This window comes from Cyphomyrmex costatus, unplaced genomic scaffold (assembly GCF_001594065.2).
Source record: "Cyphomyrmex costatus isolate MS0001 unplaced genomic scaffold, Ccosl1.0 scaffold602, whole genome shotgun sequence".
NCBI classification, from domain to species: Eukaryota; Metazoa; Arthropoda; class Insecta; order Hymenoptera; family Formicidae; genus Cyphomyrmex; species Cyphomyrmex costatus.
The window spans coordinates 75,518-130,471 of NW_017280159.1; the positions used below are offsets into that span (position 1 = coordinate 75,518).

A 54,954-nucleotide genomic window follows, 5' to 3' on the forward strand; every position below is an offset into this window, starting at 1 on the left:
AAAACAGATAGTGTTATTTGTTAAACTAAACAAGAATGAAATGATTTATTGTATTACACTGTGGTTTCTTATTAGAAAACAGCCTTTATCTTTTCGTATGTACAAAACATGAATGTACAAACTATTGCAAATTATATAAATTATTTTAGAATGACTTGGACAAACTCTAACTCATTTGACAGAAAAGCAAAGGATCCATCAATATATTCCTAGACCTAATTTTTTCTATCATATGTTAAACAACAAACATTAATAATTTTTTTACATTAACGAAATAATGCATTACTTGATAAACTAATTACCAATTAAGTTAATTGAGTTAGTCTAGGTTATCTTTAGGAACAATAGCTAGTACTTATAGTAAATTCTTATATTTAAGATCGTCTTAAGTAGTCTTAAGATATCACGAATCAAAAAATTGTATTAGCATCTTAAGACACACACACTCATTACTTGAACTTGATCTGAAAATAGAGATAAAACTATGAATACTGACCTAAGAAGCACTAAAATCGAAAGTAACCTCCTTATTATTCGAGAATGTATGGAAAACATGCATGTTCCTCATTGCTTTTCATTTTGCGAGCGCAATTATTATGTATTGATCGGTCTTTTTTACGAGATTCTGAGTTTTGTCTGATTCAGATTCTAAATATCACGAAAATAAATAAAGAAAAACAGAACTCAATCGCTGATGACGCTGATACGGTTTTTTACATCTGTCAAAATCAGCTGGTCATGCGAGATATCGAATAATCGAGCGTCTGTTCTTCTGTGTCAACCCTAACCTGACTCATGTGACTCATTTCGCTTAATTTATACAAATTTCTTATTTTTTTAATTTTGAAAATTATCTACTAATTCACATCATTATTTCGGTAACGTCAAGGATAGTTACTGACGACACATGTATAAGTGACATTATAACGACAATTAGTCTTTTTTACTAAATTTCTCTTGTAAGATTTATTTTTTATTTTAATTTTTTCATATTAAAGGGGGGGGGGAGGGAGGGAAAAATAGAAAAGATACGACTAAAGAAATTCAATTTTAAAAAATTGAATTGACCCAATGTTTAAGGTACACTTCTATATACAATTTCGCTGGGCGAAATGATGCAATATCTAACTAACGATGATGCACACGATTTATTAATAATTTAGGCTGACTTCGATCAAGCTTATACGATATAATAAACTTATTCGTACTCGATATTCCATCACACACACAAATTAACTTTAATCTCAGTCCAAAATTTACTCTTTATCTTTTTCTAATATTTAGAATTATCAAACGATCAAACAATAAAATAAGTTATTAATCAAGATAAAAGTTAATCTACATTAATTGTTAGAAACGGGCATTATTAATTGATAAATATATATCCATTATTTCTACAAAAGTAAATTAAACTTTCATCTCGATTAAATTTATTTCTAATTTAATTACTTTTTCAAGTTTTAAGAATTAGACAAAAAAACAAATAATTAAACGGAAATTAAAATTAATAGACGTTGTTACAAAATGATTATAAATTAACCAGCAAAATTTACAACAAAATTTTAAGTTACAAACAAATTTATTATAATCGTCTCCACTTGAATGTTTTTCCCATGCTACCAAACAAAAATTAATATTATTATTATTATTATTGTTTATTCAATAAATTAATCGCAGAACTTGAGTTTTTAACAATAGGGGATTAAATTTTTTAAAAAACAAAATTCTAACAATCTTATTCGTTGTAAATCAAAGCACATGCAAACGTACACATCTGGTTAATCTTAATAATAGTTTAACATCTATCTCACTCACCTAGTTAATAGAACACACTTTTGGCAGTGCTTCGCGTGTCTATTAAAAGCCATTGTAAAGACCGCTTATTACACAATTAATATCAATCTAGGCTTGTACTTATATCAATCACACTTCTCTCTCTCTCTCTCTCTCTCTCTCTCTTTCTGTCTCCCCCCCCCTCCCCTCTTCCTCAGAGTCTAGAAGTATTTAAATCAAATGCCACATAGTACAATTAAATCGATTCAGCCAACGTTATTTTTCCACATTCCTTTCCATAAATGTTTCAGTATAGCCAATAGAAGCTTATATGAAATAGTCAAAATTGCAATTTGAGCACAGAATTGAATCAGTTTGAGTGTCGATGATCAAAGAAACTGTAACAGATCTAATTTTCACAGAGGAAGAAAGAAAAATATATATACTGATATATATATATCAACGATATAATCGTAATGTCTCTGCCTTCTCTTGATATTGTACTAAACGCGGCCTGCACCGTCTCGATTTTTATATGAAAGCAACACGTGATGTCTCGGCGAGTTGGCTAACTCACTTCGTAAATAGGATCGTACGACATTAGCGGGCCAACCAGAGGTAGTCGCGTGACGCATTTGACTCTCCAGGTATGACGCGGTGCAACGACATCGAGCAAAATAAGCGAGGATGAAAAGCGAAGAGTCAACAGGTTCTCGGGTACCCAGTTTAGAGACGATCTCGTTATGATACGACCACGTTTGTTTACATCCAGTCTTCTGTTTACATCCGATAGCGACTTCATAATCTCGTGACATGCTTTTCTCTCACGCAAGAAGGCCAATCACGTATAAACAATGAACACGTGCATCCATCACACCACGTGCGTGTGCGTCGCAATTATTTCGGCAGCTCGGAGATGCTTTTTATTAATTTATTAGTCTGATTCTTCGATTTGTGTTTTTTTAAATCTTAATTTAGACCGAAAAGTTTAACGCAATTAAATTAATTATTATGTCGCAATTATTATTTTGCTATTATTATTTACGCATTAACACATTTGTATATTAGCTCTCTTATATTCTTGTTTTCTTTGTCTATAATGATTCATTTCAAACCGTATTTAATATATGTATATATATAGTGATACCAATATGCATAAGCATCGCATTTACGTCACACAAATCATTACTGCAGTATTATTAGAAAATATAAACAAATGAAACTTTATTTTAAAGTGGCACAACTAAATGCGTGGTCCTGCTTTTATTTATAAAAAAATAATTTAAAAAAATTGTTCCAGTTTGCTAAATTTATCTTATATTTCTATTTTAAGTATTTAATAGTGATATATAATATCAATAATATTATATATTATAATTTTATTATAATATTTATTATCAATAATATTATATGTATATTAATAATTTTTCGAAAATACTGTAATTTTGGCTACGATCCACTAAATACTACAATAAATGCTTTAAAGCATTCTCTTTGATTGGTCAATTAATAAAATTCTTTCTTCCGATTGGTTAATCGAATAATACATCAAAGTAATTATTATATTATCAAAAAAGTGAACTGCACCCATTAGGATATAGGCATTAAAATAGTTACAAAACCTCTCTCTCTCTCTTAACTTTTTTGTTTGATAAAAAAATGCTAGCTTACAAATAAATATTGAAATTTCCTTAATCTTTAAGGCATTATCGCTTAAGAGAGAACAAAATACTGTGTTTTTAAACAAGCTGCCAAGATTTTTGATAAAAGGATTACTATAATAATGATTGCATGATTGTTATTGACCTTTTTAAAAAGCAACAAATAAATGTATATAGGACAAAATATTAAAAGGGATTGTTTATCAAGAGATTTATCTCCTCTAATATAAATCGCTCGACAAATACTTGTACGTATGCCATTTTTCAAGTGAACAAACATGTCTCGGAAAGCCATGATTTGGTTCGCACGTGGATCGGATGATGTACGACGTCATACCGTAAATCGAGAAGCTCGCTACAAAAAAGCTTATTCGAATGGCTTGTGTCCAGAGCCATCGCAGATGACCTTGCTGGCCGATTGGCTGAATTGCGGAGGCTCGTCATATTGCGCTGTTTTTCTTTGACAGAAATTGGCTCGTTACCTGCGACATCGTTATCTGTAAAGCCGCGTCATTCACGGATTAAGCATCCGTCTTTACGAGAACTTCTGAATCGAATTTCCTGGTGCGCAATTACGTGTCGTTTCTCTCGAATTGTCGATGTTGATACACAGCTTGATATTATTATATATATTCTACATTATTTTATTTCAAAAATCACACGATTGCAATTAAACGATTATTACAAGATAATAATATTAATAATAATGATATAATAATAATAAGATGTTAAAACATGTATTAATCGAAAATACTGTAATTTTGGCTACGATCCACTAAATACTACAATAAATGCTTTAAAGCATTCTCTTTGATTGGTCAATTAATAAAATTCTTTCTTCCGATTGGTTAATCGAATAATACATCAAAGTAATTATTATATTATCAAAAAAGTGAACTGCACCCATTAGGATATAGGCATTAAAATAGTTACAAAACCTCTCTCTCTCTCTTAACTTTTTTGTTTGATAAAAAAATGCTAGCTTACAAATAAATATTGAAATTTCCTTAATCTTTAAGGCATTATCGCTTAAGAGAGAACAAAATACTGTGTTTTTAAACAAGCTGCCAAGATTTTTGATAAAAGGATTACTATAATAATGATTGCATGATTGTTATTGACCTTTTTAAAAAGCAACAAATAAATGTATATAGGACAAAATATTAAAAGGGATTGTTTATCAAGAGATTTATCTCCTCTAATATAAATCGCTCGACAAATACTTGTACGTATGCCATTTTTCAAGTGAACAAACATGTCTCGGAAAGCCATGATTTGGTTCGCACGTGGATCGGATGATGTACGACGTCATACCGTAAATCGAGAAGCTCGCTACAAAAAAGCTTATTCGAATGGCTTGTGTCCAGAGCCATCGCAGATGACCTTGCTGGCCGATTGGCTGAATTGCGGAGGCTCGTCATATTGCGCTGTTTTTCTTTGACAGAAATTGGCTCGTTACCTGCGACATCGTTATCTGTAAAGCCGCGTCATTCACGGATTAAGCATCCGTCTTTACGAGAACTTCTGAATCGAATTTCCTGGTGCGCAATTACGTGTCGTTTCTCTCGAATTGTCGATGTTGATACACAGCTTGATATTATTATATATATTCTACATTATTTTATTTCAAAAATCACACGATTGCAATTAAACGATTATTACAAGATAATAATATTAATAATAATGATATAATAATAATAAGATGTTAAAACATGTATTAATAGCAATGATGTGATAATAAGAAATTTGTTGTGTACTTATAACATTAAAATTGATAAATCGCGGGGAGTTACAAAAGCAGTATGAAAGGAAGAGATGTAACAAAAAATAAGGCGTTAGCAAAACTGTTGGCTATCTATAATAAACATGATAATCAGAATACTAAAGAGTATTAACTTTTTTATATTTGATGAAAAATGCTAGCTTACAAATAAATATTGAAATTTCCTTAATCTTTATTAAGACATTATCGCTAATTTTACTAGACAGTAAAATGCGCAAAATAAACTATTAAAATAGATATCTATACTGTCTAAATTCTTTGGAGTGCGAATCTCACTCTAAAGAATAAAAATTAAGCCTTGAAAAAAATGACTCAATTTTCAATCTTTCAAAGAATGAGATTTCATATTCCTCAAAAAGATAATTTACTCTAAAAATTCTAGAGAGTAATTTTATGTTTTATACATATATATTTTTTATATTTATTTTAATTTTAATAAAATTATATTAAAATTATATCAATATATAATACAATTCTCTCTATACAATAATAAATCATAATTTTTAGTTATTTAACAAATTATTACACAAAAGTATATGATTAATATTTTGTAATTAACCCTTCATTACTTGCGTGGAGTGTCTATAAGCTTAAAAATTTTGTTAAATGTATGAATGCTATTTATACATATTGTTATATTTGAGACAAATTGTTACAATAAAAAAAATTTTGCATTTCTATTTATGTAAAGAAAATTGAATCGATCATTATTTAATTGTAAATCCTCAAAAGCTATAAAAATATATATAATAAGAATAAGGTATATAATGTAGGGTGTCAGAAACATTACATTTTTAGGGCGACTGTTACCAACACCGATTAACTTAATCGACGATTAGTCCATTGGAATGATTGACCAATCGCATTTATCATTTAGTTTTGATGACAGACGCGATTGGTCAATTCCAATGGATTAATCGTCGATTAATAAGTTAATTGGCGTTGGTAACAGTCGCCCTTAAAAAATCAAACAAATATTGCAAGCTTAATAGATCCATTAATTTTCTACAGGTGATACCTACAAAAGCTCCGAGAAATCATATAGACATCCCTGAATCAATCCGACCATAACTTTATATTACCTTTGTTGTCGGACACGCTGTAGAACTTCGCGTGCTCACCATATATATATATATATATTGTACCCGATAGAAGCACCACTACAGCCTGAAAATCCCTCGGGGTTTAACGCAGCGCGCCATAATGCAACTTCATTCTGCTGAAAGGCTCGTACGGAGCCATCGCTACCTCGAATCGATGCACTTTCAACACGGATTCTCGTCTTGGATTTCCCAGCACGCATATTTTGTACAGAGTGTTTCAGATCCAACCGTCCTCGATGTATTTTGTATGCGGTTGCACTAACAATAAGAAAAAAATCACGTTTGAATTAAGAAATCGATAGGCGATATCTATAATCGACTCTTATATTTAATAAGATTGTCCGAAGAACAGTCTCAAGACGTCCTGAATCAATCAGAGACCGGTATTCATAGTCGGTTCTTATATTCAAGACCGTCTTAAGTTCAGTCTTGAGGAGTTACGAACCAATCAGAGGGCCGCTTTAGCATCTTAAGACATTACTTAAGACAGTTTTGAAATAAGAACCGACTATGAATACCGGCCTCTTAGCATCTTAAGACATAAATAATGTCGTAAGACGATCTTAAAATAAGAACCGATTATAAGTGCGTTGACTTATAAAGGAGCAGATAATTTTATTAAGTCGTATATATACGTATATATATATATATATATATATAGTGAACGAACACTGAACGCGAATGTTCAAACATTCGTGTTTGTGTATTTGTGAGCAGTTTTTATTCTTTTTCTCGATTATACACTGGAATACTAGCATTCGATCAGATTCGATGTTCGTTGCTCATAACAATTAAACTTGTGCGACTTTTATGTAACAAATAACAACACAAACTTTTGCATTCGCTGTTCGTTCGCTATATAGGTATACACGGCTTTACCATCCACACCATGCATGAGTGCAATCGGTAAAATTGCTGTCAGGAATTGAAAGCGAGGTTCGGATTCGCCGCATTTATTTTCACGAGAATTGACACAAGATCCTTTCGCACATGTTCACCGGAGAGCGAAACCTGGAAAAAATTGAAAGACATTTGTCTCTTGTACGAGAGGAGATCAGTCGAGAGAAAGCCTTGATTATTGTACGAACGAATCCACCCCTTGCGGCTGCGGAAAGCATCGGGGAATAAAATTCGAAGATTGCGAGAATTTATTTATACAAATTTATATCCCATAATTTGTATCTGCACGAAACATAATTAGCGCACCATGACATTTTTTTTCTCTTTTTCTTTCCCTCTTTTTTTCCACTCGCAGGTGCCTCCGAGGGGCGCGTTGAATTGCGCATTGCCACGGCTACGCGGAACTGTATCAACCCTTATATAAGGCTGAATCCTTCCCCGCGAAAGTTTAGACGTGGCTCAGCGGGCGGTCCGACGTGTGATATCTCTTTTCCGTTTTCTTTTTTTATTTTCAACTTGACACACGCACCACCACCCACGTGTACAGATCATCCCTTCCTTTCTCCGTAATTCAAAAGAATTCTTCACCGTTATGCTCACGGAGCTGAGGTTGTTCGTGCTGTCGGTCGTTGTTGCTTCGCAAGTGTCGTGGCTCGTGAGTGTACCGCGCGGTAAGATATTTGCTCATTTATAAAAATATTTTTCGTCAGAATATTGTATACTTTGTTGCTACTTTTAATAATAAACTTTCCCGGAATTTGCAATTTTATTGTAATTTTTATTTATGTTAATTTTATTTAACTTACAGACGAGAAATTCGATTTACGTGGACGCGCGCATATATTCCTAGTCTTTTTTTATAATTGTGAAGGTGATAATTATAATACAACAATTTTTTTAATTTACATCTGCGCTATTTTTCCTTTACTGTTGTAATATAATTGGTAACAAAAGAGAAACGAATAATTTTCTTTAGATGAAAGTTACTCAAGTACAATTAAAATGTGTTTTTATAAATATTACCGAATTATAACAATTTATTACTTACATTTAAATGAAGTACTTTAAGAAATACGCATTTCACTAGCAAGATATATTTTTTTTTAAACACCCACGTCTATCAATGTTTTTTTTATCAAAAGTTTACCGACGTACTATATAAAAGTGCTAATAAACGTTTCAATGTGCGATCAGTATATCAATATTTTATTCTACTATTTAATAAACGCATTTGTTAAGAATGTTTTGCGCGATTTTATCGATTTGTTTTTTTTTTAAATTTCTATCTCGATGACGGGAATAAGCTCATTGGGTATGCATGGCTTGTAGTTCAGTATTCTACTTTACAGTCCCCTTTTGCTTTTCTGATGCCCTGTGTAATCGCGCATATGAATAAAATGAATGTATTTTCTATGTGATTTCTCCAACGAATAGCGACACTTCAATGGCATTTTTCTGTTGCGTGAATTAACGTCTTGACCTCATTTCGATTTGCAACAAATTCGAGTCTTAAGTTATTCCCGCAGTCGTAACTTTTTAATTACAAAGTTTCTATTGTTTGATTTTCAGAATATTTAATTTAATTTAATTAGAGAGCCTATAAAAATGTATCTAATTTATTTAATATTGTAGCATATTTCATTTCAAGAGATATCTTGAATTGATAGGTATCTATGAACACAGCTTTGAATTAAATTTGCAGGGATTTTTAAAGAGAGTAACACACACACACACACACACATATCTTTCGTGAATACAGAAAAGACAGGAGGGTATTATTCTTCGTTACGTTCGTTTTCAGTTTCAAACCCTCGTTCAAACAGCATTACTTTTAATTAAGCGTTTGAATGCTTGTCGATATTTACATTTGTGACGCGACGAATTCATGTCTTTTGATCCACTTCGCAGTGAATTACGGAAATCCTCTGCGGGTATATAACGTGGGCGTTCTTATGGCATCCCATCTCGACAGCCCTTTTGATCTTGAGCGATGTGGTCCAGCAGTCGATCTGGCATTGGAGGAAGTGAATGAGTTCCTGAAAGTTCACAACGTACAGCTGCGCAAAGTCCAAGCAAGGTATACGATAACTTTATTTATATTGTGATCGGAAAACCGAAGGAGGAAGATCATCCATCATTTATAACGCTATCCAGTAAGAAATAACAATAAAGACAATTATCAAATTCTCTTATCGAATTAATTTAACAATCGCAACGTTTAATTTCCTCAATGCATGATAACAAAAAACATATACCGGATGAAAAATGTATAAAGGATGTATTTCGCCGTAATTCTCTCTTATGAAACGCCTCTTTAATGATTAAAGATAACGGTTTCGTATTCCTGTCACTTTGATTTAATAATGTGATTTTGTATAATATTTTCTACTGTTTTAACATCAGGGGTAAAAATACGGTCAAAGGACAATCGGGAAACAATACGTTATAAAAATATTCCAGATCAAGTCTATATATAAATAGTCACATATATTGTAATATGTGAACATAAATAAAAGAAAGACATTTTATTATATCAGACAAAATGAAATATAAAATGTCATTATTTTTTGTATTGTGATACACAATCTTATATCTCGTTTCAGTCGTTGCGTTACATTTCATGCGTTATAATTCGTTTTGTTGCTCACGTGCACCCTTTTTGCGTCATTACATTGATACAATTGAACAGGCACTTACATGGAAAGATGCGCTCATTATGTTAACTGTATGTACAACTGCTCAACCCTTTCGAGGTCAACGGAAAAGAAGAACGACGAATTATCTACGAATGAAAATTATTTTTTACGTGCGATGTTCGCTATATTCAAATATATTGACGTACATACGGAGTATGTACTGCCGCGCCCGTCTACATTATGCAGTGTAATATCATCTGCTACGCTGGGATTACACATGGTTGTAATCATTACTTCAGGAATGGCATCGAAATGCCGCGCTTTATAATAGCTTTTAATTAACTGCAATGTAAAGTGGTCAGTATTTAATGAATTAATCTCCAACAAAAATTTCAATAATTTAATGATAATATTTATATTTTTTAAACTACACGTTGTTCATTGAGAGAAAAAGTTTTAATATTTGTAATTCTAATTACACAAAAAAATTGTTTTCTCATTGTTCTATAATCATTTAGTAATGTGACACCGAATGTATTATATTTTTATAACGGCATTTAATTAAGTGTGATGTATGTAAATGTAAAACAATCATTATTTGAACAATCTAATTATTGAATTAATTCGTAAAAATTCCAACAATTCATTGACAATTATATATTGTCTATTGAATGTGGATTACACGTGTGTAATTCGCCATGTTCTCCCAATAGATAATATTATAATCACCATTTCGCTTGACATCTCGTCTTTATACAGACGTTTAATTAATTGTAACGAGGGCCAAAAAAAGAATTATTTTTTTAAGATGCCTTTTTTCTGTCTTTTAGAGGACAGAAAAGCTATTATAATGATTTTGAAATAATTAATAATATCTTAAGAGACTAATGAAATAATGAGTTGTAACAAATTTCACTAAAAAGAACTGTAAGATTTTAAAAGCAATTTTCTGTTCTTTAAAGGTTAATAGTTAATTTCCTACGACAATTCAGTTATAATCATATATCAACACAAGTTGCTCGTGAATTAAAAACACTCACACACATTATCATAATGTTATAATTATAATACCATTTCAGTAATGACACCGAAATGGCGCTTTTTTTACAACGGCATTTAATTAACTGCAACGTAAAATAGTTATTCTTTTAATAAATTAATTCCCGACGAAAATTCTAACAATTCATTGACAATAATTATCATTTGTTGTACGAAAATTTCCAAATATAGTACAGCAGTGCTTGTAAAACGCTAAAAAAGTACTTACATATATTTTTAGTGCTTTTTTAACGCTTTTTAAGCGTTATGTGCCTACTACTTAAGGCTACACAAAAAAGTAAGGTGTAGGTATCAGTAAAACGTAAGAAGTAGCAAATTGAAAATGTTGATTCGCCTACTACTTACATATATTATTGCTTAAATTTTGTGTGTGCCATAATCTTTGTACGTTGTAAATATTATTTTAGAAAAGAATTAACTCCCGAGAAAAATTCCAACATTTATTTTGATTAACGATTACATTTCGTACGCGAACGATGCTAGCAAATCGCAGAATTCTCCGCATTGTCATTGTAAACATTTACGGAAGATGCAGCCGGAACGCGACATTTCTGCGCGCCGCGCCGCATTCCCGACATTTTCAATTAACGCAGATCGATAGGAATTCAATCATTGGCCATTCATCAGGTACAATTATAATGTGCCATTATATCTCGAGCTGTTGCTCACGCAACGCGGCCCTATCCTGACGTGTCGAATGCGTCGTGATTATATCGTTGCCATTCGTCGCTAATTGCGCGTACGCGCATATACAGAATATATTCGCACCGAAATGCGTATTTTGCTTTTCGCTCCTCAAGGACGCGGTTATCGTATGTACGTCATGTGCAATTGCACAGGAGAGAGGGAGAACGTATCTCAGCGAATCCCTGTCGCATCCACCCCCGGTTATCCAATCGTACTATGTTTGCGCTTTAATACATGATATGTACGATCCATCATATACGTCCGCTTTGTGCGTCTTCGCAGATTGATATTAACCACGCATATATAGTTGATATATTTCCATATCAATGCAGGATTGTACATTTCTGCATTAACGGAAATTGGATCATTGTTAAAAGATAAGCATACGATTCTTATTTAATTATTAGCTAAAGAAATGAACATTCTCATGTTTCAGAATTTATTGACTACTTTTGCATGTTATAAATATATTTAAAATTAAAGTTACATTTGATTTTTAAAAAATGAAATAGGATATCTGAGGATAATACACTTTTACTTTGTGAGAATAAAATTTCATAGAAAAAAAATTGATTTTAATTTTATCGATAAAAAACTAAATATTCTATCAAAAATTTACTTCATGAGATTAAATGTATATCACAAAATCGTTGAAATATATACAATATATCTATCAAATTTGAAATAACCGAATGAAAAAAATTGTTAATTTCATCGTTTTGAGAAGAACATGTCAACTCATTATTTTATTTCCTATAATTATAATTCATAATACAACTGTAGGAAAAAATATAAAATACGTATATATCAAATAACAAAGAATCCTCTTTTCAATTGAAATGAATCTTGCAAAAAAGTACAGATTTAAATTCTATAAACTACGTTCCAATTTGGTTTGTCAAACTTGAAACACAATGATAAATTAAAACTAGAAATAACATCACACAAATTACATTGATTAATTTAATAACAATGCTAATAAGTAGCTTAAAACACTACAAAAAATGTATCGCAAAAGATATACTTGCAAATTTGCATGAATATTATCAAGCACCAAAATCCGCTTTAATCGAAAAAAAAGATTCCTTTTCCTATATTATTATCGATCTATGTTTTCTTTATAAATTTAAATTTACTTATAAATTTTACTTATACATATAATTACACTTATACGTGTACTTATATAAGTACACGCGGCGTATATGTAATTTTTTAAAAAATATAACATAAAATCCTATTTTTCAAACTTTCATAATGATTTAATTCCTTAACCTGCAACTAAAATTTTTTGCTAATATAAGTAGCTATAAATTAATTAAAAGTAAGAGAAGAGTTTATGGTTAAATCGTCAAATAATAAACAACAACTTTATAATACTAGTAAAAAAACTTATTGGAAAAGTGCTAGATCTTTTGTATATACTATAATATATTTGACAATGTTGAAATCTGATAATTACTATGCTGATTTTAATCAATGAAACTTGAGATGCGATCAACAAGAAATGTTGAAATTCCTCAGTTATCCGACCTGCAGCGGAGCGAGAGCACCCGGTTTAGCAGCAGACATGCATTTCCGGGACAACGTGATCGCATTTGTTGGACCGGCCTGCGCTTTCGCCCTGGAACCTGTGGCACGTCTCGCCGCCTACTGGAATAGTCCAATCATCACCGGCATGGGTGATCAAGTAAATCGCACTTACTTTCGCACTGCCGATACACGTGTCAACATCTGATTACTAGCCCCAACATACACTTTTCGTCCAGTCAATTAACTTAAATCTTGCATTTGCATAACTTAGCATTAATTAATCTCGCAACGGTGATCCCTGAAGATTATTCGACTAGAGAAACGCTATCGTTTCCAACAATTACAATATTGCGTAAAATTGTGTTAAATTTGATTAATCTCCCATTTTGTTTCCTCCATTTTCCAACATTTTTGATGTTGTATCGTATGCTCCGGTATTAACAAAAGAGAACACAACTAACTGACTCCCTCCGATTTTGATGAGCTTTTAGTATGTTTTATTCTATAATCATATAAAGAGATATGCATATTTTTTTTATATCGGTTGAATTGAAGGATTGAAAATCTCTTGAAAAAATCTGTTTTTTTTTCTTTCAGAGTGAATATCATCAAAACTTTATAAGATATAGAAAAAATTTCCCGAATGAAAATTGAAAAAAAAAAAGCTTTAAAAATACTTTTAAAACTGTAATATAAAAATGTTTAATTATTTATTTATAAAAATGTATTATAGAGTTCTAAAGAGTACACACACTGTTCTACTAAAGTTCTTAAAGCCATTCAATTTTCATTATGGGACTTTTTTTCTATCTCTTATAGTTTCAACGATATTTGCTTCGTAAGAAAAAAACCGATTTTTTAAAGAGAACTTTCACCCCTTTAACGACTCAGCCGATATAAAAAATTGTATATCTAATTTTTGTCTATAGATCAACATACTATATAAAAGCTCATTAAAATCGGAAGGGGACAGTTGGGTGTATTCTCTTGTAAGTCATATCGTGTCAACGTTAATATTCATTTATGTGAAACGTGATTATCGCTTTCTTGCGAACCAAGCCTCCCTCGGAGGGTGAACTGTCAGTCACATCCGGTATCCTTGGAAGGATCCATAAATGGAAGAACGAAACGTCGGTAAGAAGCTGCGAAAGAGTCTCTAAGAATTTTTCTTTTTTATTGTTGTTCCTCCAATTGTTGCATTGAGTTTTGTTTTATGGAGAAAAATTTTTGGTTAAAAATGAACGAACCAGAAGATTCTGATCGATCAGAATTTTGATTATTTCAACTAGAATTATAAATGACTCAAGCGCAGAAAATTCTAATTTATCCATTTTCAATCAGAATTCCAATTAATAAACTTTCTTTCTAGTGTAAGCATTATTCATGATAGTTAATGTTGCGCAGTTCTGATATCTTATATTTTAAACATAATATCATTAATATCTTAATTAGCTACGCGCTAATTATAATACGACGCAGAACGGTGTAAGAAAGATAAATTCTCTCGCGTACTGTGTGTGTTACTTTAGCCCTCGTAAAATTCATTAAGCTCGGAATTATGATAACAATGTCCAAAGTTTCTTTAATTTTTTGTAATAATTGTCACCATATTCTGTCTAATTATTTATACATACATGTAATATATTATCATAAATTATATTGATATGATTTTTTTTATATGTTGTTTTAACTATATATGTAGAAATAAAATCACACAATAGAGTCTAAATATTTTCTTGTCGTCACAGGATGGATTTTTTTATCTTAATATATTTTTTATCTTTTCGAAGGGAATTTTCAAAGACAAAAGCAAGTATCCCACTTTAACGAGGATGTCGTACTGCCAGTGTCGATTGCGGCTAGTTTTCGCCAGCGTTTTCAAGGAGTTCGGTTGGTCCCACGTCGCGCTTATACTGGACAGGTCGGACTTGTTCTCGCTGACGGTAGGAAAGAATCTGGAGTATGGTCTGCGTAAAGACGGACTCCTAAAATTTGTGAGGGAGTTAGACGGAAACTCCGAGGACGAATCGTACCACCTTTACCTGCGCGACGCGAGTATGTACGCTAGAAGTGAGTGCTTTTGTCTTATGCTTACAGGGTGTCCCCTGAAAGACTTAAATTAGCTCTGAATTTGTTTTTGAATTATTAGATAAATCTCTTATATGTAGGGATATATCAAATGTACAATTTCTATATATAAAAAGTGACTAAAATTGGAAAACTTTTCGTAAAAAATGAATGTTATATATATAAAGCAATATATGTCCAATAAAGCGATATTTGTATTTAACAATATAATTTTATAATTCAAAATTTAAATAAACATTTTTTTATTTTATCTTAATTATTGTTTAAAAACATGTTTACTTTTCATTGAAAATAACTTTTGTCCAGATTCTAAATAATTACCAAACATTTGTATTACTTTTAAATACCTAACGATATGTAGAAGAATTAATTATTTTTTCATATTTTTTTGTTTGGTTAGGAAATACGTGTAAAACATATCTTTAATCGAATTCTGAAACGTCAACATAAAAATATTTCCATGCGGTGACAAAAAATCGCAATGCTAAGACGCTGTGTGTTTTTAATGGTAATTCAAAAAATAATAATTTTGAACAGTTGTGATACTCAGCGTGCGCGGAATGCTCGTCAGAAGATTTATGCTGGCTGCCCACGAATTAGGCATGACAAGAGGGGATTGGGCTTTCTTCGACGTCGAGATATTTCACGTAAGGCATTATAAAACATGTGAGAAAAGAATACCCGTCATAAATCAACGTGACAAGCAAAATTATTACGGATAACACTTTCTCGTCAATGTTAAATCGACTAAATAAATTTTAAGGGTTCGTACTGGGGCGATCACGACTGGGAGGTCGGAGACGACGACGATGCCAATGCCAGGAAGGCTTACGAGGCTTTGCTGAGAGTGTCTCTCCTTCAACCCACTAGCCCACGATTTCAAGATTTCGCTGACAGCGTCAAATATCGTGCGCAAATCAATTACAATTATTCATTTTCAGAGGGCGAAGAAGTAAGTTCATTAAAATAATAATTCTATATAATATAGAATCCTAAAAGGGCATAATGCGATTCTTTTAAAGCAAATAAGCATTTAGTACAATATTATTAATCAAGAGAATCAATCCAAGCGAGTGAATTTCTTGCTTTTTCCGCAGGTGAATTTCTTCGTTGGAGCATTTTACGACGGTGTTTACTTGTTAGGGATTGCGCTGAACGAAACTCTAGGCGAAGGCGGCGATATCAGGGACGGTATATCTATAACAAGGAGAATGTGGGATCGAGACTTCATGGGTATTACAGGTCATGTCAGGATAGATGACAATGGGGATCGTGACGCGGACTACAGCATTCTTGATCTAGATCCCATTACCGGAAGGTCACTTAAAATTCATGCCATTAATTGTGTTCCACACGATTTTATTACTTATACCTTATCAAGAGGTGTCTCGTAAATTGCAAATCCGTATAATTTTTTTCTAAATTAAATGTCGCAGATTATCGTGTTATTAAGGAAAAAAAATTTGTTCAACATTATAGAAAAAAATTCTATAAAGACGCAATATGAGAACCAATTGAGTCGGTCTAAAGTTATCATATTGATGTTATATTTTTATAAAAATAATACCATATAAAAAATTGACAAATTGTCAAAATTGTCAATTGTCAATGCGTTGGCATATTACAGGTTCGAAGTAGTGGCTCATTATTTAGGATTAAATCGAGAATACAGCCCTATGACTGGCAAGAAGATCCACTGGCCGGGAGGAAGAGAAGGACCTCCGCTAAATATTCCAGAGTGCGGTTTCCTAGGAAACGATCCGGACTGCACGTCAAGAAGAGAAGCTTATACGTTTGTAGCTTACACGGGCATAGCGCTCGCTGTGTTTCTACTCGCTGCGATTACAGCCGCGTGTCTATTATACAGGTATATGCTTCATGTAATTCATCTTTATATTCACACGCGCGATCCAAATTTAAATAATAATATGAATATAAAAAAATGAAACCAAAACATGTCGCTGCTAAAAAGCCCTGATGACGATATGAATGTAGAATTTTTGAATGTTAAATATTTGTGAAGAATATATAAAATCGTATTAATTAATGTAAGAAAATTTCTTTATATAGACATTTGCGATTATCTGCCGATCTCAATAACATGTCCTGGCGTGTAAGACCCGAAGAATTGCTTCTAGAAGTTGGAAAGCAATTCTCATCGAAGATAAATTTACACCAAGCGATATCCGACGCAAACGTGAGCGCTAAATTATGATTGAGCATAACGTGCACAGAACAATAAGAGATTACTTAACTTTATTTATTATAAAATATTATAAATAAAAAGTATATATGATTTATAAATCGTAACTTAACTGATTTTTTTACTTAATCACATATAGAATTACGGATTAGAACAGAGGATACGTCGCGGTTCGCAGATTAGTTGTGAATCGTTGCCGCCTACGACAGTTTTTACCACTATTGGGATATACAAGGGCGAGAGAGTAGCTATCAAGAAGATCACGAAGAAGAAAGTAGTCGACGTGACAAAGAAATTGCTCTGGGAAATCAAACAGGTCAGGGACGTCACGTCGGAAAACACCGTGAGGTACTTTGTCTTTTAACAGTAGACACAATTTTTCTCCGTATTTTCTTTCTTGTAGATAATAAAAGGATGACCATTCACAAGATTTCTTCGATAGCATTCAATAAACGTGACATCGCTGCCACAGCTTTAAACTGCCAATTTAATAAATTGAATTGCTTGCTAGATTTATCGGGGCTTGTCTCTGTTCGCCATCACCGACTGTCTTAATTCTTACCGAATATTGTCCTCGAGGATCGTTGAAGGATGTTCTGGAAAACGAGGCGATTAAGTTGGACTGGAATTTTCGAATGTCTCTGATCCACGATATCGTCAAGGTAGATGCAGGTGCAGAAGTTGTGTTTCTCGTTAAGTTATAGTCAATGTATCCTAACATATTTAACTATTTGTATATAACTTAATATTATATTTTGATTAATATTACATGATCTATAATAGATCGTTGTAATTAAATGGTATATTATATGTATAAATAAGATGAAGTGAAAATGGTAAAGAGATTGCTTCCTCGTAGGGTATGTCTTATCTTCATACCAGCGAGGTTTCCGCCCACGGAAAATTACGATCGTGTAATTGCCTAATCGACGGTCGCTTCGTATTAAAAATTTCGGATTTCGGCCTCAAAACTCTCACCACACCTTCCGATTTGATTATGGACGAAAGTTATTACATCAGTAAGTTGCATCAAAAAATATAAACGATTTAAACTCTTTAAAAACTTTTAGAATGGATTATCACTCTGAAATCTCACTCTTAAAGATTATAAAAATTGAGCCACTCTCTTTCAAAACTGGTTCAATTTTTCACTCTTTAGAGTGATCGTTGTTCCACTCCAAAGAATTTAGACAGCAGATATGATTGATGTGTTAAAAATCGACATCAATATGATTTTTATTTACAGAATTACTTTGGATCGCTCCGGAACTTTTGCCGTTAACGATAACACCCGGAAGCGCCGCGACGCAGAAAGGCGATGTTTACAGCTTCGCGATTATCCTGGAGGAGATAGTGGTCCGCGGTGGCCCATACGAGATAGCCAGGACCTTTATGACGGCGCAAGAGGTGCGATCCATTTCAGTCTTGTTTTACTAATTTTAGCACAACTTCTCTATGTCATTTTGATACCTTTGCTGTGAAGATCGTGAATAGAGTATCAGCGTCGGAGAATCCTCCCTTGAGACCGGAAGTTGCACCAAAGGACTGTCCGCCAGATATACTCTCACTGATGGAGAAGTGTTGGCACGAAGTTCCTGACGAACGACCTAGCTTCCACACCATTCGCGGCACAATACGAGGAATCATGAAGTACTTTTATTTCAAATCAGGAGAACGGTAGTGTCTCGGGCGAAAAACCGGGTGTAACTCCCGAGACCAGTCGCGTATTTTCAATTAACCGCAATGCGGCACACGAACGACTCATTCACATCACATCATGCTCTGATTTTTTAAATATATTTACATTATTATTATATATATACATATATTGTTATCCTCTCTTCATGACTGAGTTGCTCGCATACCATTAAATTGTGGAAAGTACAAATGTAAAAATATGTTAACAAATATATATGTATATACTATAAAAAATTACATTCATATTTCAGAGGATATTGCGAGAATTTAATGGACGATTTGTTACGGCGAATGGAGCAATATGCCAACAATTTGGAGGCGCTCGTCGAGGAGAAGACCGAGCAATTGAGCTTGGAGAAGCGTCGCAGCGAGGAATTGCTGTACCAAGTGCTCCCGAGGTACCGAAATCATTGCTTTGCCAATTTCCTTCGTTCTTTTTAATGGTGATTTTTTTTTTTTTAAGACAAGTCGCCGGTCAGTTGATGGCTGGGGAGATGGTGCAGCCGGAGCAATTCGAGTGCGTCACTATCTACTTCAGCGATATCGTCGGTTTCACAGTATTATGCGCGCAGAGCACACCTATGGAGGTCGTGGATTTCCTGAATGATTTGTACAGTACCTTCGACAGTATTATTGGATTCTACGATGTTTACAAGGTAGACATGTAATAAAATAAACTGAATAAAAACACATAAATGATTTATTTTAAAAGAAAGAAGCGCATTTGCGCCAGGGTTCATTCAACCTCCAAATTCTAACAAATTCTGAAATGACTTTGAGAAAAGAAATGATTTTGAAATTGATTCGCAGGTGGAGACAATAGGAGACGCGTATATGGTGGCGTCTGGTCTTCCAGAGAGAAACGGCGACGAACACGCGAGAGAGATTGGACTGATGGCTTTAGCGATATTGGACGCCGTCAGATCGTTCACCATAATGCACAAACAGAATACTCAATTGAGCGTACGGATCGGGGTGCATAGCGGTCCAGTTTGCGCTGGAGTGGTGGGTCAGAAGATGCCGCATTATTGCCTATTCGGCGACACCGTAAACACGGCATCTCGAATGGAATCCTCCGGTCTTCGTAAGATAAATCCTGTTATTAGACAATAACAAAAAAAACTCAAAAATTTTAAGCTTTAAAAATTGAAAGACTTTCCCATCAAGTCTTTAATCCCACTTAAGAGAATTAAAAATAAGCTTAATTATATAATTTGTCTCACAGCTTTGAGAATACACGTCTCCAAAGCGACGAAGACTATCTTGGACAAGTTCGGGACATTCGATCTTGAGCTCAGAGGAGAGGTGGAGTTGAAGGGCAAGGGTAGGGTGACATCTTATTGGTTGATCGGTTGTTCGGAACCTGATTCCAGATTGACCGTGCCGAAATATCGTAGACTCAGTAGCAGCCAACCCGAGAACAATCTCAATCCATTAATCTTTCCACCAAACAATACAAACGGCTCAAAAACAAGCAACAACACCTTCATTAACTTGGCGGAATTATCATAATTAATATTTAGCTTTTTAGGGTAGAAAGATAAAAAGGCTGCAATTATAGAGGAAAAGTTTCTTATGTGCCACAAACGTCACTTAAGATATAAAACATGTGCGCAAAATTAGAAACTCACAAAAGTAAGAAAAAAAAATTATCAGAGACATCTACTTTTTGTTCCATATCGTTCTTCGATGTGTAAAAACGCCTTAACGCTACATCAATGTAAATTGGATATAATAAAGTAGTTTTAGTCTTATTATACAATTACAGTTTTTATTTGAAATTTTACATCAATAGCATTTTATTTATTTAAATAAAAGAAAAACGATAGGCTCTTCATGGACAGAGGTGTGTATATTAAATTAATTATCTAAGATACTGATCATTTAGCTTTTAACCTTGGGGTAAAGCACATTGCACAATTGGTACAATACGTACAATAATACAATAATTTATCATCTAAGAATAATCTACATAACTACTCTCTAACCTTTAGTTTGTTCTTTTTCTTTTTAATGTAAAAGTTGGATGTAAAAGGGAAATATAAAGCAATTCAATCTAATTTCTCAAATACTTATGTATATTACCATGGTTTTTATGAAGGTATGTCACATTGTATTAATTTTATATATATTTATCTTCGTCAACATATTCAACATGTATTTTTAAACATTACAGTGATATTAGCATTTTCTCTTTTCGTTATCGTTATCATTATCATGATCAATATCTCTTTCTCTCTCTCTCTCTCTCTCTCTCTCTCTCTCTCTCTCTCTCTCTCTCTCTCTCTCTCTCTCTCTCTCTCGCTACTGTAAACGATTATAAATCTCTGTGATCTCTATAATTGTTATTTGTCATTACGTCTAGAAGATCTTGTCGATCGATTCCATTTGTGACAAAATCTTGACAATAGATACATCGTTGTAAGCTACTTAGACGCCAGGAACATTATTAGTCTGCAAACGAAAAAGTACACGCTGTACATATGAGTTACACTCTATTGTGTATTATATTGTAATAAAGTAATTCTGCAGTAGCTCTTCTCTAAGATCGATCTTTTACCTAAAACTGATGGCTTTAGCTGCGAGAAGTCTATTGCATTCCGCCGTATCCGGTAACGGTAATGTAAAATATGGACTCTCGTTTTCTTGCTCGGTGAATTCAAATCTGTGAATTCTCGGATGGACTTTCATATCGCCGAACGGGCCTTTCAAGATCAAGTAATAAACTGGTAGCGGATAAGTAGTTTTTGTCTTTAGTATCAGCTATGTGAAACATATTTTCATACTTAGATCGCAATGTCTACATCGCGTTATCGGATTTATATTTCAATAATCTCTTTTACTTTTAACTCACATACACGTGTACGTATGATATATGAATAACGATACTTAAAGTTTTCTATGAAACTATAAAGACATGCGGTTTATCGTACTTGATAAGTTATGTCCCGCTCTGAACTTTGAGTAGGATCGCGTTGATTACTGTTGATTCTGGCCTTTACTACCCACTGATTGTTGAAAGCGCCAAATCGAGAAGTTTCGTAAAACAGTTTATGAATAAATTCATCAGTGCGATACGGCTTCATCTGTAAATCTACAAATAATAAAATTGCACTGATAATTGATAAATCTTCGAGCATCTGTAGCTAAGAAAGGAAGAGAAGATAAAAAAGTAAATCAAGAGAGCTAAAATTAACATGTCGTGATACAAAAAAGTTATTTATGTAATTGTAGTTTCCATTGCTGCTAGGAAAAAAATATGACATATAACTAGATAGATTTTCTATCTAGTAATCTACATATTATTTTAATATGTTTTGCCTAGCATTATAATAATACTCAACAATTGATACAGACCGTTGAACGTGATTTTCTCGTAGGACAAAAGATCAAAGACATTGTCATAGAGCCTACGTTCTTCCAAGGTGCGGGCATCGATCTCACGCAAAGCCTCCATCACGTCCGCACCCGTACGATGAGGATGAACACAGTGACTCTCATGTTCCGGGATTTCGTGATTTGGACCTCGCCACGGACAACCGATTCTACTATATTTGCAACTAGATATCCTGTACAAGTAATTAGACATTGGATATGAGCATACACGTGCACAAATATGTTGTATAACAAGGAGAGCATAGTAGGTTGAAAAAAAACTTATGTTACTTAGGGACATGCATTTCAAATGCGAGGCATATTAAATTTGAGGAAACATAGGGAAGTTATGTGCACATAAATAAACTGCCTATGTATTTGCGCAGTTCACCTGTAATTATATTATTAAAAGATCAGTTGCATTAGATAGAAACGTCAATGAGACACCTTCGTAAGATTGTAAATTTTGCCTTACGAATTTACCTTTCCTCACACATAGCCTCTTCATGGTGTTCCAAGGAATTTCGTGGAAATTCCTTTGCGCAATATTGACATTCAGCAGGTAACTCAGACACGGCTTTTTCGACTGCCAAATTTCGTGACGCAGTGGTTTTGCTGATTTCAATTCTGCAATTGGGACATGTTGCCATCTCGTCCCGCAGCCTGGCATCTGCGAGGACATGAGTGAAGCAACCAGCACACATCAAGTGTCCATTAGCACACTGTGAACATCATTGCAGCATGTATTATTAACGTTCTTGCGTATTATTGTTTTTTTTTTTTTGCTAAACTCTTTCTTTTTTTATTAAAAGATTAAACCTATGATATAATCTCTCATATATGTACGTTATATACTTATAAGCGAATTTAAGATGTATGTATAACCTTCTAATTTACAAATTTTTATCACTTTTTCATATGAAACATATAGCCAACATTATTAATTCAATATACATGTTATAACAAGCTATTTTTTTCTACTCAACACTTTGTTTTGTTACACATAGTGTTCATGCTCTGTTTCGTAATCTTAATTGCATATACTACAGAACCCCCAGAATCATCATTAAACCCAAATAGAACCAAAAAATTAATGCCATGTATATTACCATCACTTTGAAGTTTAAACCTGAAACACAAAATCGTACGGATACTCATTAATCACAACTATCAACATGTACTTATCAAGATTGTCTGTTTAAGTTATCACGAGTACTTTCTAAAGAATTACTTTTAACGATACCAATATATCAATGACAGAAGGGAAGAAACGAGGATGATGACACGTGGGACAAGTGAAAAGGGGTGTTTAATGCGAAATAACTAACTAATAACCTTTAAGAATATTTATTTTTGTTTTGCACTATACAGTTTGTACAGATCTTTTTCTTGCTTCTCTGTTTTCGCTTTCTCTCCCTCACTCTCATTCTCTCGCTGTTGACTATAACTGATGGGCATCGGTTTCGCATTAATCTAACAATTGCCTTTATATTCTCATTTGTGCTCTCTGATTATCTTCCCTGCTTCTCGATAGTCTCTTATATTAAACATAGCGTTTCGTAAGATTCAAATATTATTATATATTATATACTAAACAACTACGGAGATCTAAAATCTTAAGTACTTCACTATTTTATCTAACCGTTTTAATAGAGATACGGGGTTTCCAATCTCCGTTATTCCGTGAGTCACAGAAACAAACATCGTTTTTTTGTTTTTTTTATAAATATGATAGATTCTATGTAAAAACAAAAGGGGGCAGAGTGTGTGTGTGGAGTGTTTGTAGAAATTTACAACTGAAAGAATACAATGAATATAAGTCTTTAGTGTTATAAATGAAAACGTCTACGTGCGCTTGCACAAGGGACTTTACACTATGAGTTTACACACATGTCCGTTTAACATTAAGAATATGAGAATAGGTGATACAACCTCTCGTACTACGTTACAATGGTTATTATAAATCCCTTTAAACGCCATATATTTCGCGTCAGTATTCTAAAGAAAGGTGTATCGAGATGAAAAATTAACGGAACGGGTTCTAGGGAATAGCTACAAACAGTTCACCGTGTATCCCTCTTGCGATCAACGTTCTAAACGAGTAGCTGCATGCATACACACAATAAATCGAGAATGCTGCTTTACATTCTCTTTAAAGTAGCCCCTAGACAACCCAATGTTATTGTACATGATACTGTACAATATTATTGATTATCTGATGGCTATATTGAGCCTCCAGACTGTTTAAAGGGAATATCAATAATATTGTACAAAATAACTGTACAACAATATTGAGCGTCTAGAGGTTGTTTAAGGTACCTGTTTAGGGATTCCAAGAGGTATTACCTATATCTCTCTCTCCAGTAGTTGAAATTAATTATGAATACCGCGTTATACGCAGGTACAGTTATAATGAGGGGACCGATATAATTAATTGTGAAAATATAAGTAAATGCGCACATAAAAAATTCTGCGTGTAATTTCATATAGCAGGAAAAAATGTTATTTCTTAAATAAGTGAAATATTTGACCTCTCAAAGATATGCGCATACGTGTCTTAACTTTAATACTTCAAATCGATCTGTGGATATTGCAAAAGAGAAAATTTCTTTCGTACATCACACATGTTTGTCATACAGCGATTTTCACTGATAGATATATCAGCATTTTTGGCTGCATTTTTTGAGCAGATTCAACAGTTGAGTGAGCGCTCTTGCTGTTGTTGATATATTCTTCTAGATCAGACTTTTAGATCTATAGAAGAATACATCAATAGTAGTGAACGCTTACTCAACTGTCGAGTCTGCCAAACGCATTTTTTGTTTAATATAAAGAAAAAAAATATAAAGTCACCTACCTGCGGAAAACTTAACATGTCTTGTCTTGTCTCAATAGACAAACTCATTATTCAACCTGTGTATAAAGCTTAGTTTATGAAAAACAGGGGGCTGTATAAATTACTACTATATTTTTGGGTTTTCGGCGTATATTTTAGTATTGTTGATAGAAACAAAAAACACATCAGGGAAGTGATCCAGCTTGGTACCAAGATCCATGTTACAATTCACATTTGGACAATAAAAAAATATAAAAAAATGCAACTATTCGACAGAAACAATTCATTAGTTTCATACCTAGACTGCAAGCCACTGCGACTTGTCACAGTAAAAAAAAAAAAAAAAATAAGGAAAAACAAAAGATGGAAACGGAGAGAGAGAGAGAGAGAAAAAGAATTTTTAGTAGAGGAATAAAGTTAAAGGAGGAGAAGAATAAGGCACAGTCTGCTATGAACAGTAAGATAACAATAATAACGCGATGGGAGATTCCGCTTTTGTATATATACAAACTTTTCTCAGAATTAAAAACGTACAATGCGAGGTATCTGCAGCTCTTAATCGACTCGGTCACACTTGTTTCGACGACGAAGGAATGCAAATGGGATGCAAACTCGGGCGATGTAAGACAGAGCCTTCTCAGGTGGACGGCTACACTTGTGCCTGGTGAGTACCTACCAGGACGTATCCACGACAAACGATCTGGATTCATCCTCCGCGGAGCAAAGGATCGGATCGCGCGACCATCTCGTCTATATGTAACGTGTCGCTCTAAAAATCGACCTCAAACGGGTCGATGGACTGCCACACGAGTAGGACGATGCGGAACGTGAGGGGAAAGAGGTGGTCTCGCACGTTACGATTGTCCGGCGCGTCTCTACTCGCGAATATACCAGAGACGTGTGAGATAAATTTGAGAATGGCTCTTTTTTCTATTTATCTCCCCGATTACGACACGAGCTGCTCGTTACATGCCAAACCTCCTGCCACATGCGGAGGAGGTGGAAAAGGAGAAGGGAGGACCGACCTACCTGATAGACGGCCGCGCGAGGCAAATCGAGGCATACTGCGCAGCAGAGGATGCCGCCCAGACGGTGCTCCAACTTCTGCTCCGTTTTCGCGGCGTCCTCGGCGCGTACTGTTCTGCGTCGTTTCTTATCAGGCTCGTGGTAGTCCTCGGGCTTGTCGTGTTCCTCGCGCAGCGGGGCCGCGACGACGGCGGCCGCCGCTGTCGCGGCTACCTGCTCCGCGACGCCGCTCGACGATGCGGGCTCGTTGCTCGGGTCCGCCATGTTGCTTGTTTTGGAGTTTTCCCCTGAGCGAACGCGAGAAATGCGCAGATGTAAAGAGAAGCCGTTCCTCCACCTCTCTCTCCCTCTCCTCCCCCTCTCTCACTCTCTCTCTCTCTCTCTCTCTCCTCGCTGTCACTCGTCCTGACCTGACGTAATGCAACGCGCGCACTGTCCCTTTTGCGATTCTCCGCTTCTTTTTATCTTTCCTACTGGCTGTTTTTTTCTCACCCTTTCGGGTTTCGGGACGCACTGACGGCGCCCGGAACTTCTATAGCCGAATGCCACGACGAAAGCTAACAGTTTTTATTAAGATAATCATGACAAGTGCGAGTAACCTCGTAACAATATAAACATCACTGTATATAAATATACACATATGTATATGTATACAGTATATAAAGTAATTTTACTTAATAAGTCGTGCAGGTTTCAAGATGTCGTAAATCTCGATCTCCCTTCCAGTCGTACCTTCATATGGATACGGATATTTTATCCGATCGCATAATTTACAGGAGGAAAGATATACTTCAGAACGAGGTTATGTCGCTCCGAGATTCTTCGTGAATTCCGCGATCGAAGACCTGAAGCTCGGCGAATATCGATCGACAAGAACAATCGATTCTTAAGTGAGGGCAGGGGCGATTGATCGATCGAGCATTAAAACATCGGCGTTGGCACGGGAATGTCGGGAATCCGCGGCTGAGGATCGATTACAAGAGCAACTGCGAGCAACGGCAAGCAAAGCGACTAGAGGATGGAGCGAGAATCGGATCCGCGGAAACCCGAAGCGGAGCGTACGTCGCATATTGGTTGGTGGGGGTCAGTGATCGCTACGTCGCTTTGTTTATGTGTGTACTATGGGATTTAAAGCCGGCATCAGCTGGGATGTAAAGCTTGGTAAAGCTGCATCGGAGCTCTCGGAGGGCCAGCAGCGCAGAGATCATGGCCTCGAGAATGGAAAACTCGATCAAGTCGAAAGAAACGTAAAATAAATAAATATATATATATATAACATTTGTGTATGTATTTTAGGTTGTTCAGAAAATTCGTTTTAATTTTCTAGCTAAAAATTGTATACAGAGTATGTTATTATTTGTAAAAAAAATGAACGAAATTTAAGTTTTAAGAAAGTTTTAAGAAAGTTATAAAAATTAAAATCTCTACTTTCGAAAAATTACTATATATTTTTTGAGTTTCTGTGGATATTTGGAAATGTTTACATATAAAAAATTACGAGCTGAAAAAGATGAAAAATTTTCCTGTTACTTATTTGTGGCTCTTTTATGTGTCCTAAAAAAAATGTGCGAAAAATTTTGACTACCTATTGTGAAAGCTTGAACCTTTTCCTACAAAATCGTTTTTTAAAAATGTTCTTACGATTTTTTGTTCCTGAGTTATTCGCGAATTAAGTAAAGGAACATTTGAATTTTAATTACTCATAACTCGGTTTAAAAAATCATCGCGTACCGTAATTAAGAAATCTCAGATTCTTAAAGCTGAAATTTTGCTCTATTGAATGGTATAATCACTGATTTTTTAAATATACTGTTTTGAACTAGAGAGAGAGAAAGATTGAAACGAACTTTTCGAACAATCTAATATATACATATGATACAATAATGTATTATATATGGTATATAAAATTTATACATGTATATATAATAATATGTATATATATAATAATATATACTTATATATATGTATGTATTGTACGTATTATACAACAAGGGAGAGGATTTGGTAAAATAATTAATAAACTCTTATTTAAAATAAAAACTATTTAAAAATTCTGAAAATTTAATAAAAATAATAAAAATACTAAATAACTCATATTTTTTAAATTAAAATATATTTTAAATAAACGACTAAGCCCGGTATATACATACGTACATATACGCGCGTGCGCGTGTGTGTGAATATATAATATAATAAATGGATATATATATGAATATACATTCATATATTAATTTACTACTATAAAAAAAAAACATTTAGAGATATATTAATTCTTAGTTCTCTCGATAATTACTAAAGCAATTCTCAGTTCGCGCTTCAGAAAGCAAAGAGAATGTATTTTGAAAGCATGGGGAACGTGGACGAGATAAATGCAGGTTGCAGCAACCCTTTCCCCTCTTTATGTAAATAAAAGCGATCACCGAACAGGAAACTGAGATAAACTAAGGAGAGGAGTTAGAGCGACGAAAGACATATGTACGTAAAATGCATACCGTATATCAAGACGGAATAATTCGATCGAATAACTAGTTAGAATTATATGTATAAATAACGAATAAAGTCTCAATCGTGTGATAAAATCATGGATCGATCGATCGCTCGGGGCTATCGGAAGCGCGCGATCGGCGGGGTCAGTGATCGAGCGAACGCTTTGTTTACGTTTAAACGCGCCGTATTTTCCGCAACAATAATCTTTACCCTTTCCCGGATTTTGTCTCGTTCTTCACTTCGGCCCGCATAAAGACACGCAATACTAATTTCACACAAATCGCAATGATAACGATATGTACCAACTAATTGATGACTCATTTCGGAAAGTCGCGATTTTTGTCAGTATCAAGATATTTTCAAGATGCGATAAGAGCGCTGGCTTTCAAACGAAGTGAAAAGAACAATCACTTGTGGATGCTGAAAAAATTCTACCGATGAATGTAGCTCCGACATTTTATCCTTTATCCAATGACATGACCTTCAAGCTCGACTTCCCGAACAATGGTAATGCGTAGTATACGATCGGAACAAAGCGACTGCTAGACGTCCGCGTGAGATATAAGAGTAAAAGTCGATTTACCGCTAGAAACGACCAGCAGGAAAATCAGAGAAATGCATTAAAGAATTTTCTATTCAGAATTACGTTTAACAAAAATATATAAATTTGTCGTTGTATAACATTACGAAGCGACATTATGAGCGATCCTTACGCGAAATTAAATCGACAGAGAAATCCGAGGCTCGCGTTCAGCACCGAAAAAAATGACACAATAAAATGTGATAAAATGGGTATTCAGCATCAGCTGGATGTAATCTCGTACTTACTCGTAAGCACTCTCGTATCCGGGCGCCAAATTTTCACCAAATTACGCGGCCAGTCAAAACGGCGATATCAGCAATTACGCGATCAGAAGAATCTAGTCGCGACCGAAGATGCTTGGAGACTATGGGGACGCGCCGCATCTGCTGCACCAGATGCACCGTACAGAATTACGAGACCCAGCCAATCGCGCGAGGCTCAGCGGCATGCGAACGGGGCACGCCGAGATGTATGGTAAACTTTTGTGAGCTACGAGGGCGTCGGGAAGGCTGCGTTTCTTGGGGAAACGAATTAACAAAAAAAATTTGCTATCCTCAAATAAAAAGAACATTAATGTCGAGATTACGCATTTGATTCCTAAATCAACGGCGTTATTTAAGGAGATAGAAAGTTTTAAGGCAGGAGAGTATCTGGGATTTCGCGAATATCGAATATTCGCAAAATAAAAGACCTACACTAATTACATAGAAAATTAGGTCTTGGAAATTAATTAATTTTCATACATAATGTAAACTATAATATAGCGAACAAGAGATACCGGTATCATAGTTTGTCTTCTGATCATATCTTATTTCAAGATCGTCTCAAGTAATATTTTTAAGATGCTGATACAGTTTTGTAATTGACTTATGATATTTTAAGACTGTATTTAAGACAGTATTTTTTTTAATATAAGAACTGATTATGAGTACTAGTATAAACACAATCATGAATAGTTTTTAAGCTGGATGATGCTATCCAGCAAGAGACGCAGTTTATTTTATTTTTATTTAACATTCAAAAACAACAAAGATGTAATAATTTACTCATACTTCGTATTATCTGTGTTTTTTGCTGGAAAATGCGTTTAGTGTATTAAAGATGATCTGTGAGCATAAGTTACACCATTGATACACACTGTAATAAAAACTATTCATAGTCAACTATTCAACTATTCTGTTTGTTACATTATAAACTGTATTATATCTGAAAGCTAACTCATCACCGAGACTTAATTTTCTATATATGTATACATATAATTACAAAGTAGTCCTTTGCATAAAAATTTTGACCAGCTCTTTTTCTCGTTTAACATTTCAGAATTTCATTAAACAATAAATAATCGCTTATCAGATTCACATGCTCGATAATATATACTAAGGATAAAAAAGAATAATATTAACTTCGCCAAATACCTTCCTTTTTTTATTAATTCACTCGTATTATTGTAGCCGATTTATGTCACGTACTCGCACGTAATTATCTTCCTAAATTCACAAACGAATGCACATAGTCAGAACTATATTTTAAAAAATTGGTCTTCAGTAACTTCTCGCATGCTATTGTGATGAAACATTAGAACATATTCTAGATTTTTCTATATAACCGTATGAAGCGAAATAATTACATGCGAATACTGTTTAATTCTTTGTACATTTACTATCTGTAGTTACGTAAAGATTCGCTAAAAAACAATTTATTCGTGTACCGAGACGCAACAAGCTATCGGAAAGCTCACTTTGGTTTATCCCTTTTTGCAAACGTCATCATCCTCAATACAAAAATAATGCTTGTTCTTTGTTAAAAAAATTTGATCAAGCTACTACAATACTATCTGCAACAATGAAAATTATTTGACGCAGAAAGATTAACATCTTTAACCATCACATTTAACTGTATGTTCAAGTGTACGGTGCATGTATCGTTAAACTGAAAGTTAGAAACATATATTGCCAATGAATTGGTTTGTCAATCATGCAAACCAAACTTAATTAATTTTACAATTAGAATTGTGTTGTATGTGTGTGTGTGTGTAATTACTTTTCTATCATTTTATCACACTGTTATTCGTTAAGTAATATTGTGTTGTATTTACATGGATATCCTGAATCATGTATTTATATATAGTTTTTTCTACGATCTAAAGAATTCTATTCACGCTGAAAAAATCGAAGAAATGTACAATAGCGTATCATACTACAAAATGTAGAAGAGTAGAAAATTTTCGGTATACGCTACCATTACTTAAATATAAACATTTTCCTAAACGTTGTACAACCGAGAATTCGTTTTCCAGGCGGCTGTCGACTTTGTACTTTCCATAGTATTTCTGAACTATCTTTCTCGCTACATCGCATTTAGTGTTATTAGGAATTGACGTATCTAATCTAGGTCGAATACAGAACGTTCGCTTCGCTAACAATAATGGTAATACGCTTTGAATTATTGCTCAACGTAAGTAGCTTCATTCAGGCCACGGTACACTCACGATAGTCTCTTCTCAATGCAATTATACGTCAATCGAGGATCACGGTGGATTATTGCCACTGGATACTCATGTGATATTATAAATATCTTTCTATGTACATGCATAACGTGTGCTTAATTTGTTAATATTTACAAATACACAGTTTCTCAAATTGCGATTTTCATCCATGTGAAAGTCTCTTCTCAAACGCAAGTTTCTTCCAGATTCATTTATTGCTCGCTGAAACTGCGCTTTCGCCATATTTGCGATTTGTCATTCTTTCTCTGAGTAATATCTACATCTGCAAATGAGACAATATGGTTATGAATTTAAAGTAGAAACTTTACACGAGAGGTCTTATATGTGACTTTACCTATCGCACCACGATACGTTTCCGTTGTCACATCACCATTTAATGGTACCGGTAACTTGATCTTATTGATCTGTTGCTGATTCTGCATTTCAGACACAGTCGCGAATATTATGCTGGTAGAGTTCTTCAGTCCGTTATACGATTGTTCCAATTGCTTTAACTTGCCAATTAATTCCACGTCAGTTGTGCGTACCTCGTTCATCTGTATTAATTAGAAACACATTGACGATTAGTAAAATGCTGATCAGTAAATTCTCGTAATTGATGTGCACCTTTGTTGTTAATTGCTGAATCGATGCTAAAACGGAAGCTTGCTCAGACATTTTAACGCATTCCCCTTGCAAAGACATCATTGTTGTGTTAATGGCCGCCGTTGCTTCTTGAAGTGAAACTAATTTTTTCTGTAACGAGATAAAAAACAAGATGTAACAATTTGATATATTTCAAATATTTATTATAAAATCTACATATTACATGATACTTACGCGATCATTGCCTTGATCATCGGCGACCCATTGTAATTTGCTCGACAGGGTCTCATTAACATGCGTTAAATTATTTATTAAATGAGATATCGTGAGGTTTAGTTTATCAGTCTTAACTTGCGTTTCATCAGTGCTCAATATTTGAGGTTTTTGAGTAATATTCGACAATTCTAACATGGTGTGCTACAAAAACACGGCGATGAACAAGTTAATTTCATCTTTACTATTTTCATTTTCGTTTCAATATCAATCGTATTTACCTTAATACTGCTAATGTTTTGTTGCATAGTAGTCTGTGCATCTTGTACCCTCATGTTCGTCTCTTTCAGGGTATTCACTGTGGCCCCGAGATCTCTTATTTGACTACCAAATGTTGCAACGCTAGTTGACAATTCGTCCAAGCGTTTCGGCAAATTGGCCATCTCAGGCGCAGCTTGAAAATACTCCTGTACTTTTTGTAAATCCTGTTGAATGTGTGCCAACTGCAAAAGTATCGATCCAGAAAGGTGTGAGTCATCTCGGTCAGTAGCTGGTCGCAACCTAATTATTGATGTTACTTGTGCAGTTTTACCTGTACCGTAAAATTATTTATCTGCTGTTTAAGATCGGACAATCTGGAGAAAATTATTGTTTGATTGTTTTGGAGATCTCTCGATAACGAATGGCATTTCTGTAAAGCATCCGGAACACCCTCGCTGCCCGCTATCACTGTAACGTGAAAGAGATTAAGCACAAAGGTGCAAAAAAATATAGAATTGTGTGATATCATAACGACTCTTAAGTTCTGAAAGGTTCTAATTAAAAATATTTACAAAAATCGGTTTTTCATACATTGAAAAAATGTACTTAATGAATATATGAGGAACAGACTTCCAAAATATGTTTTGTTCAAAATTTCATCTTTTTTTAGTTATGAGATGGAACAGTTTAGTTATAGATGTTCAGTGTTGAAAGCTTCATATTATAAGTTATTTTGAGATATTTAAAAAGAATTTTTTCATCGTCTCTCAATTTATATACTAAAAAAATATAAACGTTTCGAAGTGCATTATGTCTTTTAACTAGACTAGAAACAAACAAAATGTATTTATTTAACATTTTTAGCAATTATTTACAGCAATTTTGTTTAGTCACATTCTACTGATTGACATATTGTTATTTTCTGTAAAGTGCATAGTTTTCTTGTGAGTGTGTAGTTTCTGTTTTTCATGTTTTCTAAAAATTATAAATTTTGAACAGAATGCATTTTGAAAGTATGCTCTTCATTTACTGGAAGTACTAAATATTTCCTAAATGTAAACATTTAATATTTTAACTATCATTTTTTTATTAAGTAAATATTTATTATAAATAAATGTTTAATTACTATTTATGAAAAAAAATATTAGAGCGAGGCTTTTTTATCTATTTCTCATGATACTATTTATGTATTTGAACAGTATATACTGAACATTTATAGGTCATCGTGCTTTCAAAAAGCAATTATGATTATATGAGGTAGTTATAAGCATGTTACTGTAAAAAAATAATACATACTTATTGTCGTAAATTTTATATTACTTGAAACGATGGAATAGCCTCACTCTACTCTAAGATTTAATATATTTTTTATCTCAATGTGTGTGTGCACATTAAATATTTAGATATAAAAACAATTATATTGTATATTAATTCAAGTTCGATACAAATATCTTCTTCTATAATTATTAACTTGATTAATTGCTTAATGCTGGACTTTGCAGATATTAGACCAATACCTTGGTCTAACTCGGTTCGTAGAGCGGTAAGCTGTTGACGAACATCGATGAATAGCCATATCAAACTGGCGGTCGCTAATACGGAGGCACATGCCAAAAAGGCGTTACAAGCTTTAAGGAATCCTGGACAAATACGTCCCCGTCTTCCTCTGCACTTGCGTCCGTTTCTGGTGGAGACATTCCAATATTCCGAACGATCGTCGCTGCTGTCCGTCAACAATTCCTACAAAAATGTAAGAAAAACAAATGTATTTCCAAAATTATATATATATATATATATATAATAATATAATCTTTATTTATATTACAGTCATTATTTCTTTTTATAACTCATATATCATTTCTTATCTTCCTTCTTCACACTGAATTTTGTTTTATATTTTTAAGCACATTAGCGGAATATATTTTTCAATCGATGAGTCTGTTAATGTTTTAACTCACACTTTTGTCTTATTTTTGGGGAATAGTGCAAACATTGACACAAATGGTTTCGAGAAAATAATTTGTTTTCGCGTCTTTGGTGTAAAATCTACGCTAATGTATCTTTCATTTATACATTACATACTTGAGGAGTTTTTTTTCTTTCTTCATCTATCATTTAATTTAAGGTCTTTGTATCTCCTTACTTTCTAAACACACTATTTAAATCTTTCACTGAGAATTGCTTACACATTGTATATCTTAATTTTTCTCGACATAGTTACCGCCATTGTCCAAACTTTTATTAAGTCTGGAAATCTACTTTTGTATTTCTAGAAATAGTCATAGAAATCTGTCAGCCCATTGAAATATTCGGAATATTGGAATGTCATGATCTCTTCTTTTATCTCATATCGTCAAACTTGTTCTCGATTAAATATTTCTTAAGACTGAGCATTCTCAACAGAAATTCATAGATAAATCGTAGCTGTTTATAGTGACAATATGCTTATGATTTAATATGCTTATGACTTAATATGTTTATGATAAAATGTTATGAAATGATGCCGTAAATTCCCGGAAGATTTGACATTCATTGATATTCGCGATGATCCATGTTTTAGATGCGTTTACCTGATTGAGAAAAAGTTTAACAATATTGAGATAAAAGAAGAGGTCATAACGTGACTCAAAAGCCTAGCGGCAGATCTTTGAGACGCAGGAATACAAAAATTGATTCAAGAAGTGTTTTGGATAACTATAGCGGTAACTTTTTATTAAAAAAGAAATATATATGAATATATGTATATAAATAATCTCATTGAAACACGGAAAGAATAATTTTGCTGAAATATCTAAAAAAAATTTAGGTGAATACAAATATGAAAATAATTTTATTGGACCATCAAAATAATTATGTAAAAAACTGAAGCATGATGTGTAATACCACAAAAAGTTTTGACATTATATAGCAAGTGCATTGAACATGCTACATAATTATTTTGATGGTCCAACAAAATTAGTTTCAGATTGTATCTAGCTAAAATTTCAGACACCCTTCGTAATTGCAATATTTTACTCACCTGCGAGCTGCGTTTCCCGGAACTCCGGCGGGAGATAGCGTGCGCTGGTGCCAGGGCGTCAAGTTCCTTTCTCTTCTTCATCTTCTTCGTCGGTTGACGAAGCGGCACCGTCACCGCCACCGAGTCCATCTCAAGCAAAACCGCGCCGCCTATTTTTTTAGGATATCCTTGGCCGATTAACACACTTCACTTTCAACGTTTTTTGAGACACTGCACGATCGCCGTGAGCTTGGAGAATCTTTCCGTGATCATTTCTTAATCAGTGAACAACATTGCTTGACCGCCGACACAAAATTTGCGCGATTTTCCGATATATACGAGCTTAAATGGTGCGACTATTCGGAATTAATCGGCACAGAAATCTTCGCTTCAGTCTACATCTTCGTCTGCGAAAATATCGAAATATTTAATTTAATAAATAGCGCTTTCTCGCTGTGCTTTCGGGGCTCGTAGTCATCCAGCCAATACACTTTAATTAATTCGCGGTTCTCGTCCAAACATTAAATGTATTTCGTATATCTATGCATATTCGTTAATTGATCACTGCTTCTAAAATTAATTATATTTCGCGGATAAGTGACTTATACAAAATATGTAATAATTGAATAACGACCAAATTGAATTATGACCAAAATTATTGCTGCGATCAGCGTCAAAGCAAAGTTTCACAATATTAATAGTAATTTAAAATTGATTAACACAAATGTCAATTAAAAACAACTGATATAAAATTGATACAAACAGGCATGTCAAAGCATGTAAGCGCTAAAATTTTTCAAGCAATTTCCTCTGATAAAAAAATTAATTTTGAATTAAACGCCATGTTAAGCAAATTGTTAGATAAAATAAGATTATAAATCACATTTTAATATAATATTACGGGCAAAAGTATATAAGAATAAAAACTCTTGGTGAAAGATTGTATAATTATAATATAATTTTAATCAACGTTTCTTGACAACCCCAGCACTATTTTTTCATTTCACTAACAGTTTCAATTCAGACGTCGACCTTTTTATTAAATAATTCCAATAAAGATATCTAGCAGATATCTATCATTACTTCATTATATCATGTTCGTGATAGTTGTGTATCTCTTCTGAAGAACCAGATTTAAAACTTTCGATTAAAATTTAATTAGCAGTGTTATCAATGAATCGATAATCGCAGCACACGATAAACAACGATACACTACAAACAGTGCAAACAAATCAACTACACAACCAGACACGCTCCTATATCACAATTCCATAAACACAGAAGGGGAACTGGAATATATAATAAGGACTGAAGTATAATTATGACAAGGTGAATTTTATAAGCCGAGAAAGAAAGGTGACTACACATGATTATGTCATGGAAATCAGGATATTATTAGGCTTCAGATTTCAAGAAATCGAGACGAACTATACGCGTCGAATGTTACAACCACACGTTCGTCACTGAGGCTTTCATCAGTCAGCCAGTACCTGATCACCTTTGTATCATACACGTATGTATACCGATCGAAAGGCTGAAATTGAACACACGCGACGACGCACGGTGACTATTACATCTCAAAGAACGACCGCGTCGAAATGGCACAACAGCGAGAAAAAGGCAAAGAGCTAGCTTTGATAAGAGCAATCGTTGTAACGTTAATCTTTTCCAAGGCTCTCTTTATATTTATACCGTGATAGAATTATTTGATAAACGTGATAACGAGCGCGACATGTGCTTCAATTGTTCGGCCATCACGCTCATGAGAATCTGATATGACATATAGATATTTTTCAAACGAAATTTATTGATCTAGTTACGGTAATTTGATGATCCAATTTGATAACAGAAAAGTTAATACCTAGCTCGCTTCGCGAGCGAAAAATTATTTACCTCGTTTTCTGTTTTAAACATAGTTGATGAAACTAATCGACACAGAAGAAAAACGGAATGTACAGTGTCGAAATGAATTTTAGATAATAAAATCGATTAGATAAGAGGGAGGAATAAATCCGTGATTAACTATATACTGATTAGAGTTGTTATTTTTGACAACTCCGAACTTCCAAAGTTTAAGATACTTTCAAAACTTCGAAATTCGAAGTTAACTTCAAAACTTTAAAATATATATTTATAGGAAAAAAATGAAAATATATTTATATATTTTTAATGAAAACATGCGTTGCTATTAGCTATATTAAATTAATAATTATGTAAATTTGATTCTTCCTTTTTAATACCGAATTTCGAAGTTCGATATTCGAACATTGAAACTTTTGAAGTAAAGCACCAACCTTATTACTGATATAGTCTTCTTGCAAAACAAAATGTACAAATACGAATGTCAGCCGTAATTGAACTTTTTGTATAATTTTTATATAATTGAATTATTTAATCACATAAAATCAGTGTGATATTACCACGTTTTAATAGTATTATGACAACATTTAACCCATTGGCAACTCAATTGATGTTAGGTACTATTATGTAGTTATTAAGTGATAAAATTATTATGACTAAAACGAAGTAGTGACATTCATTTGTTCAAAATTGTTCTATTCTTGAATGTCCATCCTTATTTTAATGCGATTTAAAATTCAATTTGAAGGGTTTCAGGTGCAATATTAATTCGATATGACGCGGGTCGTCTAGATGAAAATACGTTGCGACACTCGCGACATAATTATACTTATTTGTCGCGGCCCTGAACTCGATAAGATATCGATGTGTGAGGAAAAAAGGCGATTTTGTCGTTCACGGTTAAATGTTGCTAGTTTTAAAATAGCTATATATATAATTTACCCACTCTTAGACTATCTATGAAATAGATTCTCATTAGACTACCGATAAAATAAATATTTTAGACTAGAAAAATATGACAGCTCTTCATTGAATGTTAAGAATACATCCAAGAAGGAAGATAAAATTGGGGGAGAGACCGTTATAAAGCAAAATTGAAGTCTTGAAATTGTATAGTCGTATAAATGTGCGAACTTTTAATGCACTGAAATTCCAATCCTTCGGCGTTTCGAATTCAAATTTACAATAAACATGGAAAGACAAAATATGCCGAGTATGCATGTCTCACGAGTCGATGACCAAACAAGTGCAATTTTGCATGCATAATGAATTAATGATAAATAAGACGACTCGATTACTGTAATAATCAAGTCCGCTTAATCGCCACGGTTGAAATTCTTTTTTTATCGATATCTAGTTAAATCGCGTGATTGCATTACGTTATCGTGGACGCATTTTTCGCAGAATCATGTATCTTCAAATCCTCGTTACGTGCACGACGTTGCGTGTCACTGGAGATTGTATGTTTCACGACAAAATTGCGATAACGCACAACGAGGACGAAGGACAAGAAGCAACTGCGTATATCAACAATGCTAACGACAAACGTTAGATGCTTTGCTAATTAAGCGGATGTTGTTTAGCCGTCCTCGCGCCGATATACGCATAACTTTTCGTGCGTAATAGCTGTATGACTAATTCTATCGAATAATTAACATTTAATATCATAGATGAAGCATCAGCCTTTCATCGTCAGTACTTCTTATACACTCTGCAGACTACTCACGTTCTAAAAGTCTACATGGAATGAACATTTTTCTAAAGTATCTAAAAATTTAATTATACATCTAAAATAATTTTATTAGACCATCAAAATAATTATGCAGGACGCACAAACTGGTTGCTGGAATATCAACATTTTTTGCAACATTATCCATTGTGCTTGAGCGTCATTTATAATTATTTTCATACGATAAAATTATTTTCAGATTTGTATCTAAATGAATTTTTATAATAGATACTTTATTAAAATCATTCTTTCTCTGTACGTAGGCAGTACATTCGGTATTCAAAAGTACATATTGATCATTTTGAAAAATATGTCCAATTTACTTGGGTAAAAAAAATACGTGTCGATTACTAAATAAAATGATAAGAGAGAGAGAGTGAAAACGGAGCGGCTGATACCATACATTATGCGCATAAACTGATGCATATATCTGAACTAAAATGTATTTAAAATAAATTACATACATTTAAAAGATTCTAAATTTTAATAAATCATTTGATGAATAGTACTAACAAAATATTTACTAATCATAAATTCACTTTAATAATAGTTGCTTTCCATTTACACACAAGTGAAACTGAGTCTGAAGTGAGCTGAGTATGAAATACTCAGATTAATGACGTCACTACTTGCTTATTTTGATAAAATTAATAAATAACAACACAGATTTATAATCTCACTTTTAAAGTGAGTCTACGAGACTCAATAAAGCACACGGTCTCGAGCTTGTGCAGATTATAGGTTAAAAACTCATTTAAATCTCACTTCTCAGAATGCAAAAGGAACGCGCATTCAACTGAGTAATGACGTCACAAGTGAGAATTATCTGAGAATCGGAGTAAATGGAAAGAAACTAATAATTTTCTTAAGTAAATATTTATTTATTGTAAATAAAATTTAATTAATACGATTCAAATAAATATTTTTTCTAATTTAGTATGTTATTTTCTTAATGTATAGAATTATATTCTAACATTTAACTTTGACCGTAATTGAAGCTTCTTCTTATTTAAACAATACATTACGTTTGTTAAATTCTGAAGAAAGAGAAAACGCAATATCACGGAAGTACGAGTTTCGACTCAATGCCAGGGTTTCCGCACGCGTGTGTCTATGCTTAAATATTCATTGCATTTGCGTCAGTAAGGGAAGTAGAGTTGCGATCGCGCGATAATACGCGTGCAAGCTCGTGCCAACGACACGCCTCTTTTTCCACTTTATCAGGAAAAGTATCTCTTTTCATACGAATAAAAATAATCAGTCAATAAAAAAAAGAAAAAAAACAGCAAGCTAATTTTCTCATGGCCAGCGCCAAATGTTATTTGACCGTGGGATCCTGCGACAAATAAGTTAATAACGAAAGTTGGAAACTACCTCTCGTGTGCTCTCGTGTGATTAGCCTAGAGGCTAATCTTTTAAATGCAAATCTATGTAAATGCCAGAGACAATTTTACGCTCCTCGTGTGTGCTCCTCGTCGCGCATATGTAAATCAATTTTATCTCATTTGCTTTCGGCATCATCTAATTTATCGCTTCCGTTTTATTTTATCTACATTTGTGCTTTCTGTCTTTTTAATTTTCTTCTCTTTTCATTACTTAAGAAATTAATATTCTACATTATAATCTCATTCAAATATGCAAAGTATTTTTGCGATCGTTTTCCTCTTCCAATTTTAATATTTATTTTGTATACATTCGTATTTTTAATGTTTTACCTGCCAGACATTTAACCATTGTAAACGTGATTATAAACATGAGATATATCAATGATTATATTTAATAATTTCATATTTAATAAAAAATACTAAGGATTAATATATTTTTCTGAATATAATATTATTATTAAATATGAGGATTAATATCTACATTAGTAATGGGTTAAATATCTCGTAGGTGAAAATTAGAGAGATAATATATCTTTTATTAATTATCTGTATTAATATCCCTTATTATAATTTCATTCATATTTAAATCGCCGACTGCTCCATATTCGATTTCCGCCTACAATATCTTTCCAGCATTTACATTTCACTGCATGTGAGGTCCATGTTCAATAATCAAGCAAGGATGTAAAGTATTCGAATAAGAGGAAGAGAAATAGGAAGACTGAATACCGGATAGCAAGCTCTCACACAGAACACGCAGAACTTGACCTACGAGGGGGATGAATAATAGAAGCGATTCCTAATCGATTACCGCGCGGCGGACGGAAACGGGCGGACGGCACAAGCGGCAACGGCAGCGGCGGCGTCTCGTTTTTCTCAGACGAGAATTGTCGAGAAACAATCTGCGAATTGAAAAGAAACACAACGAAGTCGTGGATGACACACTCAAAGCCGTCGTTATAAAACCGGCAATATCGCGGAACGTCGACGCGCAGTGACGCGACGCGGCACTCTCTCGCCAGCTGCGCTGTTGCCCGATATCGACTTGTCGAGGGTTGGTGGGCGACTGAAGCCCCACTGGAGGGGTTTCCCTGATAAGAACCGTGCTGCATATAGGGAATTTTGAACAGCGACGCCGAGCGACGTAGAGCGCCAGTTTGATAAGACCACGAATTGGATTTTTTTTTTATTACACAACCGTATTTTAAATACATGTTCTAAGATTTCATTCAGGATAGTTAAAAAACAAATTAATAACAATTGTAAATTTCTAAAAAAATTGGTACATAATGATACACTGTGAACAAAATTGTTCATTTAAATTACTTTAATTGTCATTATTTCTTTCATTGGAGAATGTACATATTTAAATCAAGTATAAAATGTTTGATTTAAATACATAAATTTATTCTTCATCGAAAGAAAGAAAAACACATTAAATTACGTTAGTCGAATAAACAAATTTTCTTCTCAGTGTGAAAAAACAACAATAATGAGTTTTGTATTAAAGAAATGTATGCAGGAAATAATAATAAATTACTTGAAACTCAAAATAAATAATAAAGAACATTTCATGTTAATTTAATTACAATATTAATTAGACTAGTGTATACAATAAATGCAATTTGTTTCTTCTTCAATTAGATTTATATCAGATATTTGAAAAATACAGAAATATATAGCACATAAATACATGATGAGATTTACATGAAATAATTTTAATGAATATTGAGGCATCCTTAATTTGTAATAAAGTAATTAAAATAACGATTTATATTGGACCGTCGATATTCAAACACAAGTAAACGACTTTACTTGTGTTTGTAATTAAAATACTCTTATCTACAACTGTTAAAACACAAATTGTAACGTTTATATTATATTAAATGTATAAATTGTATTTTAAAATTATTCAATTATTAGAAATAGACTTAAAGTTTACAATCTTCCCTGAGAGAAAGGGAAATGAAATGTTACGTACATAAACAGATAATGAAACATTTACTTACATATACCACAAATACAAATAGATTTAATTAGAACCTTTTCTACTTTTTAATTTTGACAGCCAATTGCTATTTATCAAAAGATAAAGAAATCATATTTCTTAAGTAAATGAAAATGACATTTACCTGATTTTATAGACACATCCATTTTTTTAATCTCGCCATACAGTACAGTTGCTAACCAGGATAAAGCGATTAGCCAGAATGTGATCAACACAGCTGCTAACCACAAGGATATAATTCTCATATCCGACTTATTACAACCACAAGAATTGCTATGTTGGTTTCTTGACGAAATCCGTGATTTGTGTCGTCTGTAATTAAAGGATATCATCACAATGCTGTATAGTTAATGTCCATATTAGATTATAAATTGAGATTGGAATTTAACCATTTGGATCAAAGAAAAACAAATTCAAACTTTTAAACTTCGATTTAATCAAATTTCAATCCAATCTCAACTTCAATCACAAACTCTAGTATGATATAATTATATAATATATAAAATGTAGTTTATAGCAATATTTTTATTAAGTCTACTTTAGATGCATAATTTGCGATAGAATTTGAGATATTCTATAATTCATGACAGAACTTAAAACATAATTCCATTTATAATTTTATGCATTATATAATACAAAAAGTATGTAAATACTATTAAAATTATAAATTTATAACTAATAAAAATAAAGAATTATAGTTATAACAAATATAAAAGATCACTCATCAAATGTTACATTACATATATAAAACACTAATGAACCTTCAATATCATATTCCTTGTAATACAAGAAATTTTTCTCACCAATAATTAAATATATATTATGATACATAAAATTATAAATTGAATTCTGTTTCAAATTCTGTCGTAAATTATATAGATCGTGTACAGTAGGTTTTACAATATAAATATAAATAGTATTACCGCTTGACTTTCTTCTTTTTCTGAGGGGCGAAAATCAGATCGGTGCTGTCCGAATCGCTTTCCGACAGCAGATCGAGCAAGTTGATGGTTTCTTTCGAATTCGACTTCTCCATCTTCATCGAGAGCGTGCACTGCATGTCACGAGTTCCCGAGACCATCGGATGATCCGGATGACCGTGGCCGATCGTAACGTAACGTCATAACCTCCGCAAAATCCTTATTACCGCAACAATCTCATCTTCTTTTTACTGAACAGCTGAGTGTATTTTCAATTAAGTTACTTCTGTTGATGTTCTACTGCACTAATTCCTCAAGTTTTTGCGAACTAGAACGAAGCAAGACACAGCAAGATACAGTTCACACTGTCACACACTCGAACTCGTCATAACATAACTACTGTGACATAACCTCTAGCATATCGCTGTTCTCTGTTCCTTTTACGTACACCTTCTACACTTTTCTTCGAATTTTTTTCTTTTATTTCCTTTCTCTCTTTCGTTTCGATTTTAAATAGCCATTTAGACAATTCACATCGAATCTATTTGTCTTCTTCGAATTTTTCTCTATTATTTTCATGTAAAATAATTAGAGTTTATTTAAACAGTTTTTTTTACAAAAAAATGGGCCTAACCACGAAATATATTACTCCATGGGCCTAACTTATATAGTTCAAACTGACGTTGTGAGATGTCTCTACATGCTACGGAAACTGGCTCCTGCACTATGCACACAGAACGCGCAGCACTCGCTGCGCGGTGGAAATTGGCGCGAAAGTCATGCATTTATTTTCAATTGCTACGTTCAGCAGAAGAAGCACCTATGCAACTGTTGTAAAATTCTTGAATATGATTAGTTTATACATTTAGATCCAGTGAGAAACTATAAGGGCAAGACTAATCATATTAAAGAATTTTACTACAGTTGCAAAGCTGCTTTTTCTGCTAAACGCAGCCAGTGTTAAAGCTGATTTTTCATGTGCAGCACACTGCAGCAGCAAAATGTCATGTGATACAAATTTTCAAGAACTGATTGGAAGTGCGTCACAGTGCGTTACCTCACAAAAGATTTTTTAACCAATAATAACATTTTGCTGCCACAGCGTGCTGCACATGAAAAATCAGCTTAAAAGCGTTCAGTGAGTTCTTGCATTGCAGGGAATGGAAAGTTACTTTTTAAAAGTAACTAGTTATAGTTACTCGTTACCGAGTAAAAAATGTAACGAGTTACCGTTACAGTTATCACTTTTTAAAAGTAACTCGTTACAGTTACCGTTACTCGAAAAATAACTTTTCGTTACTTTTCCGTTACTTTTTTAAAATCAATCTAAAAATGTACTTTTGCATTTTTTTTATTTGTAACACTGACAAATATATAGTTTTATTTAAAAAAAAAACAATGAATGGCTCAAATAATAAATTAAATAAAAGTAAAATGAGAAGGGTTACGAGCCAAAAATGAAATAGTTTATTTCCGATAAGAACGACGATGACAATGTAATTAAATGTATAAATATATTAGAACAATAACATGGATAAAACAAGATAAAAACAAACGACGTTTCGCCACTTATTGTCATCGTCTTATTGGAAATAAACTGTTTCGCTTTTGGGTTCGTAGCCCTTCTCATTTTACTTTAATTTAATTTATTTTTTAATTTTTTTTAAACACAATTTTGTAATTCTAAAACTTGTAAAATATGCAGCAAATTGAAATATTTGTATGTCCTATGTATTACATAGAAGATAGAAGTGTAAAATAATTACTGAATCATGACGGCCGAAATCCTAAGGGCGGCCGGCTTTCAAGTCTTATTGATAAGCGCTATAAATGGCATATATCCAATCGAACCGTGTTCAATAGTGTGCAAAGTAACGACAAAAGTAAAACTGTAAATTTCGTTACCGTTATCCAAAAAATGTAACTCGTTACCGTTACAGTTACCAAAAAAAGAAAGTAACGCAGTTACCAGTAAAGTTACCAAAAAAGTAACTTTTGTAACTGTAACTTCGTTACAAGTAACGAGTTACTTCCATTCCCTGTTGCATTGGCATAATATACTCTATTAGATCAAAAAACATAAACCAAGCACAGGTACAAGAGCTCACTGAGTGTTCAATGAGTAGTTGTAATACTGAATTAACGCATATCTATTTTCCATTTGTTGCTTTCCTTAAATGCGAAATAATGGATACTGCTAACTTCCGCTGCACAGAAAGCATTACCGCGTTTTGTCTGTGGGTGCCATTTTTGTTTTGTAGAATGTACATTTTGAAGTTCTAGATATATCGAAGTAGCGCAAAAATTCATCTTTGACCTATAATAATCATATCATATATATATTTAAAAATTACTATAATATTAATACTTGTCGCTTTTCCAGTGAAAAATGACAATGTCAATTTGACGTCGATTTGATGATTTCAACGTCGAATCGATTCGATATCAATTCCATTGTCATTTCCTTACTGGATTGGACTACAGCCACTAAAATTTAGATAAAAAAAATGGCGATAGCCAATAGGAAAGTTATCGGTATTTTAGCTCAGATAAAAAAGAATGCGTTACTTTGGCATATCTAGAGCTTTAACGCGTTCAGAAAACTAGCGCCAAAAATTATTAAAATCTAGAAAATAATTTATACAATAATAGCTGTAGCACAGACTTTTGCATAACGTATAATGCATAAGAAAATCAACTAATCAAAGTTTCTTATTTCCGTGAAATGGAAGGAAAGAAAGGATATTGATTCGCTTATGCACTATTATATATGTTAGGCAAATCTATGCTGCGGCCTTAAGATCAGTGCATAGATCTTTGCATAACACTGATTCTTTTCTTTTACATTATGTATTATTAGATTCTGTGTTCCTGTCCTCACCATAATAAGTTCTTAGTGCAGGATCCTTAATTTATAATATTATTTTCAAATTTAAAATGTACTACTTACAAGGTCTAATCAATAAAACGCTCGTACTCGACACAACTTATTTTCAATGTAGATTCATACTAAAGGAGATCAAAATCTCGAGGAGTTCACTATGTTCTTTGCTTGTTAGCTTAACTTTTTATACTTTTTTTCCTTTTCTCTTTTCTTTCCAAAGTTGCGTGTTACACATGTATCTCCTTTTAAATGCATAGGAAATATAATATGAATTATAAAGAACCGACTCTTTATCTCGTTCTCCTCCTTCAAGAAAAAAGAATAACATAATTATTATAAAAGCACAATTCTCTTTCAGATAATAAGCTATGCTTTTTCTAACAAAAAACATTTTAAATATTCCGAAAAAAAAAATAAAGTGCAAAAGATAATAAATATTAAGTAAAAAAAGAATAAAATATTTCAACAATTACATTAGCGACGAAAAGATCTCTGCGTTTTTATTTCTCTCCTGCGCTTAATAAGATTTTTCAATATTGAAAAAACATATTTTGTCCTTTATTGAATACTTTATGCATTATTAAATTCTAATGTTTGTGGAAACGTTACGCGTTGTCGTCTGGCCGTTTGGTTGGCTGGATGTGACACAGCCGAATTTCAAACAACATCAGCTATGCCGACATCTTGCCTTCTAGACGTCCAGTTAAAGAAGAAATAAAAAATTAAAGAAATATGTATTAAAAACAGTTTTGGGCGATCTATACTTTGCATTAAATTGTGCACTATTTTTTATTTATAATAATTCTACATATATTGCTTTTTATTTCACGTTAAAAATAATATATTTAAATGAAATAAAATGCTTGCGAAAGATGCGGCTGTCAAAATCTTTATATATATATATATATATATATTACAAAATTTTAAAAAATTATATTAGATCATTAAATATATGAAATTCCTGTTTTTCGTATTACTATTAATAGCAACCACAACTTCGTTAAAAATGAACGAAACTTAAATTTTAAAAAAGAGTTTGAAGGGGATGCTAGATAAATGATTGACATTGAAATCGTATAAAAATCTCTACCTACAAAAGATTACTGTTTTTTGAGTTTCTATGAATTTGATAATTTTTATATGTAGGAAATTATGAACTGAATAAAATGGGAAATTTTTTGTCACTTTGTAGAATTATATCTGCTCAAAAAGGATTATTAATAATTTTTTACTTTTTATCATAAAAGCTTAAAATCGCTTTTTAAAATTATTCCTATGATTTGTTGTTACTAAATTATCGTAGTATTCCTTTTAAATAAAAGGAAAACTTTTATTTAAACTTTTTATTTTAATTACTTACAACTCGGTTAGAAATCATTGTAGGCCGCAATTGAAAAAAAAACCAGATTTTTAAAATTGAAACTTTGCTTTGTCGAATAGTATAATTATAAAATTTTGTTTAAAAACATGTAATCTTTTTGTATTAATAATAATAATATGAAAAACAGTCATTTCGTACTTAATGACGTAATATGTAAGAATAAATAAATAAGAGTCTAAACAGAGGATTCTAGATAAATTAATGAATGTTTTGTGTTCGTACTTACTTGATTGATGATGACTTTTATGACTTCAGAATCATTCACCAATCGTATTATTTAATAAAGAGAAAATATAATTTCGCGTAACACTGAAAGGATATTGACAGCCAAAACTGCAATTTGATTATGGAAAGCACATGTAATTCTGTACTCACAATAAAAAAAATATAACAATTACAAAATTGTTCAACGAACTGCGAGCAGTATTAAATTATTTGTATGAATATTTATTGATATGCGGTTCGCCATGTCCTTTAATTCGTAACTTTCTGGCTTTCTAGGAAACTTATTCGATGGATAAAAAACAATTAGCTATATAGTTTATAGAATTAAAAAAAGATAATTTTCTGAAAAATCGGAGGTCGAATTGTTTGTCCGTCGGCACATTCATAGGTCTTTTAAACTTTGTTAATTGATTTGGCGCCACGACCGTCGTTTTAAGTAGATATGATTGTTTGCGCTATATTCCCTAACACTTATTTTCTTAAATTCCAAAAAATATAGGGAAGAGAATGTCTAAGGTAGACAACGAGGCATTTTCAATTGAGAAACATGAATTGTATTTCGAGATACGGTGAAGAATTCGATAGTGACGATGTCAAGATGACAACCGCGGGATCTATTCGAACACACAAATGATAAAGACACCTCCACCTTGCACGAGGTCGGAGGTTCACCGAAGAACTGGTAGTGTAGGCGTCCGATACCTTCAAGGAGACATGAACATAAGGACGTGGCATGTATCTGTCTACACCAGGAGCGATCTTTAAGGAGGGGGTTTGAAGTCTTCCGCCATTCCAACTTCATTGGCTAGAATCGAGGTGTTTAGGGGCCGACTTCTTTTCACGCCGCTCTCCATTGCGGATATTCGCTTTCCATCGTCTCGTGCGGGGGCTAGAAGGCGTTAATGAAACTCGCTACATTCTGGTGTATCTACACCTGCGATATTCCTTCAAGTTCTTTAACGCTATCTTTCGTGTGATTATTAATCACGGTTAATTAATAGAGGTGTAACATCAATCCTACTTTTCGAAGAAACTACCAAAGATGGAGAGGACTAGACGACTGAAAGTATTTTAAACTCTATAAGCGTATCGTTGACAAAATAATTAAAGTAAATCTTATAAATTATATAAGATAATTCATCTTCTAACCTTTAATATCCAGCAATTATGCGCAGATAATTAGGTACTACATAATATGCCACTACAATTAACGTACGTAAATATAAATAATTTATTTCTATGTTATATAGCAGCTTAGAAAGCAAGAAACGTTTTAGAACGTTCCAGCAACATCGCAGCACCATTATAATGTTGCTGCAATGTTACAAAAATGTCTCAAAAATGTTTATTGCTTACTGGGAGTTATATTTATGGTTTGCTGAGTACACACGATGATTTTTTGACTCCTTAATAATGTGCTGTACACATAACACATTATTCGTGTCTGAGTTAATTTCCATAATTTTTACAAGTATATAAAAATTATTAGTGTATGCGTGTGCGTGATTCTTTAGAGGCTGCGCAAAATAAAAGGAACAGGGAACAGAGAATAAGAATTTGAACCTATCAGAAATCATATACTGTAGAATAAACAGTATATATTCCATAGTACATGATTTCTGATAGGTTGAAATCCTAATTCTTATTCTCTGTTCCCTGTTCCTTTATTTATTCTGCGCAGTTCCTTATACATATACTTTATTTTATTTGTAGAAAATATTTGTAAGAATGTGTATTTAAAAAAGGAAAAAATAGAGATCATTATTTGGTCAAATGCTCCTAATATCTAAGAAAAAATATGTGCAGGACATGCATGACTATATCGTGTGTACTATAAAAATTAATTTACATTAATTATTCATTCGTCGGAGTTGAATAATTTGGCTTGTTAAAAGAAAGGAAAAGACTTGCTTTAGCAATATAAAATCGTGAAACTGAGAAATATATTTGAATTACATTGGAGGATATAATTGTTTGTGACCCATGCGTATATATACATATAGGTAATGCAAACTTTCGTCAAAGCGATAATTTCGGTGCCGATCGGTACCTTCAACCGGAAATGCGTCCAAAACGCGCTTTTCGATAAACCCCACCAGAATGAGAATCTCACTTGTGTTGCGTAAAACACCGCTCACGTTCACAAGATCCTAATACTCTTCGTGACTTCCGGTACTGGGACGGACTCGCGCGCCACCGAAGAAGTCACGTGTGTTGCTATCGGTGACCGGATATGGTGAAGAAATGGACGACCAAATCGGCTCGGCTCAGCTCGGTATTTCTCTCCTCATGCAAAACACGCGTAATCCGTGTACCAAATACCGAGCACCGGCCGGTGACATCATACCTATTGTGTACATAGTCGAGCGTTCACGTCCGTGGCTTATTTTGCCGCGCATCTTCGCTTAGACTGTCGGTCATTATCATTCCACCATGGTGGCATCATGAACGGGGATATTGAAACCGGTATGGTTTCGGATTTCGATGCTTCAAGGCACGCGAAAGCCACGCTTATTCGCGATACCTGCAATCGACGCGATGAGTCCGTTTCTTTATCAAATTCAGCTCGCATCGAATCGTGAAAACGCAAAATTCGCCGTGATCTAACATTACGCGATTTTAATCTTCGGTTAATTATTTACCGGAAAAAACCTGATTTTCCTTAAAACAAATACCTATATATAGAAATCTCTTTATAATTGAATTAGTATACTGTAAGTGATGAAATAAATACACGGAAAGAACAGCTTTGCTAAAGTTTCTAAAAATTTAGCTACGTATACAAATCTGAAAATAATTTTGATTGGAGCACCATCAAGATAATTATTATATAGGATACTTAATTAACTAACTACTAAAATATTGAAATTTTTTTTGTAGCATCATTATCAATATTTAAACGTTCTATATAATTATTTTGATGTTCTAATAATATTATTTTTATATAGATCTGTATCTATATAGTTAAAATTTTAAATACTCCAACAAAACTGATCTTTTCGTGTAAACGTTTGATATTTCGCGAAAGAGAGAGAAGGAAAGTATTAGTGTAATCCAATGCAGTAATAAGAAACGAACCTTATAATTCAAGATTGATCGAAGAACGCGATTGTCAATACTGGTGGTAGCCAAGAAATAACGTAAATTCCAGTTTCTTTCACTTTTCCTCCTACGGCAAGAAGTAAGCTTCTCTCTCTCTCTCGGGTTTCTTTTAAGTCTCTCTCGAGTAGCAATAGGAAAATTCTTCGTCTCTGACATCGGCGACGGTATCGAGTCATTGCATCGCGCATTGATCATTCCTCGTGCATTACGATTAGGAATCGATACGCATTTAAATCGACGTATCTCTCACGAAATTGCTTTTCACGTAATGGTGAATTAAAATATCCAAAATTTCCGTTTACGTTGATTCTTTGAGTACTGCAGGATGAGACCCAACTTGGTCCTGAATCTCATCGAACAAAGATCCGGGAAGAATCGATCGTGAGTCGATTTTGGATTCCGTGATAAGTTTTTTGTGACTACCTGACAGGGTGGCAACGCGAGAAAAATATTTTGGTGGAAAATGAGATATTTCGTGACGTCTTTTTCCGACAGGTATAAGTACGCTCGCCCAGGTCTCAGGTAGCGAAGGTATTCAACGTTATCGAACAGCTGTATAAACTTGACGCTCTGCGTTGCAGAAGGTTTTGGTTTGGCGCGCTCTCGCTATATGTATATGTGGAAACAATGATTTTACTGATCTTACCACAGAACACAAACTAATAGTAATACACGCTTACATCGATATTATAATTTCTTATTTAACAATATAAAAATGCAATATAACAACATAATAGTTACTCTATATATAATATAATAATTACTCTTTGTTGAGTAAAAAATTTATAACATTCATATAAGATAAACGAATAAGAGGACCATAGGCTTTTAAAATGACTACAAAAATGATATATTTAGCAATCATTAAAGAATCTATCTTTTCCGCTTATAATATTCTAATTTATCTTAATGTTACCGTTATAGTTTGTGTTTTGCGAGTAAAAATTTAGCTAGATACAGGAAGCCTATATTACATCTTTTGATGAATGCAATGAAAATATTAGTGAACGAATTTTAATTAGAATATTTATAATTTCATTGGTCGACAACGAATAAATACATTTGCTTTTGTAATTTTGATCTCGTTTTAAGAACGCAATAAGTTCTCAGAAAATAATTTTGTTTTGGTCATCAAAATTTTGTGGGACGCTTAAACTGATTGCTAGAATGTTTTTGCAACATTGTCATCAATGTTTAAGCGTTCTGCATAATTACTTTGATGATCCAACGAAATTATTTTTAGATATATGTATATCTAGATAAATTTTTAAATGCAGTAATTCATTCTTTTTGTATGTTTTATACATATATGTATGTGTACTTTAATCGCGTTTTATGACAAGACATCATATCTGCGTATACTCATATATTCATATTTTGGTCGGCAAAGATTATTTTGGAGCAACAAATAATAATTCGAACGGTCAGATATTGCAATCAATCACGCGTAAAACTCTATGCTAAAATAAATTTTGAATGTTAAATTATATTATTGTTGCATGTAAATGTAAACCTATTTTGGTTTTCAGAACAGATAAATGAATGTTGTCATAGAGAGATCTTTAATGGAATTCAAAGGCCGGTTTCGTACATGAAGAATTTCGATGTTGAGGAACTTGATAAAAATTCTTCTTAATTGTCAAAATATTAATTGATTAAGTTTCTTTCCAAGTTTTATTATCTACTTTGATTCTACTTATTTTTATTACTTCTTCTAATTCACAGGTCAAGTATCGAAACTGGAAGAGTTTCACTCACCTCGCGGAATTCACATCACCGGAATGGTGGATATCTCCAAAGTAGACGTCTCGCGACACATGAGGCCTGTTCTTTTTAACTAAACTTCTTGCACGGGTCATCTTCTTTGTTTTTCTTTTCACTTTGGAGAGAAAAAGTGAAAAGACGAACTGTGCAAGAAGTGAACTTAAAAAGAACAGTCCTACAATCTTTTCATTTAAAAGAGGAAACCAAAAGTACAGGTACTTCGCGAAATAGTTCGAGCTCTTCGCTCGCGGATCAAGGTATAAACTTCGTCGTTCGGTGCAAGCGATTAGCAGGCAAGTCGACGCGGTGTTCCGTCACGGAGAAAGTCATCGCCGGCAACAATGACGACGGCTGCCATCGCCGTCGCCACCACCACCACCACCACCACCACCACCAACCGTCATCGTCGTCGTTTGGTGCCGTATTCACCGGCACGGCAGAAGAGAGGAACGAAGAAAAAAGGAGGGAAAAAAGCGCCACTGGAAGAACAATTAATTTGTACGCAAAACACGTACGCGCGGGGACACGCACACGCGAATGACCGTCGCGATGGAACGCGCCTACGCGTTCTCCACCTTCTCCATCCGGTATATGGAATATTCGGCTGCCAATCGCGGCGCGCGCGGATATAAATACATGCCGGGTGTGTACTCCTCTCGCCCACCGGCCAGGCTGTTTAATTAGAAAAATTCGCGTCGATAGATTTTCGCAAAAGTCCGGTCGCGGACGAAAAAGATGAACGAGAAAACGCCGCCAGCGCGAGCTTGGACGGCTTTTGGCGTATTTTTAGGCTGCAGAAGGTGTTCCACGCGTACTACTCGCGTCGTTAAATCTTTATCGCTCTCGTAGAAACGACGCACCGCGGGAAACGATAAAGATTAGGCGGAAATAATCGAAACAGGTTGCTTCCACTGCAAACAGCGAGACGAACAGTACCATATATTATATATGGCCTGTTTTTTTTTTTTTTTTTTTCATATCCTATAGGATTCAACTTCTTGCACGGTTCATCTTCCAATTTTTTCTTCATATACTGGAGAGAAAAAACAAAAGATAAACCATGTGTACAATAAGAGATTCAGTCCTGGAGTATAAAGACAAAGACTTTTTTAATATATACACGAAAGACAAGAAATGGAAGTATATATAGTTGGCGTTTTAAGTAGTCTTCAAAGCGAGACTTCTTAAAAGTACTCCAGATAAAATACTAGTAGTGCATCAATAAATTCAAACATGATTTTCAAACAAATTCTTATCCACTGTATTCTTTGTAAGTTTGCTTTCGATTTTAAGCAAAACTTAAACTGTCTCTGTCTCTGTCTCCCTTTCGGCTTTAAAACGAGATAGATAGAGTTAAAAGTCTCGCTTAAAATCAACAAGTGTTGGTGCAACCGGACCTTAACACTTAAAACTTAAATAATGGCTTATTGTAGAAGAGGCCCTTTAGAGAAATAACAGACTATAATACTCGATTATTGTTGTAGTTCTATTAACATAGAGCGTTTTCCAGCAATTCAGATAAAACGCAGAAATTACCATAATAATGTATTATAGAAAGTCATCATGAGATTTTATTCAAGCTTATAATAAATAAAACCATGATTTCTTTATGAAATTATAATTATGACTTTTATGTTTTGTGTTCTATCTGAGAAGAGACATAGATAACACAGTGTAATATAGTAAATTATTTCACCCTCGCTTA

General features: G+C 33.5%; 4 protein-coding genes across 9 annotated transcripts in view; 1 reads left to right on the top strand and 3 right to left on the bottom strand.

Annotated features, from left to right (window-relative positions):
- Positions 1-2,090, bottom strand: part of LOC108779620 (calcium-independent phospholipase A2-gamma) — a 5,329-nt gene extending 3,239 nt beyond the window's left edge. For all 3 annotated transcript variants that reach the window (XM_018547072.1, XM_018547073.1, XM_018547071.1), the window contains exon 1: positions 1,816-2,090. In XM_018547072.1, the coding sequence (XP_018402574.1) occupies positions 1,816-1,868 (53 nt within the window). In that variant the 5' untranslated portion in view covers positions 1,869-2,090. The remainder of the gene's footprint in view (positions 1-1,815) is intronic.
- Positions 2,091-9,172: 7,082 nt separating this feature from the next.
- On the top strand, positions 9,173-20,773 carry LOC108779618 (atrial natriuretic peptide receptor 1). Its single transcript, XM_018547067.1, has 17 exons — positions 9,173-9,297; positions 13,124-13,289; positions 14,923-15,202; positions 15,758-15,867; positions 15,984-16,172; positions 16,318-16,538; positions 16,848-17,087; positions 17,339-17,417; positions 17,563-17,771; positions 17,935-18,085; positions 18,283-18,442; positions 18,670-18,830; positions 18,907-19,073; positions 19,373-19,519; positions 19,585-19,777; positions 19,932-20,205; positions 20,347-20,773. Exons 1-17 carry the CDS (start codon positions 9,173-9,175, stop codon positions 20,631-20,633), a joined length of 3,159 nt encoding a protein of 1,052 aa, XP_018402569.1. The 3' UTR covers positions 20,634-20,773.
- Positions 20,774-20,955: 182 nt separating this feature from the next.
- On the bottom strand, positions 20,956-29,886 carry LOC108779629 (cysteine and histidine-rich protein 1 homolog). 2 transcript variants are annotated; one of them, XM_018547086.1, is made up of 7 exons: positions 29,684-29,886; positions 26,362-26,645; positions 22,980-23,218; positions 22,479-22,690; positions 22,055-22,215; positions 21,682-21,884; positions 20,956-21,575 (listed from the first exon to the last, which is right to left on the bottom strand). In XM_018547086.1, the coding sequence occupies exons 2-7, from the start codon at positions 26,620-26,622 to the stop codon at positions 21,548-21,550; spliced, it is 1,104 nt and encodes a 367-aa protein (XP_018402588.1). In that variant the 5' UTR covers positions 26,623-26,645; positions 29,684-29,886; the 3' UTR covers positions 20,956-21,547. The 2 variants fall into 2 exon arrangements, with proteins under 2 accessions (XP_018402588.1, XP_018402587.1); XM_018547085.1 differs by having other exon boundaries at positions 29,674-29,713.
- A 1,564-nt stretch (positions 29,887-31,450) lies between these two features.
- Positions 31,451-44,127, bottom strand: LOC108779619 (uncharacterized). 3 transcript variants are annotated; one of them, XM_018547069.1, is made up of 8 exons: positions 43,897-44,127; positions 43,098-43,285; positions 33,325-33,461; positions 33,014-33,235; positions 32,754-32,936; positions 32,541-32,669; positions 32,269-32,470; positions 31,451-32,196 (listed from the first exon to the last, which is right to left on the bottom strand). In XM_018547069.1, exons 1-8 carry the CDS (start codon positions 44,052-44,054, stop codon positions 32,126-32,128), a joined length of 1,290 nt encoding a protein of 429 aa, XP_018402571.1. In that variant the 5' UTR covers positions 44,055-44,127; the 3' UTR covers positions 31,451-32,125. The 3 variants fall into 3 exon arrangements, with proteins under 3 accessions (XP_018402571.1, XP_018402572.1, XP_018402570.1); XM_018547070.1 differs by lacking the exons at positions 43,098-43,285; positions 43,897-44,127 and adding exons at positions 34,511-34,733; positions 36,013-36,650 and having other exon boundaries at positions 33,331-33,461; XM_018547068.1 differs by lacking the exons at positions 43,098-43,285; positions 43,897-44,127 and adding exons at positions 34,511-34,733; positions 36,013-36,650.
- Positions 44,128-54,954: the final 10,827 nt, after the last annotated feature.

Excerpts from the sequence above, each read along its gene's own strand:
- LOC108779618 (XM_018547067.1), top strand. The coding sequence starts at position 9,173 with ATGGCATCCCATCTCGACAGCCCTTTTGATCTTGAGCGATGTGGTCCA. Across the intron at positions 17,418-17,562 it reads AAGCGATATCCGACGCAAAC|AATTACGGATTAGAACAGAG; the intron begins GTGAGCGCTAAA and ends AATCACATATAG. Across the intron at positions 19,074-19,372 it reads ACAATACGAGGAATCATGAA|AGGATATTGCGAGAATTTAA; the intron begins GTACTTTTATTT and ends TTCATATTTCAG.
- LOC108779629 (XM_018547086.1), bottom strand. The coding sequence starts at position 26,622 with ATGGCGGACCCGAGCAACGAGCCCGCATCGTCGAGCGGCGTCGCGGAG. Across the intron at positions 21,885-22,054 it reads AGCGGGACATAACTTATCAA|CTGATACTAAAGACAAAAAC; the intron begins GTACGATAAACC and ends TGTTTCACATAG. Across the intron at positions 21,576-21,681 it reads GCTAAAGCCATCAGTTTTAG|ACTAATAATGTTCCTGGCGT; the intron begins GTAAAAGATCGA and ends TTTCGTTTGCAG.
- LOC108779619 (XM_018547068.1), bottom strand. The coding sequence starts at position 36,141 with ATGGACTCGGTGGCGGTGACGGTGCCGCTTCGTCAACCGACGAAGAAG. Across the intron at positions 34,734-36,012 it reads CCGGGAAACGCAGCTCGCAG|GAATTGTTGACGGACAGCAG; the intron begins GTGAGTAAAATA and ends ACATTTTTGTAG. Across the intron at positions 32,197-32,268 it reads AACGTATCGTGGTGCGATAG|ATGTAGATATTACTCAGAGA; the intron begins GTAAAGTCACAT and ends TCTCATTTGCAG.